This window comes from Glycine max, chromosome 12 (assembly GCF_000004515.6).
Source record: "Glycine max cultivar Williams 82 chromosome 12, Glycine_max_v4.0, whole genome shotgun sequence".
Taxonomy (NCBI): domain Eukaryota; kingdom Viridiplantae; phylum Streptophyta; class Magnoliopsida; order Fabales; family Fabaceae; genus Glycine; species Glycine max.
The window spans coordinates 27411292-27474778 of NC_038248.2; the positions used below are offsets into that span (position 1 = coordinate 27411292).

General features: G+C 38.1%; 2 protein-coding genes and 1 pseudogene across 4 annotated transcripts; 2 read left to right on the plus strand and 1 right to left on the minus strand.

The window, feature by feature from the left end:
• Positions 1-32840: 32840 nt before the first annotated feature.
• LOC100800806 (chromatin remodeling protein EBS) lies at positions 32841-38281 on the plus strand. Of its 3 annotated transcripts, XM_003540019.4 has the most exons (5): positions 32841-33264; positions 33389-33731; positions 34194-34262; positions 35091-35229; positions 37983-38281. In XM_003540019.4, exons 1-5 carry the CDS (start codon positions 33192-33194, stop codon positions 38007-38009), a joined length of 651 nt encoding a protein of 216 aa, XP_003540067.1. In that variant the 5' UTR covers positions 32841-33191; the 3' UTR covers positions 38010-38281. The 3 variants fall into 3 exon arrangements, with proteins under 3 accessions (XP_003540067.1, XP_040863451.1, XP_040863450.1); XM_041007517.1 differs by lacking the exon at positions 37983-38281 and having other exon boundaries at positions 32891-33264; positions 35080-35229; XM_041007516.1 differs by lacking the exons at positions 35091-35229; positions 37983-38281 and adding an exon at positions 34405-34495 and having other exon boundaries at positions 32891-33264.
• A 3693-nt stretch (positions 38282-41974) lies between these two features.
• LOC100807377 (protein IQ-DOMAIN 1-like) lies at positions 41975-55612 on the plus strand (annotated as a pseudogene).
• Positions 55613-57835: 2223 nt separating this feature from the next.
• Positions 57836-60745, minus strand: LOC100800275 (transcription factor TCP3). The gene is made up of 2 exons (XM_006592494.4): positions 58337-60745; positions 57836-58241 (listed from the first exon to the last, which is right to left on the minus strand). Exon 1 carries the CDS (start codon positions 59570-59572, stop codon positions 58379-58381), a length of 1194 nt encoding a protein of 397 aa, XP_006592557.1. The 5' UTR covers positions 59573-60745; the 3' UTR covers positions 57836-58241; positions 58337-58378.
• Positions 60746-63487: the final 2742 nt, after the last annotated feature.

Below are 63487 nucleotides of genomic sequence, written 5' to 3' on the forward strand. Positions count from 1 at the left end.
GTCGCATGTCATCAAGCAAAGGTCCCCGGACGAAATTAGGGTATGACAGTTGCCCCTCTTTACTTGTCTTTTATTGGAGATAAAAGGAAAGTAAAGATAAGACACTAATTTCGTTCCTCTCGATTGACGAGAGTCGCGGGTGACCATAAAATCTCCGCATGCAAATGACTTGTTGTTCCCGAGGGAACAAAAGGTGCAGAAGACGATGTCAGTCTCTGCATGCTATCAAGCGTTCTGTCTTACAGATAGCAAAAGAATGTTTATACGGATAACCACTCGGGTATTTCCGCCCGTTAGCGTGACTCAAGTCAGTATGACAGATCTTGTGAGTGCGGAAGATGATGTAAATCTCCGCGTGTCAACGGGCTTGTCGGTCGCGATTGACGAAGGGTGCAGAATGACCAAATTTTGTCTCTGCGTCGGACACGACTGTGTCTGAATGGCAAAGGGGTGCAGAATGACCAAATTTTGTCTCCGCATGTCATCGGGCCCGCCGCCTCTGGATGACAAAGGGTGCAGAATGACCAAATTTTGTCTCTGCGTGCCATCGGACACGACTGTGTCTGAATGGCAAAGGGGTGCGGAATGACCAAATTTTGTCTCCGCATGTCATCGGGCCCGCCGCCTCTGGATGACAAAGGGTGCAGAATGACCAAATTTTGTCTCTGCGTGCCATCGAACACGATTGTGTCTGAATGGAAAATGGGTGCAGAATGACCAAATTTTGTCTCTGCGTGCCATCGGACACGACCGTGTCTGAATGGCAAAGGGGGCGGAATGACCAAATTTTGTCTCTGCATGTCATCGGGCCCGCCGCCTCTGGATGACAAAGGGTGCAGAATGACCAAATTTTTTCTCTGTGTGCCATCGGACACGACTGTGTCTGAATGGCAAAGGGGTGCGGAATGACCAAATTTCGTCTCCGCATGTCACATGACCTCAGGGTCAGTATGACAGATCTTTGTGGGGCGGCCGACAAAAGCAAGGCTCTTGCTCCTACGTATCCTCCAATGAAGAACTCAGACCTACGTAGTTCTAGATAACTTGTGAGACTTGAAAAAGTCTCCACTGGAAGATGCTGACATCTCCGGAAAGGGCGCAGATGACCACATTGGCCTCTGCTCATCAATCACACTTGGGGTCACTGAATGACGAGGTGCGGATAACTGTAAGGTGTCTCCGCGGGTTACCAACTCTTGGGTCATGGCAACAAAAGGTGGTGTGGTCGACAAAAGCGAGGCTCTTGCTCCTACGTATCCTCCAATGAGGAACTCAGACCTACGTAGTTCTGGATAACTTGTGAGACTTGAAAAAGTCTCGGTGTTTTCTCCACTAGAATGCAAACATGCTTTAGCAAAGAGACAAATATTCCAACTGATTAGAGCAGCATATGCTTTTTTGAGTGACAAACAATGCGTCTACCAGGGAAGGAGAGTCTGCTGATGGAATCCCCCATAACCATAAATGAGATTTTGGATGTTAGCATTTCGTTTCTAAATGACCATTTAGAGGAAACACTGAGTTCGACAAAAATAGAAGAAATCCACTCAAAGTGTATCAATCTCGCACAGGTAAGTGTTTTATCCTAATTCCGAACCATAGATATGTCATGACTTAACCTTGCAAATTATTTCCTATCAAATCAAAAATTACATGCGTGATCATGGATCAATAGGGCTTCCCTTGGGAATGGGTTCTTTTGGTGGGTTTTTCGGCTTTTGTGTGCTTTGGCTTTTCCTTTTCTGTTTTTGTTTGACGCGAGGCGAGCAAGTCACCGACGCACAGGATTTTGGTTGGTAATCAAAGGGAGAAGACCACTTTTAGGTTATGGTTTCCTTTTCTTTCTTTTGTTCATTTGGTGACAATTCTGTATTGTTCAGATATTGTCTGGTCCAAAGACCTCTCTGCACATTTCTTCTATTTTTCTTTCGATCCTTGATCAGGAGCTTTCTTTCCTTCTTCTTCTTCTTTTTTTTCCTTTCTCCCATTCTTTGATTGGGAATTTTCTTTCTTTTCTTTTTGCTTTCTCCCACTCTTTGATTGGGAATTTTCCTTCTTTCCCCTTTTTGCTTTCTCTTTGATTGGAAATTTTCCTTCTTTTCCTTTTTTGCTTTCTCTTTGATTGGAAATTTTCCTTCTTTCCCCCCTTTTTTTTTGCTTCCGAGGGTAAAGATTGACATTCTCACCCTGGGTCAAGGTTTATGGTGAGTCAGGATTTCGGCTCAAGACTTGTAGAACGTCTAGACATGATACATGTCAGGGTTTGGTTTGGTTCAAGGATAAAAAGGGATGTCCCACATTATTTCCATGACACAAATGCAAAAATGATGATTTGGAAATTTTATGCAAAACTGGTCATGCATGCACCTATGCGGACACTCAAGCATCAAATTTTTATGGTCATGTGATGCTAGGGCTCAGGATTCATTTCCTCTATTTTAGTCAACCCAATGTTTCCAAAATATGTTCTTTTATCAATTTGTGCATTCATCCAAGTCCATTTCTGGCGTCCAGGGAAATTTTCACAGCATTCACCCTTCAGGTGTAGACACATTTTTTTCAAAAATTGGTTATGATCAATGAATTTTTTCAAAGAAAAGTTGGAAGTCATCTCTTTTCAAAAGCATGTCGGTTTTTCCGCTAGACAACTTATTTTTCTTTTTCCCATGTTTTTCCTTACTTGCTCTCTTTTTCTTTATTTGCTCTTTTTTCCATTATTTGCTCTTTTTTTTTCATTTCATTTTTTTCTTTTCTATTTTTATTTTTATCATGATTTTTGTTTGTTTTACATATATTTTTTTTGGACGATGTTCCTAAACGAAGAACTCTACACGGTTCCAGAATTTCAAACATCATTGATAGTAATGATATATAAACACTAACGCAACAATCCAAACAAAAATGTATGCGCTGTACAAATGACAATCGAAACAACAAAAACAAACATTAGTCTCTCAAGTCAAAACAATAACATAACATAAAAATGATAAAAGAAATATGAAAGAAAACATGAATCTGGGGATCTCCCAGTCATGAAGCTCCACTCCCTCCCAAGAAGTCAAGCAAATCGGCCATCTCCTCGTCCTCGTGAGCCTCCTCTCCATCACCGGGAACTTCTGGGGGCGCCTCTCCTGCTTGGGCCTTGGGACTACCTTGGGCCCAGGCGAGCTAACCTGCATTTTTTTTTTGAGGGGAACATTAACCATGTCCCCTCCTTTCTCATGGATTAGCGTCTTGCCTAACTTGAACTTACTTAAGTTAGAATTAGGCGTTGATTACTTATTTTTATTTTTAAAACAAACAAATAGTAAAAGAAAACTGCGAATACAAAGGATACGGGGCTGCCTTGCAGCGACGTTCTCTGCTTGTCTAGCACAGAGAAAGGGCAACGATCAGTCGATCGTGACCCCATCCCCACTTGCATCCGTTCCTAAGTACCTGCAAGTAATAAACAACCAGGTATGGCCAATCTTGACCGTGTCGTTGTTTTACCTTGATTGGTTTCTGCTGTCCATGTTTGGTCCCCACCCCAGAAGGTAGCCCAAGATGATCCTGCCCCTGTTTTACCACAACAATATGCATGCGTATGCGTATGCATGAATGTTTTCAAATGCAGCAAATTTTAGTGAAAGTTGGTCTAGGTTCAATTTTAATTAAGCGCTTGGGGCATCCCATGAACTGAGCGGAAGGGCTCAGGTGATCACAAATCAACGCAAGGTTTGACCAACGTGAGGACTAAAGCCTCGAATCCACATTCGTTTCTTTGAAAGATTGTAACGAGAGATACAGCAGACAGGAAATCCCTGGGGGAAATCCAGAAAACGCATAAAGATAAAGAACATGCAGCGACATCCTTAATTGTCCCAGATTCTAAGCATAATATCGCTTGACGACATCAGAATTCACGGGTGAAGGTAGCTCTTCGCCATCCATGTTGGTAAGCACCAGGGCCCCTCCGGAAAAAGCCCTCTTCACAACAAAAGGACCTTCGTAGTTCGGGGCCCATTTTCCTCGATTGTCTTTGACAGCATGGGACATTTTCTTTAGCACAAGGTCTCCCTTATGGAACTTGTGCAAACGTACTTTCTTGTCGAATGCATTCTTCATTCTTTGCTGGTACAAGCGCCTATGACTCATGGTCGTTAAGCGCTTACCCTCAATGAGGTTGAGCTGGTCATAGCGCATTTGAGCCCACTCTGATTCCTTTAATCCGGATTCTGCCAAGATCCTTAATGACGGGACTTCTACCTCAAACGGTAACACAGCCTCCATCCCATATACCAATGAGAACGGCGTTGCCCCAGTTGACGTTCGCACTGAAGTTCGGTAACCGTGTAACGCGAAGGGGAGCATTTCGTGCCAATCTCTGTATGACACGGTCATCTTTTGGATAATCTTTTTGATATTCTTATTAGCCGCTTCCACGGCTCCATTCATCTTTGACCGGTAGGGCGTGGAATTGTGATGCTGGATTTTAAACTCCTCGCACATTTCCCCCATCATCTTGTTATTCAGGTTGGTGCTGTTGTCTGTGATAATCTTCCTTGGCAAACCATATCGGCAGATGATCTCTTTCTTAATGAACCTGACCACCACACCCCTCGTGACATTGGTATAGGAAGCCGCCTCGACCCACTTGGTGAAATAATCTATCGCTACGAGGATGAAGCGATGACCATTCGAGGCCTTGGGCTCAATGGCCCCGATGACATCTATTCCCCACATGGAGAAAGGCCAAGGGGCGGACATGACATTCAGAGGATGTGGTGGGGCATTGACATTATCTGCGAACGCTTGACATTTGTGGCATTTCCTCACATGGACACAACAATCACTTTCCATGGTAAGCCAGTAATAACCTGCTCTTAGGATCTTCCTAGCCATAGCATGCCCATTGGCGTGTGTTCCAAACGAGCCCTCATGGACTTCCTCGATCATGTGATTTGCCTCCCTGGCATCCACACACCACAGGAGTGTCATGTCGTGATTCCTCTTATACAATATGCTTCCGCTCATGAAGAAACCGGCTGCCAACCTTCTCAATGTCCTCTTATCATGGTCAGCAATCTCTGGCGGGTATTCTTTGCTTACGACATATCGCTTGATGTCGAAATACCAAGGCTTTCTGTCCCGTTCCTCTTCTACTTGGCAACAATGCGCGGGTTTGCCACGACACCAAAATTCAATGTAGGGTAGATCCCCGTGCGGCGTTAGCTGGAACATAGACGCCAAAGTAGCAAGTGCATCCGCCATTTGATTTTCCTCGCGGGGAACATGATGGAAGGAGATCTCATCGAAGGTCTTAGCCAATTCCTTGATATAGGCTTTGTAAGGTATCAGCTTGGGATCTCTAGTTTCCCATTCCCCTCTCAGCTGATGGATCACCAATGCTGAGTCGCCGTACACCTTGAGTAGTTTGACATTGGAGTCAATCGCTGCCTGGACGGCTAGGGCACATGCTTCATATTCGGCCATGTTGTTGGTGCAGTCGAATCCTAGCCTGGCTGTGAAGGGTACACGTTGATTGTCCGGAGAGACCAATACTGCCCCAACGCCATGGCCTAGAATGTTTGACGCTCCGTCAAACCATACGGTCCATTTGTCCCGATCTTCGTCCAATTTTTCCTCAAACAAGGCCATGATGTCCTCATCCGGGAATTCAGGATGCATGGGCTGATAGTCGTTAAGAGGCTGTTGAGCCAAATAATCTGCTAAGGCGCTTCCTTTTATCGCCTTTTGGGTGACGTAGACTATATCAAACTCGGATAGCAGGACTTGCCACCGGGCGATTCATCCTGTGAGAGCTGGCTTTTCAAAGATGTACTTAACCGGGTCCATCTTGGATATCAACCAGGTAGTATGGCTCAGCATGTACTGCCTTAGGCGATGGGATGCCCATACTAAAGCACAACACGTTCTTTCGAGCAATGAGTAATTCATTTCACAGGCCGTGAACTTCTTACTTAGGTAGTAAACAGCGCGCTCTTTCTTTCCGGATTCGTCATGTTGCCCCAGCATACACCCCATTGACTCGTCCAAGATTGTCATGTACAAAATGAGAGGCCTTCCAGGTACTGGTGGCATAAGCACGGGAGGATTCATTAGGCACTTCTTTGATGCAATCCTATCCCGCAAGGGCATTGGGTAGAAGACTCCAAGTAGATTGGGCTAGAGATCCAAGGGTAGGCCCTAGGGTTCTCATGAGCCTTAGGGTAGATTTCGAGCCCATGGGTTAAGTATGAGCCCGCTTATCTTTGTAAATATTAGAATAGGTTTTTCCTTCGTTTGGGCCTTGTATTTTGGCCATTCTAGTAGTATAGGGTTTTAGCCTTGTATTTCGGGGCATTTTGAGTAGTCTTTGTAGTAAGGACCTTTTTTTGTATTTTCATGGTTTTTGTCATGGGGATGAGCTTAGCTATTATAGGGGGTGTGTAGCTAAGTTCTAGCTTCTCATCTCAAGGAGGTGAGCTTAGCTATTAGAAAGGTATGTGTAGCTAAGCTCTAGCTTCTTTAGGAATCTTCTTAAGGAAGCTTCTCAAGGAGGTGAGCTTAGTTATGAGAGGGGTGTGTGTAGCTAAGCTCTAGCTTCTCAAGGAAGTTTTCTCAAAGAAGCTTCTCAAGGAAGTTTTCTCAAGAAATCTTCTCAAGGAAGCTACCTAGTCTATAAATAGAAGCATGTGTAACACTTGTTGTAACTTTGATGAATGAGAGTCTTGTGAGACACAACTCAAAGTTCAACTTCTCTCCCTTTTTCTTCCTTCAATTTCGTGCTCCCCCCTCCCTCTTTCTCTCCCTCTTTCTTTTCCTCCATTGAAGCATCTTCTCCAAGCTTCTTATCCAAGGCTCATCTTGGTGGTGAAGCTCCTTCTTCCATGGCTTATTCCTTAACGGATGGCGCCTCCTCTCACCTCCTTTCCTTTGTCTTCCGCTGCATCTCCATGGTGGAAAATCACCATTAAAGGACCCCATTGAAGCTCAAAGATACAGCCTCCATAGAAGCCCCACAAGCAAGCTTCCATCAAGTGGTAATCAGAGCACAAGAGCTTCAAGTAGGTGCTCCTTAAACCTCCATTAATTTTTTTTCTTTACCTTCTCTTCCATTGTTGTTTCTTCATTTTTCTCCATGTATCTCCTCACATGTCTTGTTCTAAATGTTGTTAACATGATTCTTTAGAGTTTCCACCGATTAATCTTGCTATAGAAGTTAGATTTGATTTTCTATGGTTCAAATTTCTTGTTCTTGAACCATGAATTGTGTTAAGTTTAGGTTCCTTTGAGTTTTGTCTTGTTATTTTTTGTGGCTGAATCCTAAACCATAAAATTCTTACAAAAATATTAAAGTAGAAGAAAAACTCAAAAATCTAGAGTGACTTGTTCACCTATTGTAATTTTGTCATAGAAGTCATGTCTAGTCATGAAACTTGCCACATAAGATTTCTTATGTTGTGCTGAATTTTATTTTCTTGTTTCTTTGTCTAACTCATTTGTTCATGAGTGTATGAAATTATTTTAGCCTATTATTTTATTTGAGTCAAATCTTTCATGTTAGTTAGTCCTTAACATGTTCATGCAAAATTCTTAGAGAGTCTTTGATTGTGAACCTTTTCTTGAACTTTTAGGTTTCTTTATGATTGTGTCTATTGTGAATTTGAGTTTTGGTGATTGAATTGCTGGCTGAAATGTTGATCCTAAGTGAATATTGAACTCCGAAAACTGTGGTAAACAATCCTAGTGAGTTCAACATACATAAGAAGGTTGAAAGTAAGCCCAAGGCAATCAATATACCATGCTTAAAGAAACAAATCGCTGGTGCTGGCAGCTTGGGCATACAAACTTGTAAAAATTACTGAGAATTGGTTACTTCGAATTTTGAGCTGAAAGTTTTACTGAATTTTCTAGACATCTGGAAAAAATTTATAAAAAAAGAAACAAGTGATTTGGATAAAAGGAAAAAATACGAAAAATCGCACAAGTTGGCAGGAAAATCAGTATCCAGAAAAAAAAGGTGAAAGGGAAGGGTGTTTATTGTTTTGGCTCAAAATTTATTCTATAATTGGAAATTTCAATTCAAAATTAGTGTGAAGACAAGTGCCAAAGCTAGAGTTTTGTTGAGTCTTTTTTTTTCAGTTTTTTTTACTCTACTCTAGAGCCATTCTAAGTTTCTCTTTGAGTCCTAGCTTGCTTCTATGTCCTTTTCATTGCTTTAATTGTTGAATAATCCTTGAAAAATTGTCTTGTTAAAACTCCATTGGTTTAGCTTTCATTTCATTTTTTTTTTTTTGGTCTTTGGTTATTGCTTGTCTCTTTGTTTCCTTGTTTGTGGGTTGCCATATAGGGAATTGGAAGGAGGATTGGTGCCATCCCTTGAAGAATTTGAGTCCAGAAGCAAGGGGCCAACTACCTTAAGAGCTATTGGACTAAGAAGCACTCCAAATTGAGTGAATCACCAAAGAGAGAACAACCACCAAAATTGAGGACCGTTTTGTAATTTGCAATTTACTTACCTTCATTGCTTTCAAGTTTTGTAACAAAAAAGGCCTTTCATTGGAAGTGTGTTGGGAGCCTCCAATAGGTTACCAAACTTCCATTTGTGTGTAATAATTTTAGGCAAATTTTCCTTAGGTTAGTGAGTGTTTTGTTGGGAACCTTGAATGTGGTCATCCAAACACTCTTAGGATTCGCCTAGTTTACATTTCTTGCTTACTTTCGTAGCTTATTTCTTTTACCTTCCATTGTCAAACCGCCTAGATAGCTTTCATGTTACCAATTAGTTTTTACCTTATCTTTCACACCACTTTTAGTGTTTATTTTGGCTAGTTTCAACCATAGTTTCTTTTACCTTTTGTTTTCAAACCTCCAACAAGAAAGAACCACAACTTAGGAACCAACATGAGTCATCATTCATCTAGTATTAATGGCAAGGGTACTAGTCATAAAGACCCTTTATCTAGAATCTTAGATGAGTTGAGTTCCCTCAAGTTATGGAAAGAAAAACAAGAGATAAAAGAAAAAGGAAAAAAAAGAGTGGAAGAAATACGTCAAGATGAAAGAAAGAAAATAAGAGAGGAAGAAAGAAGAAAAATAATGAAAGAAATGAAAAGAGAAAAACATGCCTCCTATAGTAGTCATAACTCTTGCAAGAGCCTAAGTGAAGAACTTCGCGACTATTATGAAGGAAGGCATAGGTCACATCATAGACCTCACTCCCATAGGAGAGAAAAGGAAAGAAAGCCTCAAGAGGCTAACATTAACCTCCCATACTTCTATGAGAAGGACAATGTAGAGGCTAACTTAGATTGTGAAATAAGGGTAGAGCAAAAACTTAAAGAGAAGTCTACTTCAAAATCTTATGGCTCTCACTCTTATCCAAAGAAAGACCAAGGTCAAGGAATCTTAGGGGTGATACCTTCTAAGCCCAAAGATGATAAGGGGAAGATAATAGAAAAGCAAGACCCTAAGGCTAGTATGCAAGAGAAGACTAGCTCTATAAAGTGCTTTAAATGTCTTGGAAGAGGACACATTACTTCTCAATGCCCCACCACGAAAACCATGATTATGAGGGGCCAAGACATTTATAGTAGCCAAGATGAGGCTACTACTTCACCTTCCACTAATGAAAATGAAGAAGCAATAGGGGAAGAATCTAGGGAAGAAATCTATCCCCAAGAAGAAGGACAACCTTTAATGGTTAAAGAGGAGTGTAAGGAGGTAAGTGTCTCCTCCAAGAGGTTAGATAAGAAGGAAAGTCATTTTGAAATAAAGACAAATATTAAAGAAACTTCCCCTCTTAGACAACCTCCACATCTTCTCCTTTGTAAAAAGACACTTGTTAGCACTGTCACACCTCTTGGGCTTGAGGTTATTCCCTAAGTAAAAGAGTTGTTGGATGAGGGTTTGGTTCATAAGAGCTTAAATCCTTCTGCTTTGTTGGTGCCCAAAATAGGTATTATTAGGCACCAAATCCCTAAAATAAGTGATATGATGAATGTGTTGAGTGTTGCCACCTTCTTTTGTAAAATCGGTCATGCACACAACATCTTTATGATTCATGTACATAGGGACTCATTAGGTAGGTTTGTTCTTATTTTTGGTTTTAATACAAACTTAGGTGCTCATATGGGACACTTTAGGTTTGTCGTATTTTTTTGTAGGAATAATCAACACAAAAATATAGAAAAAGGTACGCTTTATTGCATTAATTTCCTCAATTTTTTAAATAGTGGTCAAGGGGTTCCCATGAACCCTAAGAGAATAAAGGTCACTCCTGAGTGGCCCACTCCACCAAGTATAAGAAAAATTTGGGGCTTCCATGACTTAACAAACTTTTACAAAAGGTTTGTCCCATATTTTTCTATACTTGTAGCACCACTCATTGAGTTGGTGAGAAACCATGTTCCTTCATGGGAAGATGCCCAGGAAATGGGTTTTCAGACCTTACCTTACTTCAATATACCAAACACAACTAATACATATGTTTTTGTTCTTTTTACAGGTGTTGAGGGAAGGAGCCCAGAGTATGAAGAACCTCGGGATTTGAGGTCAAATCCTTTCCAAGGTGGAGGGAATGATGCAATCCTATCCCGCAAGGGCATTGGGTAGAAGACTCCAAATAGATTGGGCTAGAGATCCAAGGGTAGGCCCTAGGGTTCTCATGAGCCTTAGGGTAGATTTCGAGCCCATGGGTTAAGTATGAGCCTGCTTATCTTTGTAAATATTAGAATAGGTTTTTCCTTCGTTTGGGCCTTGTATTTTGGCCATTCTAGTAGTATAGGGTTTTAGCCTTGTATTTCGGGGCATTTTGAGTAGTCTTTGTAGTAAGGACCTTTTTTTGTATTTTCATGGTTTTTGTCATGGGGATGAGCTTAGCTATTATAGGGGGTGTGTAGCTAAGTTCTAGCTTCTCATCTCAAGGAGGTGAGCTTAGCTATTAGAAAGGTATGTGTAGCTAAGCTCTAGCTTCTTTAGGAATCTTCTTAAGGAAGCTTCTCAAGGAGGTGAGCTTAGTTATGAGAGGAGTGTGTGTAGCTAAGCTCTAGCTTCTCAAGGAAGTTTTCTCAAAGAAGCTTCTCAAGGAAGTTTTCTCAAGAAATCTTCTCAAGGAAGCTACCTAGTCTATAAATAGAAGCATGTGTAACACTTGTTGTAACTTTGATGAATGAGAGTCTTGTGAGACACAACTCAAAGTTCAACTTCTCTCCCTTTTTCTTCCTTCAATTTCGTGCTCCCCCCCTCCCTCTTTCTCTCCCTCTTTCTTTTCCTCCATTGAAGCATCTTCTCCAAGCTTCTTATCCAAGGCTCATCTTGGTGGTGAAGCTCCTTCTTCCATGGCTTATTCCTTAACGGATGGCGCCTCCTCTCACCTCCTTTCCTTTGTCTTCCGCTGCATCTCCATGGTGGAAAATCACCATTAAAGGACCCCATTGAAGCTCAAAGATCCAGCCTCCATAGAAGCCCCACAAGCAAGCTTCCATCATTCTTGATCCTTCCAAAAGCCTCTTGGCAATCCTCATTCCAGCGATCAGTTTGGTTTTTGCGTAAGAGCTTGAACAACGGCTCACAAATGGCGGTGAGCTGCAATATGAATCTGGCAATATAATTTAAGCGTCCCAGGAAGCCTCGGACTTGCCTCTCTGTACGGGGTTCCGGCATCTCAAGGATAGCCTTCACCTTTTCGGGGTCTACCTCTATCCCTTTCTGGCTTACAATGAAACCAAGAAATTTCCCTGATTTGACCCCAAAGGTACACTTAGCGGGGTTCAACCTTAATTGATATTTCTTAAGCCTTTCGAACAACTTCCGCAGGTTGACTAGGTGTTCTTCCTCGGATTTAGATTTGGCAATTATGTCGTCCACGTAGACCTCGATCTCTTGATGCATCATATCATGGAACAAAGCTACCATGGCCCGTTGATAAGTTGCCCCGGCATTCTTGAGTCCAAAGGACATCACCTTGTAACAGAACGTCCCCCACAGGGTGACGAAGGTAGTCTTTTCCATATCCTCTGGCGCCATCTTTATCTGATTATAGCCGGAGAAACCGTCCATGAAGGAAAATAAAGCGAAATTGGCCGTGTTATCCACGAGGATATCGATGTGTGGCAAAGGAAAATTGTCCTTGGGACTGGCCTGATTCAGGTCCCGATAATCCACACACATTCGTACTTTCCCGTCTTTCTTAGGGACCGGTACAATGGCAACCCATTCCGGATACTGAGCGACGACCAGAAAACCAGCGTCAAATTGCTTCTTCACTTCTTCTTTTATCTTCAAGGATGTTTCGGGCTTCATCCTTCTCAGTTTCTGCTTTACCGGGGGACACTCGGGATTTAGAGGTAATCGGTGTTGTACAATGTCAAAACTCAAACCGGGCATATCTTGGTATGACCAAGCAAAGATGTCTTAGTAGTCTTTTAGCAAGATTATTAATTCTTCACGGATAGGTGCGGTAATACCTGTGCCTATCTTTACTTCCCTTTTTCCACTACCAATTCCTAAGTCTACCAGCTCTGTTTCTTCTTGATGAGGCCCCATTTCTTGGTCCTCATGGGCGACCATTCTTTCTAATTCTGGGGGAAGTCCCACATCCTTGTTTCCTTCATCTTCCGTTTGACTCATTTCTTGCTCGAAGTCGATAGGCGGGTCCCAGGTATTAGTACCTTCGGGGGACTCGTCATCGGATCTGTCGTTTCAGAAAAAGAAGTAAACATGCAAATGAATGAGAATGGGTAGAGACGTAGGAACAGATGAAGAAAGATCCTTGTATTATAAATTCAAAAAACAAAAGACACAAAGCCTTAACAAAAGGAAAAACTCTAAAGCCTAGGCCCAACTATAGAGCTTTTAAAACCGTAAAGGTTTACATTATGCTCGTTGCGTAAATGCTGGGGCGTTCCTCCACTCGCCAATTTCCCAGCTGGAAATCAGGAGGGCATGGTCGTACCAAATCCAATGTACTCGGAACATCATCTTCGCATATCGCGACCACTTGACCTTTGTCTCCCAGACCCGCGCTTATAAAGCTTCTACTTATGTGGCAGGGCGGGCTTCCTTCACTTTCTTGTCTCCAACGCGAGCTTTGGCCACTGCTTTTCCTTCCCGCGATGCTTCTCTTCATATCCGCCTGAGTGGGTTTATAGCCTAAACCATACTTCCCACGATTTCCTTTGGCATTTATCAGGCTAGTTATGCCGCCGTTGTCTTTGCCCAAACCCATTCCGGGTTCGTAACTGTTTCCCAACATAACTCGGGCCATCATTACTGCTGCATCGGACAAGCAAGGCTGCCCAGAAAAGGAATCCACGGAGGAAATGCTTACCACCTCGAAAGACTGGAAAGCGGTTTCTAATGACTCCTCTGCGGCCTCCATATAAGGCATAGAGGACGGGCAGCTCACCAAGATGTCTTCCTCGCCTGACACGATGACCAAATGCCCCTCCACTACGAATTTCAACTTTTGGTGGAGTGTAGAGGGAACAACTCCCACTGAGTGGATCCACGGGCGCCCCAACAAACAGCTGTAGGGGGGGTTAATATCCATTATTTGGAAGGTGCTGCACAATGTCAGAACTCAAACCGGGCATATCTTGGTATGACCAAGCAAAGATGTCTTGGTAGTCTTTTAGCAGGGTTATTAATTCTTCACGGATAGGTGCGGTAATGCCTGTACCTATCTTTACTTCCCTCTTTCCACTGCCAATTCCTAAGTCTACTAGCTCTGTTTCTTCTTGATGAGGCCCCATTTCTTGGTCCTCATGGGCAACCATTCTTTCTAGTTCCGAAGGAAGTCCCACCTCCTCATCTCCTTCATCTTCCGTTTGGTTCATTTCTTGCTCGAAGTTGATAGACGGGTCCCAGGTATTAGTACCTTCGGGGGACTCGTCATCGGATCTGCCGTTTCAGAAAAAGAAGTAAACATGCAAATGAATGAGAATGGGTAGAGACCAGGAACAGATGAAGAAAGATCCTTGTATTATAAATTCAAAGACAAAAGACGCAAAGCCTTAACAAAATGAAAACTCTAAAGCCTAGGCCCAACTATAGAGCTTTTAAAACCGTAAAGGTTTACATTATGCTTGTTGCATAAATGCCGGGGCGTTCCTCCACCCGCCAATTTCCCAGTTGGAAATCAGGAGGGCATGGTCGGACCAAATCCAAAGTACTTGGAACATCATCTTCACATATCGCGACCACTTGACCTTCGTCTCCCAGACCCGCACTTATAAAACTTCTACTTATGTGGCAGGGCGGGCTTCCTTCACTTTCTTGCCTCCAACGCGAGCTCTGACCACTGTTCTTCCTTCCCGCGATGCTTCTTTTCATGTTTGCCTGAGTGGGCTTATAGCCTAAACCATACTTCCCACGATTTCCTTGGGTTTTTATCAGGCTAGTTATGCCGCCATTGTCTTTGCCTAAACCCATCCCGGGTTCATAACCGTTCCCCAACATAACTCGGGCCATCATTACCGCCGCATCGGACAGACAAGGTTGCCCAAAGAGGGAGTCCACGGAGGAAATGCTGACCACCTCAAAAGACTGGAAAGCGGTTTCTAACGATTCTTCTGCGGCTTCCACATAAGGCATGGAGGATGGGCAGCTTACCAAGATATCTTCCTCGCCTGACACGATGACCAAGTGCCCCTCCACTACGAATTTCAGCTTTTGGTGGAGTGTAGAAGGCACAACACCCACTGAGTGGATCCACGGGCGCCCCAACAGGCAACTGTAGGGTGGGTTAATGTCCATTATTTGGAAGGTGACTTGACAGGTGTGAGGGCCTATTTGTACTGGGAGATCGATCTCTCCCCTAACCTCTCGGTGGGTGCCGTCGAAGGCACGAACCACCATTGAACTTGGCTTTAAGTGGGAAGCATTGAATGGTAATTTCTCCAAAGTGCTCTTAGGCATCACGTTTAAACTGGAACCATTATCGATGAGCACTTTGGCTACGACATGGTCCATACACTTGACTGATACGTGCAAAGCTTTATTATGCCCTCTCCCCTCGGCGGGGATTTCTTCTTCGGCGAAGGCGAGATAGTTGTTGGCAGTGATATTGTTGACCAGCCCTCCGAAACCTTCTACCGAGATATCTTGGGCCACATGGGCCTCGTTCAGAACTTTTACTAGCAGAGCCCGATGAGGCTCGGAGCTCACGAGTAACTCCAACAGCGAGACCCTGGCCGGGGTTTTGTTGAGCTGTTCGATAACCTTGAATTCGCTCTGCTGATTTATACGAAGGAACTCGCTGGCTTCCTCTAGTGATACCTCCTTTTTACCATCCTTTTTCTCCGGAAGACCTTTTGCCGGAATATCTTTATTCGAAGCGTGGGGTGCTTCGCCATCTTGTTCCTCCACCACTTTTCCTTTTCCCTTGACGTTCGCGGTTTGGACTGGTAGGTCCGGAGGCGCGAACACACGACCGCTGCGGGTCACACCACTCAGCCACGTAATATTTGTCACCTTAGCCGACAACGAGCTGACGTCAGTGGCTTCTTCTTCCTCCCCCCTTGGAGGTGCATATCTCCATGGGACTGCGTGGCTACTTTGGTACGGGAAAGGAACAGGTTTAGCTGCTAAGGGGTATCCGGGCTTTTGCGAAGCTGTGCCCTTAGTGAAGTATATCACCAAGGGTTTGGGCTTCGCAACACTGCTCCCATCCGTGGACTGCATGCATATATGCTGCTCTTCTTTTCCTTCACTGCCAACTTCCAGTCGACCTTGATCTATCATCCGCTGTAACAATTCCTCTACTCCCAAACACGTCTCCATGTCATGCAGCTGGCCGGAATGCAGCAAACAGGAATCCTCCTTACACCCACTATGGGGAATCACACCTCCCTTTTGTAGGGCCTCAAAGATAAACCTCCTAGGGGTTGCCACATCCTTTAAAGGTTTAGACCTGCACGGCCTATCGGACTCAACGGCGTTAACTGCTCCCCCTCTATGATTGGCGAGCGGGTTGGTTCTCACATTGGGCCGATCCTCTTGGAAGGTCAGCCATCCAACATCCATCAAATGTTGGACCTTGTATTTAAGGGCCAAGCATTTTTCAACGGAATGTCCCGGGACACCCCCATGGTACTTGCAAGTTGCATTAGGGTCATACCACTTTGGGAAAGGGGGTTGGAGGACCCTTCCGGGAGTTACCACGGCCAAATGATTGGCGATGAGGGATGGCAAGAGGTCTTCGTACGTCATTAGGAGTGGGGTGAATTCTTGAAATGGCCTCGGAGGGAAGTTCCTTGTCGTGTTGGAATTACCGGCCGGGCGAGTCGTGTTCGGAGTTGGAACTTGGTGAGCTTCCCTCTGGGTGGGTGCCTTAGGCTGCACAGGTGTTGAAGTAGAGGTGTTCCCTGTATGAGCCGAGAAGCTCGGGTGATGTTGCGCGTACTGATGGGTACCATGAGGTGTCTGCGGGGGTTTGACCCACGCGGGCGTTGAAGAGACGGCATGGGCATCTCCTTCCTTCCTTTTTCCCCCTGTTGCCCCGATTCTTTTGGCATTCGCACTCGTGGAGGAAACGTAATCGAACTTTCCTCTTTTCCATCCTACCTCGATTCTTTTCCCGGCGAACACTAGGTCCGCGAAGCTGGACGGCATGTAACCTACTAGCTTCTCATAGTAGAACACTGGCAGAGTGTCTACCATCATGGTGATCATCTCTCTCTCAACCATGGGAGGAGCTACTTGTGCTGCCAAATCTCTCCACCGCTGCGCGTATTCTTTAAAGGTTTTGCCCTCTTTCTTGAACGTATTCTGCAGTTGAGTGCGGTCGGGGGCCATATCGGAATTGTACTGATATTGCCTTAGGAAGGCAGTAATCAGATCCTTCCAAGTACGGATACGGGAAGCTTCCAAATTAGTGTACCACACTACCGCGGCTCCGGCCAAGCTATCTTGAAAGAAGTGTATTAATAGCTTCTCATCCTTAGAGTGTGCGCCCATCTTGCGACAGTACATCTTTAGATGGTTTTTGGGACAGGTCGTCCCTTTATACTTGTCGAAGTCCGGCACTTTGAACTTCGGGGGAATAACAACATCGGGTACTAAGCAAAGATCTGTCATGTCTGCGAACGGATAGTCCCCAAATCCTTCCACGGCTCTCAATCTTTCCTCGAGGAGATCAAGCTTCCTCTTTTCTTCGGTTGCCGGGGGCGGTCCTTCCGTGGACAAAACTATTGGTTGTGTCGCGATGTTGGGTTGAGGCAACGTGCTGGGTGCCGGCCCTTCGGGGATCGGGGGATAGAACTCGACATCCCTTCGAGCATAGTCTTGAGGGTCTTTGTGGACTTCTTCGGGCTGTTGAGGAGGCTCTCTTTCAAGGACGGGAGAAGCAATATGGCCCGCATCGTCTTGCAAGACGGGTGGTGAGTAGTTGGGCGGCAATCCATAAGTGTAAGCCGCTCGGTTGTATCCCAGGTGAGGGCTGCCATCGTGCCCCAGTGTGTCCCTTCCCCGTCCTACTATGTTTGAGGGAGGATGGTGCGCAGTTGCCAAGAGAGTTGGGTCTGCTTCGGCAGCCGAACTGACAGCGGCAGCGGTGGCCGCGTTCTTCTCCATGAGCTGCCTCATTCCTAACATGGCCTCCATCATGGAGGCCATTTGTTCTTTCAGAGCCGACATGTCGGCTTTCATCTGTTCCTGTGTCTCCTCTTGATCACCCATCGTTCTAGATTTGGATCTGGTGCGATAGGGATGCCTTGTGGCGCGTTTAGTTATGGTGTTTTTCCCTAAAAAACCAAACGTGAGGAGTGGGTAAAGAAAGAAAGAATGCATGGTAGAGATGAAATGCAGGAGTGATTTGATTCGCACAAGCTTTTTGGAGTAGAAACATGGGACCAACTCATTTTATTTCAAAAAGAAAGTTGTATCTAGTCAAGGTCTGAGAGACCATACAAGTTTCCTAGCGATTTCTAATTATGTGGGCCATTAAGTCTATCATATGCTGACAATAGCCGAGAAGCCCATGAATCTCTTCGGGGGCGGAGTGGGTGTCCGCCATTGCCTTGGCCTTGGCTAACAAGCGGGGAAGTTCTTGACTCCCGTTCAAGGTAAGAGCAAACCGATCCATCCACATGGTTGCCTCTTGGTGTAAAGAGTCGATCACCCTTCCTCTAGCCTCTTTTTCCGCGTATACTTGAGCATACTCGTCCGCGATCCTATGCTCATGGGCCGTGGCTAGACCTAACTCTTCTAGGTACTTGGCGATGATAGCTAGCATGTTGGTCTCCGTCTCGCATAAACGCTGAGACAAGCTTCTTTTGGACCTTGAATAGGAAACTAACTCCTCTTTCAAAACCATGCTATGTGCTCGCGACTGGTCCCTCTCTTCCCTTCGCAGCTTGAGTTCATTGTTGCTACCCCACAGAGCCCCGCGAAATTTATTCCGGCCATACTCTTCCTTGCGAGCCCTCTTGGTCTCTTGTTCAAGGGCTCTCGCGTTAGTCGCATTCTCTTCCCGTAATCCGGCACACTCCTTCCGAATGTGTGTAGCGGCCAACTTGAACTTCTCCTTGGCAAGTTTCGTCTTTCCTAACTCGCTTTTGAGAGCTTGGACTTCTTCGTCCTCTTCCGGTGCTTCAAAACTCTCTTCGCTGATGACTTTTAACTTGGCGAGCCAATCTAAACCTCGTATATGAACTTTCAGCCATTCATGGTACCCACCAATGATGCCATTACGAATGCCCCTAAGTTCTTGATCTTTCCTTAACGGGGTTTCCCATGCCTTATGGATTCTTTGTATAGCCTTGAAATTTTGTGCGTCGAAGTCCCTTACAAGGAAATGAGACATGCTTTCTTCCGTCGGTGCTCCCCTCATGGGGTACCCTAGTTGTCTTATAGCGAGCGCGGGATTGTAGTTAATACAACCCCTCGTTCCTATCAGCGGAATGTTTGGGTATCCTCCACATGAGAAAAGGACTCCTTCTTTTCCTTCCTTCCATCAGGGGAACCAATTGATTGTCCTACCTCCTATCCCGGCCAAAAGCTGGTCCCAATCTATTCTCCTCTTTTCAGTACACGAGCGATGGCTCAGGAGCGGACATGGATGCCTTGTGTCTTGCTGGAACAAGTGCGAAACCAACCAAACACAGAGGGCGGGCAAGCAACAGATGATCCGTGCGCTACTCTTTTCGCACCTTCGGTCAAATGTGTCAAATAAATCTGCCAATACAGCTACCACCGGACTTTCCTTGCTATGGTGGTATGCAAGGAAAGCGTCGATTGCTGCTAGGTCCACCAAACCATCCACGTTTGGAAAGAGGACGACCCCAAAAATTAGCAAAGCTAACACATCCATAAACGGGACCCAATCTCCTTGATTGGCCATACCCCTTGCCTTGTCTTCTAGGTACCTCCGTGGTAGGCCCGCTATGCCGTTTCGAGTCTGTTTTATGCGGTCCAAACCTCTTGCTGAATCCTTGACCACAGTTGCAATTTTGCTCAAAGAGGGGAGACACCCAGAGGAAAGGTATGGTTTTCCTCCCCCGAGAGGACATCCTAGAATTTCCTCAAATTCTTCAATGGTTGGTACCAATTAGAAGTCTCCGAATGTGAAGCATCTCAAAGGCTGGTCGTAGTATTGGGTGAGTGATGCAATGGCTTCTATGGATACCTCTGCTATGGTCAACTCTAAGATCTTTCCGTAAGTCTTGCGGAAGGCTTGCATTTAGAGAGGTTCCATCAACCGCCCTAATTCCTTGATGCTGGTGGTATCTAGGCTTTTAACCTTGACTTGGTAAAACCTCTTGCCGGTTTGATTTGTCCCCATGCTTACTAAAGTGAGACAAAAAGCTGGTGCAAATCAAAACTCCGATGTCTCATGGGTGGAATGGATGAATGCATGAAGGAATGCATATGACACAGATGCAATCTAGGAATGCGGGGGCCCGAGGAATTGTCTCCTTCTTAGATACAACGTCTAGGGGTAGCAAAGTGCCCCAGCATACGTTTTTAAGAAGGCGACACAGACCCTCCGTTGGTTTGTTTATAGAGGGGATCAAGACAGAACCCATATGCGATACATATGCAAAAGACGCAATGCGGGAATGTACATAGTATGACAATATTCACTGAACATAAGCAAAAGGGTATATCATACTTATGCATGGCAGTGTGAAAAATGGCACGCAGCGTGTTCGCTCCGTGCCCCTATTTAAGGGACCTATAAGGGAGAGGGCTAACTAGGCTTTTAGTGATAACCCCCAAGGTAGTCATATCTCTCTTGATGGTTTCTAGAGGTATCATCACCTTCGAAGAACATACTGCAACAGTAGGGACTACTAGCAACAATATGTTTCCAAAGAGAAAAACTCTAGATGAGGGTTCACTGTAATCAAGCAAGTCGGAGACCTAGCATGATCACAGATTCACCTCCACTCCTTATGTTCCCATGAACCCAGGTATAGGGCCCTTTTTCAACTCACAGTGTGTGCAAATAGTGTTGGTGTTTGTGTGCATCAAATGAATAAATATTTACCTCATGCATACATTTTAAAACGCACTAAAAGCAACAAAGAGTTTATATTCACAAGAACATAAAAAATAAAGGGAAACCAACAAAGGAGAAAGTCATGATAAAACATTGCACAAGATTAAACGGCCTAACTCTCTAAAAACAGTCGCCAACTGTTGCAACCTACCCTTCGGTGGGAGGGCGACGCGAGGCTCACGGGATGCGTGTTCCATGAAAGGAATACGCGCGAAGTCGCCACCAACGTTTATTTGAGGAAAACGTCGGAAAAATCGGAAAAGACGCGATCTACGAACTTTTAAGTGAAAGGTTCGGGAGTTGTATTTACGCACGGGGAAGGTATTAGCACCCCACACGTCCGTCCCAAGGGACGGCAGCCTTTAATCGAATGTGCAAACATGACTTTGATTTTTTATATTTCCTTTTTATGTCTCTATATCCTTTATACCCTTTTTATATTTTTCTCTTTTTGTGGCCGACAAGGGTGTTTCCCTTTGCTCCTACGTATTCCTCAATTTGCGATGAGGAAATCAGACCTACGTAGTTCTTTCTTATCAAGTGATTCTTTTTTACTTAAAAGGTGATCATTTTAAGGCGTTGGACCTTGAAAATGATCCATTTTACTTAGCAAGAAATTGAAATGATAAGCTTCAAAAATCTATTTTTATGGACGAGCTTGACTAGGCGAGTTGATTTTAGCCTTAGTTTCACTTTAGTTATTAGTCAATTCGATCAAGAATGAGAAATCCCAAAGAGAAAACGTCCAATTGATTTTCCGCTTTATTTTACTAAAAGACATTTTTTTTTATTATTATATTATTTTTTTTACCTCTTTTTTGATTTCCAACGTGGTTACGGCACGACCGAACGGTCGGTATTCATTTTAACCGAAGTTAACGGATAATACAATTCAAACGATCGGTGGAAATTTATTTTATTTTTAGGTTAAGCGAGAAATGACTTAAATAAAATGGCTTAAGCACATCAAAAGGGGGTATAAAAAGTAAATGAAACGAGAATAAAAATACACAAAACACAATGTGGACCACCATGGGTACATAGAATGAATCGAAAAGCTTGGTTCAAGGTACTTACCCGTTGAAGATCGAAGAACGATGAAGAACGAATGAAGAACGTCGAAGAACGGTTGAAACCTTTGCGAAATTCTTCATGGAAAACGTTACGGAAACGTTTCGGAAGCGCCTCGGCTTAGATTTTCTTCACGGAAACAATTTTTCCAAGCAAATTCGAAAGAGAGAGAAGTGCCTAAGGGGCTGAAGCATTTTCCTTCTCACTTCCTCCCCTATTTATAGCAAAATAGGGGAGATGGTTTCCGCCCAGCTCGCCCAGGCGAGCCAGGTTGCTTCCTCCAGAAGCAACAGCCCAAGTGGGCCTGGTTGCTATTTGCACCCCCATTTTTACTAAGTACACCCCCCTCTGCCTTTTTTTGGTGATTCTTTTTTCGTAAAGTTACGGAAACTTACGAATTTCATAACGATACTTGTTTTCTTTCCGTAATGTTTACGGAACCTTGTGGATTACATAATCATCCCCTTTTTGACTTACGGAATGTTACGGAACCTCACTAATTATGCAACGATGCTTCCATTTGATTTCCGGTGTGTCACGGAACCTTTACGGATTGTGCATCAATATTTTCTTTTGTTTTTCGGCATGTCCCGGAATTTCACAAATTGTCTAATGATGGGTGCCAAGCACCTTACAAGGACCAAACAAAGGTCGCATGTCATCAAGCAAAGGTCCCCGGACGAAATTAGGGTATGACAACCCCCTTCTAAATGATAGGCTTAGAATGCAGAAGAAGAAGATGAATTAATCAATTTAACAATGTTCTTTTAAATGCATAAGATAAAATTGATTGCAATAAAATAAATGAGATAAGGGAAGAGAGAAATGCAAACTTGATTTATACTGGTTCGGCCACTTCTCGTGCCTACGTCCAGTCCTCAAGCAACCCACTTGATATTTTCCACTATCTTTATAAAAAAATCCTTTTTACAACTTCTAAACACCCAAGGAATCCCTTTCCCTCGAGTTAAGGAAACTCACAATTCAAGAGACAATCAGTCTCTTGATTACAATTGACTTTCTGAGAAGAACAGAAAGATTTCTCTCCATTAGAGTGGATAATATAATTTGAAGTTCCTAGATGAACTCTCAATAGATTTGCAAGTGTTTGCCCAAGAGTTATTGAGAGAACATTTGACAATGAAGTTCTATTGGAATATCTCTCTTTTGCTTTTTGAAATCAGACACACATATATATAGGTCATTCGTGCCTTTTCAAAATGGTTTGAAGAGATGTGTCTTTTCAAAAAGCTTTTTCTGAAATTTTTCATTGGTAATCGATTACAGGTTTCTCGTAATTGATTACACAGTTATATTTTGAAGGGTCATGACTTTTGAATTTGAATTTCAAGAGTTCCATTACTGGTAATCGATTATAAACATCTGGTAATCTATTACATGTTCAAAATTCAAATTCAAAACCCTTTTTAACAACTATTTTTCAAAATTCTCTTCTGGTAATCGATTACATTGTCTGGTAATCGATTACCAAAGCCTTGGATATCTTGGAAACACTTGTTTTTAGGCAAAGCTTGATCTTAAGTTAATCTTGAAGCAAGGCTTTGTTTGTTGAAGCAACCTTGTATTAATCTTGAAGCAATGCTTATCCTTTGAAGCAACCTTGTTTGATTCTTCTTTAGCATCATCAAAATCATGTATTCATACATTCACATTCTCCTCCTTTTTTATGATGACAATCATTATCAAGTGAATTGTTTTTTACATCATCAAAACCTGCATGATTCACATTCTCCCCCTTTTTTATGATGACACTCATTATCAAGCAAATTATTTTTTACATCATCAAAACCTGCATGATTTACATTCTCTCCCTTTTTGATGATGACAACCATCTGTAGGGTAGGAGCAAGAAAAAATATATATATTGTATATAGTTTACTCCCCCTTGATTTTGCAATGATTGCTTATATGAGACAATTGAAGATTTTATAGCTTTCATATATAAAAAAGGTTGTCTCATAAAGAATAGATAATTTCCCTTACTATTTTATCTTTTATCTATCTCTCCCCCTTTGTCAACATCAAAAACAAATCATGAGCAGAGAGGAGAAAATCATTCAGCAATTTATAATGAATTAAAAGAGTAGAGAATGTCGTACCGTACAAGTATCATTTCATGGCCTAAAAAAAATGTTACCACTTGTTGTAATGTATGAGAGTCAAGTGATATCAAAAGGTCTTAAAACTAACTATTTTGCACTCACAAAAATACATATTTAGTACAAATAAAAAAAATCATCAAATGACGACATTCTCCAAAATTCCTCCAAAATTCCAAGAACAATCCTAATAAAAAAGTCAAGATGTGAAGTGTTTTCGGTGCCAAGGCTTGGGACATTATGCATATGAGTGCCTTAACAAGAAAGCCATGATTCTTAGAGACGAAGAGTGCATTAGTGATTCCGAAGTTGAAAAGGGAGAAGAGAGTGAGGATGACGAGGAGGAAGTGGAGAAAACATCGGAGGGAGAATTGTTGATGATTAGGCGGTTACTTGGCCATCAATTGAAGTCTATGGAGGAAAGTCAAAGAGAAAACATTTTCCACACTAGATGTTTGATCAATGGCAAAGTTTGCATGATGATCATTGATGGAGGGAGTTGTACCAATGTGGCAGGTGCAAGACTTATGTCTAAATTGAATTTAGTCACAAAACCACATCCTAGGCCGTATAAGCTTCAATGGCTTAGTGAGGATGGAGAGGTGCAAGTAAGGAAGCAAGTGGAGTTGGATATTTCCATTGGAAAGTACAATGATAAGGTGCTTTGTGATGTTGTTCCTTTGGAGGCCAGCCACTTACTCTTGGGGAGACCATGGCAATTTCATAAGAGGGCTAATCATGATGGTTTCACCAACAAGATCTCTTTCACGTATCAAGGCAAAAAGATAGTGCTCAAACCATTGAGTCCACAAGAAGTGTGTGAGGATCAAATAAAAATGAGAGAGAAAATTCTTCAAGAAAAGAGAGAAAAAGAAAAAGAGAGCCAAACACTTGTGAGTTCAAAAAGTGAGGACAAAAAGAGGGAAACACAAGAGAGGAAAAAGATGAGTGAAACACTTGAAGTGAGGGAGAATTTTCTAGCTACAAAAGGAGAGGTCAAAGGGTTGTTTCATTCAAAACAGCCCCTATACTTGTTGATTTGCAAAAATTATGTTTTGACCACTAACACTTTTGACAACTTTGAATTGCCTTCTAGTGTGAAAACTCTTTTGCAGGAATTTGAGGAGGTGTTTCCATCAAGTGTTCCAAGTAGGTTGCCACCATTGAGGGGAATTGATCATTAAATTGATCTCGTGCTGGGAGCTTCTTTGCCTAATAGGCCAGCTTATAGGAGTAACCCTCAAGAGACCAAGGAATAAGGGCAAGGAACCTTTAGAAGGACTTGGAGGACCTATGGCAAGGGCTAGAACAAAGAAGGCCAAGGAAGCTCTTCAACAAGTGTTAACCATGCTATTTGAATTTTAGCCCAAGTTACAAGTGGAGAAGCTTCGGATTTTTAATTGCACCATGTTCCAAGAAGAGTAAAGGGTGCCACTTTTGTTGAGTGGTTTTATTAGCATTTTGTTAGTTGAAATAAAGGCCTAAACTTGTGTTAAAGTGGCTGTCAATTCTCTTGGGATTTGCACCACCTATGGGCTTGTTTTAATTTAAAGAAATTAAGGTTTAATAAGGTGAAAACTCTAGGATTGTGGCTGCCTCTTGGCTGACCAAGGAGTTGCACAATTTTCCATATGTTTATGTGTCTTAATTCTAGTTTTAATTAGGTATAATGACACCATCAATTGTTGTTATCAATTCTAGTTTTAATTAGGTTTAATGACACCATCAATTGTTGTTATTGGTGATCATTTCACTTGTGTAACCAACTTGATGTCATTCCTATTTATAGGCTGCACATTTTCTAATAAAAAGATAGACCTTGAATTTGAGTTTTTAATCACCTTCTAAAGTGTGAGAGTGAATCTCCTTAGTTACTTGAGTGACTCAAGAAATTGGTTTATCAAGGAACATCACCTTGTGTGTGACACCAATTCCGGAGGAGTGATTCTTCCAACCCCCTTCTTCATTTTCCTTCTTCATCTTTCTAAACCTTCATTCTTTAATCCTACTTGAACACCATTGTTATCATCTTCATTTTCCATCCAAACACATTCAAACTTTGAACCAAATACCTTACATTCAACCCTCCATAAACTCGCCACTTTCTCTCTCATTCAATAAATTTCATATAAAAAAAAAAAACTTTGAAGATCCATCTTCAACCCTTGTGCAAATGGGTTTACATCACTTAACATAGTCACACTCTATGATATGACCATTCGAGGAGACTCCAATCAATGATGCAAAGGGAGTGTTGTGTGTTATCCATTCTATAGGCCCATTGGATGTTAGCCACCATGACAACCTCCTGTTAAGTCTGGCTATGTCCAAGTCATATTGGATTATACCAAACAATTAAATCCCTAAGGTTTTGATGTCAACAAAGTACAAATTTTATGTCTTAACCTTTCATGCTTAAGCTATAGGTTTATATATATCTCTATGAGATACAAGCATAAAAGCATGAACTAAAAGGCTCTGGATGAAAAATGAAGTATCAATCATTGGACGATAGTACTTCAGCGTCCAGCCTTGAGAAGACAAGTGCTTTAACACTTGGCTCACAGTACAAAAGCAATGGAATAGTTACTCAATCCTCAAGTATTGAAAACATTCACAAGAAAGTAGCGCCCATAAGCTCAGTAAGAAACTTGCGTCATAACACAAAAAAAGGAAGATTTAAATTGTCTTGTCTTGACATTCTTAATTCCTCTTGTCTTATGTTGTTTACATTTCCTTTGATTCATACGATAAAAGTCAGCTTTGAGCACTAGGTGACACTGACAAACTGTACTTCTCTAAAGATATGTTGTAGAAAGCATTTTTGGTCCCATTCTTTCTCTCTGCACAGTAGCGACCTCGTGTCAAGTGCCAAAGTTATTAGACAATGGCTAGTTGAGATCTCTCAATGGATCGAAGCTCCGAAGTCTATATAAAGCTTGAAGATGTTCGTGTATAAAAGAAAAAGTTGAATTACAAGAGAATATTATGAGACAAAACGAACAAGTGTTGTAACATTGTCAATCCATTAGACGAAAGAAACTTGAGCAAATTGAGTGAATCTTAGCTTTACTAAATTAGTGAGTTTCATTGTCTTCAAGCTTATTGTATAAACACTTTGTGAGTGATCAAGAATACATTTTATATCAAACATATATTTTTTGTGAAAGCTAGGAGTGACTTAGTCACAAAGAATACTTGGGTCTTAATCTCAGGGGGAGATTAACTATAGCGCTAGGAGTGACCTAGAGAGTACTCGTTGTAATCAGAAGTGACATAGAGAATACTTGGTTGTAATCAAAGATTTGATTAGTGGAACCCTTCAAGGTTTGAAGGAGAACTGGATGTAGCCCAAGAGTTAGGGTGAACCAGTATAAAACCTATGTGTTTTCTTTACTGCTTTTATATAACTAGTTCTTTTTTATAAATCACTTCTACACTACTATATCCAAGTTTTGTGAACTAGTTTTTCTAAGCACAACGTGATTTCAAACCCCTTGGACAAAACCTTTCATCCATTGATATCTGTTTGAGAAAAGCTTTTAATAGTTTTTGAAATACCAAATTTTTATCCATCACACTATTCAACCCTCCTTCTGGTGTGTTTCAGGTACTTCACCTCCAACACTAGGTTGAAGGCCTTCTTAGCACCCTTAACTTACATGCCTACTCACAAACAACAACTAAGCTTAGATTCCTTGAGGTTTGAGGTACAACACATCTATACCCACCATCTCACTCATGGTCTATCTCAAGGATTCAAGTTTCACCATCAACAACAATCCAAATCATATACACTAAAAGGATCACCAATCCTCTTAGGAAGTAGTTCTCAATACTCTGACATGACATTCGGAGTTAAAATGTATGGGTGGTACTCAGGAAGATATCCCACTAGGCAAGACTCCGGGTCGCTTTAGTGAGGTGGGGTCTGGCATGAAACTCACCCTCCCAAGTAAACCATTTTCCAATAACAACAACAACATCTTCCCAAAGGATATAGCTAACATCAATGTATTCACCTTATCAAACAATATTCATATAGATTGAATTCATCATTAATTCATCATGCATATCACATTCAATTTATCATCCATTCATCTTGCACATCTTTTTAAATTCATCATTCATATCATTCTCACCAATCCTGAACTTTCACATAGTGCATCTAAACATCATGATACTTTTCACACCACAAGTTCTCATAATCAAACACCAATCTTAAATGTGAATTACATGAGAATACCAAGATATATCAATTTCATTCATTCCATTTAAGGCTCACATACACCTCAAGAAGCAATTAAAATTGAATTTCAATTGAAATGCACCAAAGGAAACTTAACACACACCCATGCTTAAGCCTATATTCATCTACGCTTAAGCTTGAAATCCAACAACCATATTTCTTTATAGACATTTTCGTTTAAGCGAAAATCACTCTTGGCTTAAGTGTAAACATTTGCATAACTTCAAATTTCTTAAGACCTCAAATGACTTCTAAATTAAACCAATTTAAATTACACATCATATACCATACATACAAATCATTGCACACACAAAAACAACATTTCAAGTAGCAACCACTTAAACAAAGAATTCAATCAAAGTAAAGCTTCTCTTACCTATCCAAACTCAATAAACTAGCTTTGAAAAGAAGGAAAAATGAAAGAAGAAGACTTTAGGTCCAATATAAAATCTTTCTCCCACTTACACAACAACTCTAAACCACCCACACCACCCAAACCCTAAAAACCAACAAAAAACACATCAAAACCTTGAAAATGAACACTTTTATGAAGCTTCTAAATGTGCTTATGGGAGGAAAACAAAAATGCTCAATGAAGTGGTAAGAGACCCTTCTCTTTTCCTCCACCATGAGAGGGGAAAGAGGAGAGTCTGTTACCACTAAAATCAGCCCAAAACTCAAAGGAAGCACAACGACAAGGAGAATCAAAACCTCAAGCTCTCCAATGAGGGTTTTTCTTGGAGAGGAAAAAGAAACCAAAATGAGAGTATTGTGTGTTTGGTTCAGTTTTGAATCAATTAGAAGTTGAGTCTATGACTTTTTTACTTCTCTCTATTTGCACCCCACCACCTCCTAAACTCACCAACCACATTCCTATCACTCAAGGCCTACTCATCTCAGGCCAACACACTCTAGAACTTACTATTCAAACCTAAATAAGGTTTTTCACATACGTAAACATAATAATACATACAAGCACCACACACCATCATCTTACAATTAATTAATTAATTACATGCACTTAAATAAATTTATTTACTCTTGCAATCTAATTAGAACACTAAATCAAACATTATAGAAATCACAATGTTACACTTTCTAATAACACATTTGTTGGGTCTGAACACTACTTCATAACCATTACACATAATTGACTTATGCTCAAGAATTTATGATGCAGACCTTCTACATAATAAACATATCTACTTAAGAAGAGTTAGGTTTACCTATCTTTCAATTGCCTTTGATCTGAGCTTGGTTGTTGTCTCCAAAGGTGACTACTCATCCATCCTTCTGATTGATGTCCAGGAACTTGCTCATGTTTCACATCATGTGTTTGAAACAACCATTGTCAAAGAACCATTGCTTCTTTCATCTAGTTGACATTAGACAATCTTCAGTGATTGCTTCTAATGTTTGCCATCAAACAAATACTAGAGTCCTCTCCTTTTGATCTTCCATAATCATTAGCCTTCTACGAACTTGAACCTTCTATCTTCTAAAGATAACATTTTAGTCTTCTGAACTTCATTCCTGGGTCTCTTCATGAGATGATTTCCAGCTCTTCTCATATTTCCAAGGGTGCTTCTTGGTCTTCTTCTCGAGATTTTGACAACTATTTGCAAAACTCACGACACTAGTTGTGACGCCCATAAATTTTGATAACTAAAAACAGATGTTTGATGTATTTCTTGTATTATTTGATCACTTCATTAATTTGAATTATTTGAAGTATTGTGTGAATTATCCTTGTGCAACTGCTTGGTGTGGATATTACGTTATGTGGAGTTTAAGTGATCTGCGTTGGAACTGTGTGATTCTGAGATTGACCCAAAACCTATTTAAGCAAAACCACGATCTCGGATTCATTAACCATTTGATCGCCTTCAAATTTGGACTGTAGGCTTGCAACCCAAGTCTTCACGTTTTAATCGTTGGGATTTGCAAAATAACAATTGGAGTTTAAGACATGACATTTGCACAAAAGCAGTAAAATATGTTGGAGCAAAATTCGCCTAGAACTCACCCAGGCGAGTCTAAGTTGGGCCAACTCGCTCAAGTGAGCAAAATTTTGCCTAGGCGAGTCTTTCAGGTTATAAATATTTCCAGTAGCATAAAACACACATTTTTCTCCCCCAAACCCTCACCCAACACCCCTAACCACCCCCTCCTCCTCCACCACCACCGACCACCAATGACTGCCATGAGCTGTCGTTGCTTGCCACCGAACCATCGCCCAGAGAGTAACACTTTAATTAGAGCGGAATCTTCAAAACTCAACTCGAGGATTCGTTAAAGAACGAAGCCTCAAATCCTCCCTTCGTGGTTTCTTTGAGGTAACTGTGATGTTCTAAGCCTTCTCCTAGTTAGTTTGAGCCTATCTTAGCATCTCTTATGACTTAGGTACCGTTATTGAATGTTTTTACACTTCCTTTTAAAAACCCTTGAAAATGAGACGTTGTAAAAGTTACCTTTTTATAAAATAGACCTCGTTTTTGTAACCTTCATTGAACACCGATAACAACGGCATGATCGAAATTTCAAAATGATGTCTCTTTGATGTGGATCTCAAAACACCCTTTTAGCCCTTTTTTAAATTGAATGGGTATTTAATCCCAAAAGTTGATATTAACCTTGTCTTTAAAATCTATACTATATTGTCTTCGATTTGGTATATAAAGCTCTGTGTTTGGACAAACAAACATGAACCTAAGAGATCTTAGAATAATGCCACAAGGAACTAACAAAGAGATATAGATAGGTGAGGGGAGTTTATTGTTTGTTTACAACTTTTGATACCATAGTTGGGGTCAGGAAACCCAATTATGGGGATGTATGTTTGTCCCTATGCATGTTGATTTTCAAGAAAAAATGTATTTTTAACTAATGGGATGCAATATATTTGTTATTAATGATTGAAATTGTGAATGTTGTTGTTGTTGTAATTATTGGAATTTTTGGGAAAAGTCTTAATTACAGAGGAGACTCTGCCCAAAATTTTATATTTGTTCTTCTATTTTCTTCTTTATTAAATTTTAAATGGGCAAAAGAGTTTGTTTTGAATACCATGGTTCTCCTATTTAATTTAAAATTTTCCTTAAAATATCAGTCTCGTGATATTATGGATGGTTGTTGTATGAGGTTTGTGTTGTCTGAAGACCTGGGGAATGTGAATCCCAGACATGAATTAAATGTATGTATGTGGACTACGATTGCTTGTCATGTTGATGATGATATTGAGATGAAATGATGTTGATAATGACATTAAGAAGAGATGATGTTGATATTGATAATGTCATTGTGATGATGTATGTTGTGTATGTACATGGGGGGTGCAATGACCATGTTGGATATCCCTGGAGGGGGAAATAGAATGATTGAAAAGTTTTAAGCATTCCTGGAGAGAAAAGGGGATGACTTAAAATCTTTAACTATCCACAGTCAGTGCATTGATGGTGCCTATGTTTCATACTTCATATTGCATGAAAATAGTATAAACTTTGTTAGTAAGTACTTATACTTTTTCATGAGGAAAAATACTTGGGGGCATGTCACTCGGTTTGGAACTTTCTTGAGACTCAGGCTGATCACCAGGGGGGAAGTTACTTGTGCACGATGGGGTGACCTCGATACTTGCTGCCTAGTTTTCCTAAGTAAGAGTGTCAAGTGAACACGCTTAGGCTATTTCCTGATGAATGGTAACACATTGCTTTTTAGAGTTGGGTCATGTGCATGCATCATTTTGAGCATACTTGATTTGAATTGTGGAAAATTTGATGACTAGTTTGTTAAGTGTACGTTGAACTGATAGATTATTGAGAATGATTGTGGTTATTGTTATTGTTTTCTTATTAATCATTGTCATTTGGTGTTTGTTGATATTTTATGATAAACTCATCCTTACAATTTTTGTACCATGTGATTGGTACCTGTGATGATTTTGAACTTTCATTCGTGCGAGCAGATGAGCAACAATAGGTAACTTGGAGGGAAGTTTTTTGTTGGAGCCGCCAAGCCAACCTTATAACATTGGAATTTATTTTGTGAGAAAGTTGTGTTTTGTTATCAACTATTCCTTAATTGTAAAAATTGAATTATGTTTTGACATGTGAATGATGTATAGTGGTTTAACATGTGTGTGTGTGTGTATTCACATGTTTGTGTGTTATTTGATGAATGCATATCACGAAAAATTTACTCTCGTTTTCATAATCAAATTAATGGAGCTTTCACTTAAAATAAAAATGTCACATTTTAGAGTTAGTGATATCGTGGCGACAAGACGGATCGTTACACTAGTTGCATGAATGTTTAGCAAATCATCTGACCCTTAGTAGGTAGACTATTAGTTGTCTAAACTCTTCTAGAGTTCCTTATGGGTGGAATGTGTGCTCTTCCCATATTAGTGGTTGGTGGCTTGCTTGTGTATGCTCTCTCTCTTGCAATAGCCATGACTTCTTTAGGATCTTTTTCTCTTAAGTTATTAAATGTGTTCAACTCTCAAAGGCTGAATTTCGATATCAACTAAAGTAGATTAGAAGGTCACTAAAAGAAAGGTTGAATAATAACACTTGATTGACTATGATGTTTCACAATTTTTTTTATCACTCAATTTATTTAGATGAAACTACAATCTAATTAAAAAAATGCCCAGAAAATAGAATTTAAGTTTTATAAATGATTCAGTAAAAATAAGTTTTATAAATGATAGGTAGGTGAAAAATGTTAATAAGGTATTTTTTTTCATATTCTTTCTAATACACTTTTTACTATTATTTGAAATTCATTAAACATTAAAGATTATAAAATTTTGCAGGTCTCGCTCATTACTGTTTAATAATCTTTATTTATAACTTTATAATTTTCAATAAATATTAATCGTATATTAATAATAAGAGATGCGTTTGAACTTGGGAAGAATGTATTGGTCACACTTCTTAAGTAGATAACATTAGATATCACATGATGAAGCAAATTAGGAAACTGCTTAGCGGAGATCTCAGGACCAAAAAATTTACTACGAAACGGTCAAATGTAGTGAACCCTCCAAGAATCCCATAGCATTCCCAAAAAATCACTGATAAAATCGCAGGCGAAGCGTCACAGTCACTCCCTCTCCTCACACGAAAAAAGTATCCCCCCAACCCACCCCACCCCACCCCCAACCCTCAACTTAGGGTTCTTCTGTTCTTCTTCTTCTTCTCCTTTAACCAAACAACAAGAAAAAAAAATCACATTCCCCAAAACACCCTTCTCGCTCCGCATGGCGAAAACGAGGCCAGGCAGAAAGGACGTGGACTCGTACACCATAAGAGGAACCAGCAAGATCGTCCGAGGTAACACACGCCTACCCTTTTGCGTTTTCTTGTTAAATACGGTCCATTTCCCCGTTTTCCTGGCTGCCCATGAAGTCGTTTTGTGGTTGGCGGCTGTCGTTAACAGAATGTTTGGGTTTTGCAGCTGGAGACTGTGTTCTGATGCGGCCCTCGGACACGTCGAAGCCGCCTTACGTGGCGCGCGTGGAGAAGATCGAGCAGGACAACAGGAGCAACGTGAAGGTGCGTGTGAGGTGGTACTACCGGCCAGAAGAGTCGATTGGTGGTCGGAGACAGTTCCACGGGGCTAAGGAACTGTTCCTCTCCGACCACTACGATGTGCAAAGTGCACACACCATTGAGGGCAAGTGTGTTGTGCACTCTTTTAAGAACTACACCAAGCTTGAGAATGTGGGTGCTGAGGATTACTATTGTAGATTCGAGTACAAGGCCGCCACCGGGGCTTTCACCCCTGACCGTGTTGCTGTGTGAGTTTTTCCCTTTTTGAAAAAAATATGTTTTTTCCCTCAAATTATCCAGAAAGTTCGATTTTGGTAGTGCCTATGAGAATTTAATACATTTTTTGGTTTTTCCATTTTAGTTTAGCAAAAACAGAAAACACATGTGTTTTGTACCTGCTTTTAGTCTCTATAAAGATTTAATACGTTTTTAGTTTTTACTTTTCAAGAGGATCAAATGTTTTTAGCACCTGGTTAGGGAGTGAAGGGAAACCCCCGCAATTTTGCAAATGTAGAGACTAAAAACCTATTAAATTTTTATAGGGAGTAAAATTGAATTGAGATATTTTGAGGGATTAAAAACATATTTTACTATTTTTTTAATATTTTTTGAGGTTATTGATTGTGGGGATGGGGATTTTGGGTTTTGGAACTGATGGGGCTTTTCTTTTTTTCTTTTCTTGAACTTTTTTTGTGGTTTGTGTTTTGAAGGTATTGCAAATGTGAGATGCCTTATAACCCGGATGATCTCATGGTACAATGTGAAGGGTGCAAGGATTGGTAAGACTCGGTGTATTCTGCTTTACTTTGTTGTGTTATTGTGTTTGGAGTTTGGATTTTGCTTATTTAGGTGTTTGTTTATGTATGTGGAATTTGAGAATTAGATGTTATTTACTGGATTGAATGGCTTATGTGATTCCAGCACCTGCAGAATGAGCGCCCTAAAGGTGTTAAAGAGTTTTAAAGGTCAATTTTGGTAGTTAAATGAGAAGGGAAATGGTTGAGTTGTGACAACAAGAAGCTCATGGAAAATGTAAGATGTCTCCCATGGTCCAATAATTGTCCTGAAACTAAAAGAACCCTATCTTGACCTATGCAAGGTTTTTGCATGTTAGTCTTGAAAAAGCATTTTACTTGTGCAATAAAAAAAACCTGAGAAGGAGAGAGTGAATTTTATTTAAGGATTCTACTCAGCAAAAAATTCAGCGATGGATGAATTTTATCTCTGGCTGAAAGGGCCATTGTGTTTGTGTGTGGCTGTTGTTATTGTGACTATTGGTTCTGTTGTTTCTGATATCCGATATATGTGTAAGCCAATATAAATTGAATGATGCAGAGGCTTATTCTGTCCATTGATTGGTTTCACAGTGGTGATGAAAATTATACTCAGATATGTTTTTTATATCAATGTTTATGTAATATTGGGGATGCAAATTTTGGTGCACTCATGGCATCGACTCTTAACTTTGTTGACATCAATTTTTTATTAATTGTGAAGAGTGCTAAATACAATGAGTGTTCAAAGAATCGTCCTATTGTGGATTTCCATATCTATGTCACCATATATTTTATAGAACACATATTTCAATCTTTGTAGGTTTCTTGTAGGTACCATCCTGCTTGCATGGGCATGACTATTGAAGAAGCAAAGAAACTAGATCATTTTGTATGTTCTGAATGTTCATCTGATGATGATATGAAGAAACCCCAAGCTACATTTTCTGCATCACTGGGAGCTGATGGCAAGGTGATTTGTTGCATCCATTTTCAAATAATTACTACTGTTCTTATTACTTATTGTTCCCATTATATGACTAAGGCATTGATTTTCTATTAATTTGTTTTCCCTTGGCAATGATATAGGGAGGGGAGTGGGGACACACATCGATGAAAAAGAATTGACTGATTTAACATATGGTGTTGCATCTAGAGTTTGATGGGAAAAATTGATTATTTTTCTTGAAAATATTTACCCTTGTTGAACCTAGTTTTGAAATTGGCCATACATGGCAGCTAGTTTTTCACCAGTTAGCATGGATTTCTTTTTTTTCTATATAGTTGCAAAACCAAGAAGACATTGGTGTTTTGATTGAGACACATGCAAAAGTACGAGACATGTGTATGTTAACCAATATCATGTGCCATCATGTGCACTTCTCTTGTTTTGATACCTAACTTTGCACTGTTCATTCTTATTTTCTTCTTTGCTTTGCTTAATCTGAAACAATGTGGACACTATTTGAATTCAAATACGTTGCAATTTGCAAACAGTAATTAGTTCAAACTGCGGGACAGCTACAAGTAATATACAGATATGGGTGCCTATTTTTGTCTGACAGACATGGTTTCTTTTGCTAATCATTGTGAATACTTTGACGGTTGCAACTAGTTTGTTGGAGATATAGATTTATCAATGATGTTTATAGCCTTTGCTATATTGATTTCCTTATGATTATCATACATATTCTGATATTCACTTCGGTTGATGCTTTTCTTCACCAAATAAATCTGAATCCTTTTTTGCTGTGTTTTCTTCACTATATATAACTCATCTGCATTTTCTGAGTTAAGTCAACATATACTCAGGTTCCTGGTGAGCCCTAAATGTGACACTATATCCACAATTCAAAATATAAATTTGAAATGATAAAAATTGCATATTATAAAATCTGATGGTTTTGTTGAGATCATTGAAAATGAAGACTAATAGCCAGAGAAGACAGACTTAACAAGGCAATTTTTATTAAGGAAAAATATTTGCAGTAAAGAAATGGAGTTACAGGAAAAATACAAAAAAGCTCCAATTTTTTAATAATAACAAAACTCATTCTCAAATGGTAGACCCAAACACTGGTCAGGAAATTACCTTATAGGTGATCTAATTTCCCTTATTATTTTATTTTGTATATCAGTTACCAAGAGTTTATTTTACAAAGAAACATCCTTTTGTTTACAAATTCACATTTAAGTGTTGTAAAACTAAATTTTCTTCCTGCATGCCTCTTGCAATGTGGTTTTGACTAAATTTTTGACTTGGCCACTCTGCTCATAGTTTTTAATATGTCCCACAAAAAACCAGCATCTTCTTTCAATTTGTGAGGGGATATGCATGTAGGCATTTGGGGCTTAGATTGATGACTATTCTGCTATATTCATTCATTTTGGCTCAGATATGCATTTAGATTTGTTTCTAGTTTAATAAAATATTTTTGTGGTTCAGCTAACCTCTGGAAGAAAATACATGAGAAGTGAACATAAGGTCCTTGAAGTCATGACATGATCGTTACTTATTGGTTAGCAAATGACTGCTTTGAGTTTCTTATTGATAAATATATAATTTATATCACCCAGTAGTACCATTATATTAATTTTAAGTGCCATTAAGCTGGTTCTTTAATTAAATAGGTTTACAAATTTCCATGCAAGATATTTAATTCAAATCTGGATTCTAATTACATCAAACTATTTTGTGAAAAGCAATAAAATGTTCACCAAGATGTGTTTGAGGTTATAAATTGAAGACTATGTACTAAAGTTTGCTCTGTCACTATTGTGCAAGTTATTTAAGTTTGATCTTCCCCCAATTTCTTATATGTCTGCATGAAAGTTATTTAATTTTGACCTTCCTCCTACTTCTCTACTTTTGTGCTTGGTACATTTTCTGTGAATGGCACTGCTGAATTTGGGATGATAGTTGAATCTTGTAAGGTATTGTAGTAAAGTCTTATGTTTCCTAAGGACTTATCTCTACCTATCATTTTTGTTTTAGATTTCCTATTCTTTTTACCACCTAAAAGTGTGATTGGATTCACATTAAATGATATAGAATCTTGTTTAAATACTAACTACATAATTTTAGGTACATGTTCACATTTTTGGTTCTATGTTGAGAAATTGATTTTGGGTCCACAATTTTAGGTAGCTTTTGCCTTTTGGGTTGGACGAACATTTTTATAGCAAGTTTTACTACTAACTTGTTTTTAGAATAAAGGCATTCAGACATAAACACACCACTTTAAAATTAATGTTAATCAAAATCAATTTTGCAAATGCAGAAATGCTTTTCTAAACATACACTTAATCTGTTATGCACGGTAGTTAATGTCTTATGTGATTTGTAAGATTTTTAAGACAACAAATTGGAAACTCTTGGGAGCTGTCTGGTTTGACAAAACACATTTGTTTGTATAGGAAAACATTTATATTTTGACTTTTGATTACAAAAATGTCACTTAATTTATACTGTTTCCTATTTTCAAAAGTTTGTATAGGAAAAAATGAAAACAACTTATTGTTTACTTTTATTCTGTTTTCAGTGTCTCTTGTACACACTTTTAAAACCAGTAAATAAATGTAATTAAAAGCGGAATTAAAAAAGTGTTTCTCAAATCAAACGGGGTAAATAAATAATTGATAGAGAGACCTGATCCAATGTTTAGCTACTGTCACGTTTGCTCTTTGGATTATGGTATTATTAGAATTCAAATTTTGAATTTTCAGGTGGAGCCAAAGCGGCGGAAGAGATGACCATAATGCAGTAGTAGTAAACATGTGAGGTGTGTTTGGCTCTAGCTGAATTTGGCTGGCTCTATGGTAGCTTTTGTGTGTTGTACAGCTTCTTCTAGAGGCTATAAACATTTCATGTATTTGACTCAGGTTATGTATCTATCCGTGTTAGATTTTATCATGACATTCATCTGTTTTTCATTTGTCCATGATGAGACCTCCGATCCAAGTGTTAATTCTTGAGATGGCATCAAACCTTAAAAACTAAGTACAGAGCAATTGTTAGTTTAAAATGTTGGTTCCTTTTTGGTACCTTGCTTTTGATGTTTGGTTAAAGTAGTTTCGTTATTTAAACATTTATAAATTGACATGATGTTGTAAATAATTCTCTTGTCCTCTCGCGGAAAATTGGTTAAGGTTTGGAGACTTTGCAGTGAGAATGAGCTATATGAAAGTGTTAATTCTACGGCTAAGCAAATGCTACAACTGGAGCCGGCTTTAAATTATTTGTGGGAAAAAGATGCCAGTAATCATTAAGTGTGTTGATACGTGATTATTTTAGTTTAATAAGTGATTTTAAGTTTGAATACTGGATATGTAATATGAAAATTGCGTTAAATATTTTTGGAGGTGTCTGGAGTTCAAATTTCGGATGTGCAATTACGTGAAATATTAGGAAAGGTTTTGTTGCCTATGGATGTCCTACCTTGCAAAACTGCCTTAGGTACCAGATAAGTGTGATCTTGTACAAAGAAAATGGAGGCAACCCCAGAAAATGTTTTTTTTCCTGGGAAAAATTGAGAAATTCTCTCGTCACTTTCTTTTCCCGGTATCAAACAATCCTGCATGGGAGACAATATACTCAAGTAGGGTATGATGTCTATAAGCAACAAAATTTAAAAACACAGCTGTATAGTAACACCAGCAGGATACTCGTACAATTACATGGGTTGTATTTTTGGATTTTATAATTTGTAAAATATTGTTCGTATGATGTGTATCTATAAAATTGGATCTGTGTTAAAGGAATATAATAAATTTTAAAAAATTATAAGAATAACGTCATAAACACATAATTTATACTTGATAATGTAAAGTTATTCTCAAATTAATATATATATATATATATATATATATATATATATATATATATATATATTTATATTATCCCACATGATATGAAGAATGGTCATCCAGACCTAACAAAAATTAGAAATAGAATCTCGATTTTTTTTCTCTAATCTACTTTTTCTTTCTCCTCTTTCTTTTCTTCCATTAGTACTTGTTGAGGTTTTATTTGGAGCTTTCATGGTCCAAATGAGCTTAAATTCATAGTTGTTAAGTGATTGAAGTAGACTTCATGTAAGCTTTGTTTTCTAATCAAATATCATAGTTAATGTTATCCTATTTCAGTTCTAAGCTTAGATGCATGTTAGGAGTGATCAACCTAGCTTTTATGGATTTGGATTGTATGGAAAGAAGTTCAAATCCTATATCTAAATTGAAATTGTGCAAGGCTTTTATGCTAGGAATGGATCAAATACTTGCATTTGTAGAGATTCATTGATCTTATTTTGAGTTTCTAGGTTAGAGCCACCTAAGGAATTAGGGATTTGACTTGTAACTCAAGGACTAATTACTAAGGAATTAGGATTATTCATTGTAGTTTGGATCTTAGTTGCATTGAACTAGGAGATTGATTAGGAACAAGTATCATATAAAGAATTCTATGGACTTCATCTCAACAACATTTTGATCTGTTAGATTCATTTTTTGCTACAAAATTATGTTTTGAAAACCAAAATTAGTTGGGTTTCACCATAGAAAATTGATGCCTCGCTACAGTGAAACATTTCTTTTCTAAAATGTAAAACTCCACACATTCGCCATAGGGAATTGATAACTCGTTGTTGTGAATGAGTGTAAAAAATTATTGATTCCTTTATGTTACATACAATCTCTATGGATACGATAACTCTTAATACTTACTATTTCTTTTCTACGAATTAGACTAGGTACACTTCTATTTCTTTTCTTTGAACCACAACAAGACACAGAGATAGATCTCTCTTTACAAAAGGATTCCCACTTAGTAAATTACAAGTTCATACTTCTATCTATGATCTATATCAGTTTACAACCAAATGCAGAAGTGGTTATCTCTCTCTTGAGGGGATTGAAACAACAATGACAGATTTCTCACATAGGGATTTTAGCTCTAATTTATCTCTCTAGGATGGCTTCAACATGATTCATGATGCTCCTTCATGTCCTCTTAAAGTTTCAAAGGTTGTCGTTGAAGTGGAGACCACATAATTGACATACTTCTAGAAGAAATAGAAAAAGGTAACAGTTGTTAGGTCATAACAACTAGTAGAGATGTTCTGAGGGACTTTTCTTCTTATGAGCATTATGAACACACATCACAATGGTGATTCTAATGTTAGTTGAGAAAGGATCCATTCTAAAGTAAATCCTTTTCATGAAGCAAAAAAGATATGGCATTCTAAAGTAAAACAAATTCATCATACTTAAAACATCTTCACAACACAACGCATTCTGAAGTAGATTGCTTCATTGATCAAGGTGAAAGAATAGTTGTTGGTGTGTTAATGTTTTTTCCAAGGTTAGACTGCATAATGGCTTTAGTCTTCCATTTTGATTTACACATCAGATCTTCTCATGGACAAATTCAGCTTTCGACATGGTTCCATCTGGAAATGCTTTATCATCAATCTTCTTATGAGCCCTTAATATGTGTGGCTTCATATGGAAGAAGTGATATCTTTAATTTCTATCTTCTAATGAGTCAGCTTCCTTCAGTGACTGCATATGGAAGACAAGATGTTTTCCTTGAGGTGCAGGCTTGAACCTTTCTAAAATCCATTCTAAAGTTTCATTCTCAGAGTCATGTTCTTCATCATTCTGATGTAGACTCTGGTGCAACTTTATTTTGATGTTGGATGCTCTCTTTGTAGCCTTTGATATGTCCTTTATGTAAGGCCTTGTTGTCTTGTACTTTGCCAAGTTCAAGTACTCAAAGGGAAGCTCTCTTCATCATGCAAATAGGCTTCAAAAGATCTTTTGAGGCTTTTACCCTTGACAATAGTTCTGAGACAACCTTTTTGAACTTTGTTCTTGGCACCTCAGAATGCATGCACATATTTGCTTGTTAAGGATGTTTAACACTAAAACACTTAAGTAGAATGTTAGTCATTGCACCATCCTTACAATTTACATTGCTAATGGTTTGTCATAATTAAAAGCAGGTATACAAATTCAACAATTTTTACTTCAACTTTGTTTGTCTGCATCTGCTATCAGATAGATGTTAGTTTGATCCTCATCTGAGTTGTTGCTTTCCTCATTGTATGAGTCATCCCAGGTGACCATCAAACTTTTCTTTTTCATGTCACTAGAACATTGCTTTTTCTTTGGCTGGGGACATTTAGCTTTCATATGTCTAGGCTTTCTACATTCGAAACAAATGATCTCATTGTTTTCCTCCTTATACTTCTTGAATATGGCTTATTTTCTTCTAGAGGTGTGCTGAAACTTTCCTTTCTTTTTCAGCATTTTCTTGAACTTTCTAGACATGAGAGCCATTTCATCATTTGTGGACCCTCCAGAGTTGTTGTCTGAAGCATTAGACTCGACCATTTGCACTTTAAAGCTTTAGATGAGTTGTTCTTTTCTTCTCTTCTCTTATGAAGCCGGTCTCTCCAGACTTGAGGGCAATGAAATCTTTCTTTGAGATCTCTGTTCTAGAGATGGACTTCATGAACTCAAAGGATGCCTAATAGCTCATCCCATGCAAGAGTCTTGAGGTTTCTATCATCTTAGATGGTTGTTGTCTTTGGTTCCCACACCTTAGGAAAGCTATCCAGTATCTTTAAGTTTATCTAGGCTTTGGTGAAGGTATGTCCCAAAGCTTTAAGCCCATTCAGAAGCACTTTGCTATGAACTCTTTCTATGGTTTGTCTTAAATGTTCTACGTGTCATCTAATTGTCCACCTTTCATCTCCAAGTAACCACTTGTTTGATAGTGTCTGCTTTTGCTTCTCTGCCTGGTATGTTTCCTTTACCATTTTGCATCTTTCTATTCGGTTGTGGTTATTGTAGATTGGCATTGTTTGGTAATGTTCTGATTAAGAAAGATAAAAAACATGGATGCTCATTGAATTTGGGTGCTACATATGTTGTACACTTTAATGGGTAAATTTATTTTTTAAGTTTAGATTTTAATAATTTCATAATTTGTTTTACATGTGCATGTATATTATTATAATCACAATCATTGGTAAGAGTTATTGTTCCCCACTTTATTAAGGCATTCCTATACTATACCATCTGAGTCACGTCAATTAGTTTGATACAGAGTATAGTTTACCTATTTCTATAACAATACGAGAAATTATCATATTCTTCAAGGTAATGTTACTAGCCCGTGTATTTTACTGACAATTGATGGAATAAATCAATTAAAGCCTCGTTATGAATGAAATTCAGCAATCAATTGATAGAATGTTCTTTGCAGGTAAATAAATTACAAGTCCAAAGAAATGGTTTAAGAAGATTATTAGATTGAAGAAACTGAAGGAAGATAAATCGAAAATAGCAAAGGTTGTCTCTTCACAATCTTTGCAATTCAAGTTTAAATAATAAATATATATATGACGATAATTTGGAAAGAATTTCTACTTCTTGTCTATGATATTGAATAAGGGTTTCTTCACTGAGGAGGATCTGAGTCTTTGTGAAATCTAATTAAAATAGTTCTTCATTAAATTCAATACTTTTGCCATTATTTGACACATCCATTGCTTTTGCTACACTTTTGAGTAGGTGCAATCTACCCCTGAAAAATCAAATGAGTCCTCCGAGGAGAAACAAGTGGCCTCAGATATCTTAAGAAGGGGGGTTGAATTAAGATATCACAATCTTTTCTTAATCAAAATTTTATTTTGATTCTATCCAACCAACCCAAGATTCCTTTTAAAAATGAACTCCTAAATAGTAATGCAAATTAATCTTACTAAATAGAAATAATAAGCAATAAACAATAAAGGAGTTTAAGGGAAGAGAAAATGCAAACTCAGATTTATACTGGTTCAGCCACACCCTTGTGCCTACGTCTAGTCCCCAAGCAACCCGCTTGAGAGTTCCACTATCTTGCAAAATCCCTTTACAAGTTCTGAACCACACAAGGACAACCCTTCCTTTGTGTTCAAATTTCTTTACAACAAGAGACCCTTGGTCTCTTAATCCCTTTTGAGAAATAGAATGAAGAGAAGAAGAAATCTCTCTTGAAAGAGATAAATTGTACAATTGAGCACTCAATTTATTCCTTATTGAATTGCAAGTGTATTGGCCAAGGAATTCTTAAGAGGATAAAATGATTTTGCTTTTTGAGAGGATAAGACTTTTTGTTCTGAAAAACTCTTAGCAAATTCGTGTTCCAAGTCACATATAAATAGACCTTTGATGGCCATGTAAAAACCATTTGAAAAGTTATAACCCTTGGAAATAATTTTCTGAAAATCTCCTTTGGTAATCGATTACAAGACTTGTGTAATCAATTACAGGCTTTAAAATTTGAATCAAAACGTTCAGTAATTGCTGGTAATCGATTACCATCCATGTGTAATCGATTACACAGTGTAAAATTTGAATTCAAATTTCTAATAGCTATTATAAGTCATTTTGGCCACTGGTAATTGATTACATCCTCTGGTAATCGATTATCAGAGAGTAAATCTCTTGAAAAAGACATTTTTGCTTAAATTTCTTGGTCAAACCTTTTGCAGTTTCAATTTGGAGTTCCCTTCCTAAAACCCTAGAGATCCTCTTGATGCTTGTATCTTGTATTCTTGGATTTTTTTGTCTTGAATTAAACTTGAGAAGTGCATTTTCATAAGGCGTCAAAACATCACGATCATATGGCATCATCAAAACATCACAGGCAAAGTCTTTGCTTCTACAACAAGAAGACACTCTTGAAGAGACAATTAGCATTCCGAGTGAAGGTTTGGTGGTAGAAAGGACAGTTCCCACGATGTTGATAGAAGATATTGCTGCTACTCGGATTCAAAATGCTTTTGGAACATTTTTGGTATATTTTTATTTTATTTTATCAGTAAATGTTAATTATTAGTTTTTGTTACCATGTTATCGGAGTGTGGGGGGATTTAAACCCACAGTTTCTCCCACCTTCCCAATCACCAAGTCAAACCTAATAACTCTGCATTTCTGGTACATTTTATCGCCCTCCTTTCTTCCTTCACTACTAAATCAACCTTATATCTTCTGCATTTTTTGCCACATTTGTCATATTTTTCATTTTAGCTTATGAATGTGATCGTGTATATAGTGTTGCATTAATAAGGAGTAAATAGATAGAGGTTTTGTTAAGGAAAGCAAGTAACTAAAGGCAAAAGTCTTAACCCTCTCACACATTTTGCTCCCATTAAATCATTATTTCTATTACATAGAACTATCATCTGAATTTGCATGTAATCAGATATATATGGCTGCTAAACTCATAATTAATCATTCTTATATTGAAATTTATCAAAAATCAATGACATTGAATTCATTGTCAGACAGTTCTATAGTCCTTTGTTTTTGGTAAGAGGTTTCTATTCTTTTTATTGGTAATCATTTTGGAACAATGTGTATAGCAAACATGGTCATAGTGACTATTGAAATGAATCAAATCTGCACAGTACTGTTCTAACCCTGTTCCATTTTTTTTCTTTACAATGATGATGAAAACAACAATCAATAAATCAGCGAATGGCACCATCTTATGAGAACATTTTTTATGTTCTCCAATCTGATTTTTAAATTCATGTATTCTTATTTGAGCCTTTTGCCTAAATCTTATTAAGCTCTCTTATTTGTCTAAGCAGGCAAGAAGAACATTGCACCATCTAAGAGGAGCAGTGAAATTTGAGGCTTTGATTCAAGATCACATGGCCAGAGAACAAACAGTAACTGCACTAAACTACATACATACTTAGAGCAGAATACAGGATCAGATTAAAGCTCGCAGACTCTATATGATAGCAGAAGCCATGATTAAGCAAAAGAAATTGGAAAAACAATTAAAACTTGAGGCTAAGATTCATGAGCTTCAGGTATTATTATTACTGCCATCTTCCTGATGTGGCTTGTTTTCAACTTTTGTTAATTATTAAAGTGCTAAATAACCATTGTTCAAATCACGTCATTCTCAGTATCAAGGATGTAGAAGCAAAGCTTCATGGTGAATCAAGAGTGATTCAAAGATGTTTTGATGATAACAAAGATGATGACAAAGGTGATGACAAAAAGCTCAAACGTCAATCAAAGAATGAGTTCAAGATATTCAAGATAGAATCAAGAACACTTCAAGATTCAAAAGGAAAGTTGATTTCAAGAATAAAGAATCAAGATTCAAGAGATCAAGATTTCAAGAATCAAGATTCAAGAGATTAACATTCAAGACTCAAGATTCAAGAATCAAGAGAAGGCTTAAGCAAGATAAGTATGAAAAGGTTTTTCTCAAAAATTGAGTAGCACATGGATTTTTCTCAAAACATGTTTACCAAAGAGTTTTTACTCTCTGGTAATCGATTACCAGATTGTTGTAATCGATTACCAGTAGCAAAATGGATTTGAAAAAGTTTTCAAACTGAATTTACAACATTCCAATTAATTTCAAAAAGTTGTAATTGATTACAATGTTTTGGTAATCGATTACCAGTGCCTTTGAACGTTGAAATTCAAATTCAAATATGAAGAGTCACATCCTTTCACATAAAAGCTTTGTGTAATCGATTACACTGATTTGGTAATCGATTACCAGTGATTGTTTCTGAATAAATCAAAAGATGTAACTCTTCAAATGGTTTTTGGACTTTTTCAAATTGGTTTTAAGTTTTTCTAAAAGTTATAACTCTTCTAAATGGTCCTCTTGGCCAGACATGAAGAGTCTATAAAAGCAAGGCTTTGATTTGCTTTTGAATACACTTTTCCAATCAATCTTATGCAATCCTTTACAAGCCTTGAATCTCTTTGAACTTCTTCTTCTTCTTCTTCTTTGTGCCAAAAGCTTTCCAAAGTTTTCTACTTTTCTAAACCTTGAAAACTTGCGCTATTCATTCTTTTCATCTCTTCTCCCTTTGCCAAAAAGAATTCACCAAGGACTAACCGCCTGAATTCTTTTTGTGTCTCTCTTCTCCCTTTTCCAAAAGAACGAAGGACTAACCGTCTGAATTCTTTTGTGTCTCCCTTCTACCTTGTCAAAGAATTCAAAACGACACAGTCTGAGAATTCTTTTGATTCATTCCTTTCCCTTATACAAAAGTGTTCAAAGGACTAACCGCCTGAGAATTCTTTTGTATCCCTATTCACAAAGTATCAAAGGTTTAACCGCCTGAGATCTTTGTCTTAACACATTGGAGGGTACATCCTGATGCAATCCTACCCCGCAAGGGCATTGGATAGAAGTCTCCTAGTAGATTGGGCAAGAGATCCAAGGGAAGGCCCTAGGGTTCTCATGAGCCTTAGGGTAGATTTTGAGCCCATGGGCTAAGTATGAGCCCGCTTATCTTTGTAAATATTAGAATAGGTTTTTTCCTTCGTTTAGGCCTTGTATTTTGGCTATTCTAGTATTATAGGGTTTTAGCCTTGTATTTCGAGGCATTTTGAGTAGTCTTTGTAGTAGGGACCTTTTTTTTGTATTTTCATGTATTTTGTCATGGGGGTGAGCTTAGCTATTATAGGGGGTGTGTAGCTAAGTTCTAGCTTCTCATCTCAAGGAGGTGAGCTTAGCTATTAGAGAGGTGTGTGTAGCTAAGCTCTAGCTTCTTTAGGAATCTTTTCAAGGAAGCTTCTCAAGGAGGTGAGCTTAGTTATTAGAGGGGTGTGTGTAGCTAAGCTCTAGCTTCTCAAGGAAGTTTTCTCAAAGAAGCTTCTCAAGGAAGTTTTCTTAAGAAAGCTTCTCAAGGAAGCTACCTAGTCTATAAATAGAAACATGTGTAACACTTGTTGGAACTTTGATGAATGAGAGTCTTGTGAGACACAACTCAAAGTTCAACTTCTCTCCCTCTTTTATTCCTTCAATTTCGTGCTTCCCCCCTCTCTCTTTCTCTCCCTCTTTCTTTTCCTCCATTAAAGCATCCTTCCAAGCTTCTTATCCAAGGCTCATCTTGGTGGTGAAGCTCCTTCTTCCATGGCTTATTCCCTAGTGGATGGCGCCTCCTCTCACCTCTTCTCCTTTGTCTTCCGCTGCATCTCCATGGTGGAAAATCACCATTAAAGGACCTCATTGAAGCTCAAAGATCCAGCCTCCATAGAATCTCTACAAGCAAGTTTCCATCAAGTGGTAATCAGAGCATAAGAGCTTCAAGTAGGTGCTCCTTAAACGTCCATTAATTTTTTTGCTTTACCTTCTCTTCCATTGTTGTTTCTTCATTTTTCTCCATGTATCTCCTCACATGTCTTGTGCTAAATGGTTTTAACATGATTCTTTAGAGTTTCCACCAATTAAACTTGCTATAAAAGCTAGATTTGATTTTCTATGGTTCAAATTTCTTGTTCTTGTTCTTGAACCATGAATTGTGATGAGTTTAAGTTCCTTTGAGTTTTGTCATGTTATTTTTTGTGGCTGAAACTTAAACCATAAAATTCTTACAAAAATATTAAAGTAGAAGAAAACCTCAAAAATCTAGAGTGGCTTGTTCACCTATCGTAGTTTTGTCATAGAAGTCATGTCTAGTCATGAAACTTGTCACATAAGATTTCTTATGTTGTGCTGAATTTTATTTTCCTTTTTCTTTGTCTAACTCATTTGTTCATGAGTGTATGAAATTCTTTTAGCCTATTATTTGATTTGAGTCAAATATTTCATGTTAATTAGTCCTTAACATGTTTACGCAAAATTCTTAGAGTCTTTGATTGTGAACCTTTTCTTGAACTTTTAGGTTTCCTTGTGATTGTGTCTATTGTGAATTTGAGTTTTGGTGATTTAATTGTTGGCTGAAATGTTGATCCTAAGTGAATATTGAACTCCTAAAACTGTGGTAAACAATCCTAGTGAGTTCAACATACATAGGAAGGTTGAAAGTAAGCCCAAGGCAATCAATATACCATGCTTAAAAAACAAAATCGCTGGTGCTGGCAGCTTGGACATACAAACTTGTAAAAATTACTGAGAATTGGTTACTTCGAATTTTGAGCTGAAATTTTTACTGAATTTTCTAGATATCTGGAAAAAAGTTAGAAAAAAAATAAAAAAGTGATTTGGATAAAAAGAAAAAATACGAAAAATCACACAAGTTGGCAGGAAAATCAGTATCCAGGAAAAAAATGAAAGGGAAGTGTGCTTGTTGTTTTAGCTCAAAATTTATTCTATAATTGGTGCCTATGTTATACCAATCTTAGTTCCGAAATTTCAATTGAAAATTACTGTGAAAAAAAGTGCCAAAGCTAGAGATTTGTTGAGTCTTTTTTTTAGTTTTTTTACTCTACTCTAGAGCCATTCTAAGTTTCTCTTTGAGTCCTAGCTTGCTTCTATGTCCTTTTCATTGCTTTAATTGTTGAGTAATCCTTGAAAAATTGTCTTCTTAAAACTCAATTGGTTTAGCTTTCATTTCATTTTATTTTTTTGTCTTTGGTTATTTCTTGTCTCTTTGTTTCCTTGTTTGTGGGTTGCCATATAGGGAATTGGAAGGAGGATTGGTACCATCCCTTGAAGAATTTGAGTCAAGAAAAAAGGGGCCAACCACCTTAAGAGCTATTGGACTAAGAAGCACTCCAAATTGAGTGAATCACCGAAGAGAGAAAAACCACCAAAATTGAGGACCGTTTTGTAATTTTGTAATTTGCAATTTACTTACCTTCATTGCTTTCAAGTTTTGAAACAAAAAGGCCTTTCATTGGAAGTGTGCTGGGAGCCTCCAATAGGTTACCAAACTTCCATTTGTGTGTAATAATTTTAGGCAATTTTTCCTTAGGATAGTGAGTTTTTTGTTGGGAACCTTGAATGTGGTCATCCAAACACTCTTTGGATTCACCTAGTTTACTTTTCTTGCTTACTTTCATAGCTTATTTCCTTTACCTTCCATTGTCAAACCACCTAGATAGCTTGCATTTTACCAATTAGTTTTTTCCCTTATCTTTCACACCTCTTTTAGTGTTTATTTTGGCTAGTTTCAACCATAGTTTCTTATACCTTTTGTTTTCAAACCTCCAACAAGAAAGAACCACAACTTAGGAACCAACATGAGTCATCATTCATCTAGTGTTAATGGCGAGGGTACTAGTCATAAAGACCCTTTATCTTGAATCTTAGATGAGTTGAGTTCCCTCAAGTTATGGAAAGAAAAACAAGAGAGAAAATAAAAAGGAAAAAAAAAGAGTGGAAGAAATAAGTTAAGATGAAAGAAAGAAAATAAGAGAGGAAGAAAGAAGAAAAATAATGAAAGAAATGAAAAGAGAAAAACATGCCTCCTATAGTAGTCATAACTCTTGCAAGAGCCTAAGTGAAGAACTTCGTGACTATTATGAAGGAAGGCATAAGTCACATCTTAGACCTCACTCCCATAGAAGAGAAAATGAAAGAAAGCCTCAAGAGGCTAACATTAACCTCTCATACTTCCATGGGAAGGACAATGTAGAGGCTAACTTAGATTGGGAAATAAGGGTAGAGCAACAACTTAAAAAGAAGTCTACTTCAAAATCTTATGGCTCTCACTCTTATCCAAAGAAAGACCAAGGTCAAGGAATCTTAGGGGTGACACCTTCTAAGCCCAAAGATGATAAGGGGAAGGCAATAGAAAAGCAAGCCCCTAAGGCTAGTATGCAAGAGAAAACTAGCTCTATAAAGTGCTTTAAATGTCTTGGAAGAGGACACATTACTTCTCAATGCCCCACCACAAAAATCATGATTAAGAGGGGCCAAGACATTTATAGTAGCCAAGATGAGGCTACTACTTCACCTTCCTCTAGTGAAAGTGAAGAAGCAAAAGGGGAAGAATCTAGTGAAGAAATCTACCCCCAAGAAGATGGACAACCATTAGTGGTTAAAGAGTAGTGTAAGGAGGTAAGTGTCTCCTCCAAGAGGTTAGCTAAGAAGGAAACTCATTTTACAATAAAGAAAAACATTAAAGAAACTTTCCCTCTTAGACAACCTCCACATTTTCTCTTTTGTAAAAAGACACTTGCTAGCATTGCCACACCTCTTGGGCTTGAGTTTATTCCTCAAGTAAATAAGAGCTTAAATCCTTGTGCTTTTTTGGTGCCTAAAATAGGTATTATTAGGCACCAAGTCCCTAAAATAGGTGGTATGATGAATGTTTTGAGTGGTGCAACCCTCTTTTGTAAAATCACTTGTACACCTAACATCTTCATGGTGTTTGTACATAAGGACCCATTAGGTAGGTTTTTTCTTATTTTTAGTTTCAATACAAACTTAGGTACTCATATGGGACACCTTAGGTTTGTCATACTTTTTGGTAGGAATAATCAATATGAAAATACAGAAAAAGGTATGTTTTATTGCGTTACTTTTCTTAATTTTTCAAATAGTGATCAAGGGGTTCCCATGAACCCTAAGAGAATAAAGGTCATTCCTGAGTGGCCCACTCCACCAAGTATAAGAAAAATTTGGGGCTTCCATGACTTAACTAACTTTTACAAAAGGTTTGTCCCATATTTTTCTATACTTGTAGCACCACTCATTGAGTTGGTGAGAAACCATGTTCCTTCATGGGAAGATGCCCAGGAAATGGGTTTTCAGACCGTACCTTACTTCAACATACCAAACACCACTAATACATATGTTTTTGTTCTTTTTACAGGTGTTGAGGGAAGGAGCCCAGAGTATGAAGAACCGCGGGATTTGAGGTCAAATCCTTTCCAAGGTGGAAGGAATGATGCAATCCTACCCCGCAAGGGCATTGGATAGAAGACTCCAAGTAGATTGGGCCAGAGATCCAAGGAAAGGTCCTAGGGTTCTCATGAGCCTTAGGGTAGATTTTGAGTCCATGGGCTAAGTATGAGCCCGCTTATCTTTGTAAATATTAGAATAGGTTTTTTCCTTCGTTTAGGCCTTGTATTTTGGCCATTCTAGTAGTATAGGGTTTTAGCCTTGTATTTCGAGGCATTTTGAGTAGTCTTTGTAGTAAGGACTTTTTTTTTGTATTTTCATGTATTTTGTCATGGGGGTGAGCTTAGCTATTATAGGGGGTGTGTAGCTAAGTTCTAGCTTCTCATCTTAAGGAGGTGAGCTTAGCTATTAGAGAGGTGTGTGTAGCTAAGCTCTAGCTTCTTTAGGAATCTTTTCAAGGAAGCTTCTCAAGGAGGTGAGCTTAGTTATTAGAAGGGTGCGTGTAGTTAAGCTCTAGCTTCTCAAGGAAGTTTTCTCAAAGAAGCTTCTCAAGGAAGTTTTCTCAAGAAAGCTTCTCAAGGAAGCTACCTAGTCTATAAATAGAAACATGTGTAACACTTGTTGGAACTTTGATGAATAAGAGTCTTGTGAGACACAACTCAAAGTTCAACTTCTCTCCCTCTTTTATTCCTTCAATTTCGTGCTTCCCCCCTCTCTCTTTCTCTCCCTCTTTCTTTTCCTCCATTGAAGCATCCTTCCAAGCTTCTTATCCAAGGCTCATCTTGGTGGTGAAGCTCCTTCTTCCATGGCTTATTCCCTAGTGGATGGTGCCTCCTCTCACCTTTTCTCCTTTGTCTTCCGCTGCATCTCCATGGTGGAAAATCACCATTAAAGGACCTCATTGAAGCTCAAAGATCCAGCCTCCATAGAAGCTCTACAAGAAAGTTTCCATCACATCCTTTGTGGTACAAGTAGAGGGTACATCTACTTGGGATTGACTGAGAACAAGAAAGGGTACATCCCTTGTGGATCTTTGCTTGTGAAAGGATTTTTACAAGGTTGAAAAGAAATCTCAAGGACCGCAGGTCACTTGGGGACTGGATGAAGGCACGGGTTGTTTCCGAACCAGTATAAAAACTCTTGTGTGTTTGTCTCCTTCTTCCCTACTCTTTTACTTTCCGCTGTGCATTTTAATTTCTGCTTTTACTTTTGGTTAAGTTTCTCTTAACAACATAAGTAAAAGCCTTAGAAGAGTAAATTTTTAATTAGTAAAGGTTTAGGAATAATTAATTCAACTTCCCCTTCTTAATTATTCTGAGGCCACTTGATCCAACAAAGGAAAACATGTATTGTTGGTAAATGTACATGTCAGGTGGAATGGAGTGGAGGTTCTGAAACAATGGAAGAGATACTTTGCAGGTTACATCAGCGAGAAGAAGAGGCAGCAGTTAAATGAGAGCGAGCTATGGCATATGCCTACTCTCATCAGGTACAAAACTTGAACTTTTGATTTCTCTATTCTAAAAGTAGCAAACCAAGATTGTCTCTAGTCTTGATTTAATTACAAAATTTAATACAGTTCTGGAGAGGCTTTTAGTACTATTTTCTCAATCACACTTAGAGTTTTACCTAGATAATTTATCCGTTTAATAAGTATGCATTGTTAACTTAAAAGATTTTACATTATCAACCAATCATATATCATTTTTAGTATGACATTTAAGGAAATATTATAAAAGCAAATAAACAATACATGATGAATTGTGATTGGATGACAATGTAAAAGATCTTTGCAATTTCAATAATGTATTATTTAGGTTGTGTTTGGAAACGCGTTGAATGGGAAATTTTGCATTCCAATGCAAAAACATCAAACGAACCTGGCTTTTTCTTTTCAATTGTGTTACCTTTAACCTGTATACAAACACACAGTTATTCAATCTATATTAACTTTTAGGCAAATGCTAACTTAAGGGCACTGGTTAAGGAAGTAAAAGAGGAAAGTATTTTATTAGGCGGCAGAAAAAGACACTCCGATATGATAAGTTTAAATGCGCTCCCACATGATTTCCAATATAAACTTTTCTCTTTTAATTTCTTAATTAGTAGCCATAGAACACTGATTAGTAAGATCATAACTTTTAATATAAACATTTATTACACAAATTACACATGTAAAACTTTAATTCTAATAGAAAATAATTACAAATGCATCAAAGAAACAACATTTATGTTTTTTTTATTCTAGATTTAAACTTAAGTATTTTGTAAATTTAGTCTACCTTAAATTTGCATTAAATACACCTTTATTTTCTTATTTTACACATATGCCTAAAACTTAGCCCACTTTCTTTTATGTTTCTTCTTTCTCTTTACCCTAGGTCAAACCCTTTTTTTCTATTTTCATTTTTCAAAAGTCAAACTTTGACATCACTCATGTGAACTGACAAATCATATTTCAGTGGAGGCCCAATTATTTTTCAACAATACTTGGGCTAGGCTACATACAACTTGGGCAAGGGAACTGCTTGGGGCACCCAACATTTTTGCTGGTACACCCAATAGTTTTTCAAAATGCTGAAAATACCCTTATTCAATTCTGCAACACCTTTTTTCGTAAAACTGCACTTCCTTAGTGTCACTTGCTTTTGTTAGCGTCCTTTTGTGAGCATTTGTTGTCGTCGATAGTGTACGTGCATTGTTTATTGATACAGTGAAGTTCGGTGGTTTTTCGTCGCCGGAGAAGAAGAGGTGCGTATTTGTTTTTTCAAAACATACGAATTACAGTATGTTTTGATTTTTTTTTAATTATAATTTATTTAGAATTTTTTATACATTTAATTTATTTACAAAATTTGATAATTAAAAAATTGATATTTAACTTAATGTTGTATTTAGATGTTTATTATAGTAATTAATAGTTAAAAAAATTGATATTTAATTGTATTTGGATGTTTATTACAATGATCGAAAATTAAACAAATATTCTATTTAATTGAATGATATATTTAGATGTTTATTAGAGCAATTGATGATTAAACAAATTTGGTATTTAATTGAATGATGTATTTAGATATTTATTAGTGATTGAAAATTAGACAAATATGATATTTAATTGAATGATGTATTTAAATGTTTATTACAACAAATGATAATTAAACAAAATTGATATTTAATTGAATGAAGTATTTATTAGAATTTATATGATATTTATTAGTCATTTGTTTAATTATAATATTAATTTTTTATTTTTTATAATTGAACATATTAATGAAAATATGTAGTGAAAATGTATTCTGTGACTATATGATCTACAATACATTTTTTTTTTAATTTTGTATAGAGCTATATTTGTGTCGATAACAAATGAGGTGGTTGTATAATTTTTTAGTCATTTTTTGTTTATCATTGAATTTGTTAAATATTTTATTAAGATGGACGAAGAACAGTGGAGGTATGATACTATAAAGTCTAAAGAAGTTGATATGAATGTTGAAAATGAGAAAGATGCTGACGTGAAAGTAGAACATGTTGATTGCTCTGATGCCTTTAATACTTCTCTGGTATTTGTCTAATTTGTTGTTGGTACAGTAATTCTATTACATAAATGTTCATTGATCTCAGACCTTCTTTAAATTGTGTAACATATTTTTTTTACGAGATCATTGTCTTTTACCACCATTGGCGTTGTTGTGAAATACACATTGTCATTATCAGACAAAGTAATGGTCCACCCCATACATAGGTAGAATGCAGTGTTACACAAATTTGTTAAGGCTGAAAACTGAATTTGTTGATTTAGGTGAAGAATGAACATAAAATATGTTATTTCCACTGACATTTCGATAAATAATTATTTTGTTGACATTTTGTTATGTTATGCATGTTATTTCCACTAATTGTGTTGCTTTGATAAGATAACTTAAAAAAGTTAGGACATAAATAAGTACTTTGAAAATAACAAACATACATTGGTAATTTGTTAAGGACAAATTAAGTTATTCCTCAAATCAACATTAACGGCTAATTAACGATAAATAGATAACAAAAAATTGTATAAAATAATTAACCACGTGTCCGTAAGTAACATACCAAATTTATAAATTAACCAAATGTCAATGTCAATAAATAAATGTATCAAATAAAAAAAATTATCCACAAAATTAAAAATAACATATATAAGGCAAAAAAAAGGAGTCACTTGCTTTTATTTATAGAGAAAAGGTGAATAGGGAGAATAGGGAACGAAGAAGAAGCAAGGAAGAAAAAGCAACAACAAGGAGAGGAGAAACGTAAACGGCAATGAACAACGACTCGTACGGAAGAGTCACTTGTTTTTATTTATAGAGAAAAGGTGAAGGGCATTTTAGCCCTTTTACCTTAGATGCTGGGTGTCCCAGCAAAAATGCTGGTGGCCAAAGCAACATCTCTAGGCAAAGAGAGCTGGGGTTGGAGATGTGGGTAGCAGCCCGTCCTTGGGAAATCTGGGTTCGTTTTCAGGGCCCAATGACAAGGAAAACCAATGGCCAGCCATACATAGAAGCAAAGTAGATAAAAAAGATCACATTGATAATATTAATAGCAAAGTGCCGTTGTCTAAGCCTGAGTTGTCAAACCGAAAGGAAACTCAAGGGAAAGAAAACATCATTACAGAGCTGTCTACGAACACTCTGGCCAAATAAACCACGCTGTCACCTGTGTCATCTGTGGTGATTAATCAATTACTTGACGTGTCCCTTGTATGGCACAATCTTTTTTATTCATCGTATTTCTTGTCATTCATTTCGCATTTTTTTTCAAATTTGGTCTGAAGAGATTCAGGTGTCCCTTATATATATATATATATATATATATATATATAATCTGGTGTGTACATCAAATGAGGAGACTTGTAATTTGTATTTTCGTGATCAGTTAGAAACATGGATGATCTTTGCATCTTACCAATCCCATAAGGAGTTTTTTGATGGTTGAAACCTGAGGATAATATACTATCCTCTCCAATTGAAGGCAAGGTTTTAAATTGTATCGCAATAGTGGATGCAGTTTTGTCGCATTTTTTTTATATCGTAGAAAATTGTGAACAAATGTTACCGATATGATCATAATTACGGTCACATCAAAAGGTGACATTGCGGTTGTGAACGCTTAAAGAAACCTTGATGTTGGCAGCCAGAATCAGTCGATGACCATTTTTTAAAAACCTTGTTTCAAGGTAACAGTGATTTCAAATGTTGGCGAAAGATAATCTTATGGTCATTATACAGTAATATACGATTCAGATCCGATGGTTTTTCTTTTTCTTAGAAGATAAAAAATACCCAATTTCAATAATTGAGTGACTATCTTCAACCCTCTTCTTCCACTATTTATTAAACCAAAATAATCAGCAAAAGTATTATCTTCCTTTCCCATGTCAGAACCCTGAGGTTTCTGATTTGGTGTAACATAATTAAGCTACTTTGGCGTTTAATTATATGAATATCATTGGACGATTTCTGGTAGTTTAATTTAAGAAATAAGGTGGTGTCATATTCATTAAATACTTGCCACTTTCCACATAGTAACCTGAGTTGTATGATGTATGACGGATTGATGACCCATTAGAATTTTGTTTTTTTGATGTAATCTTATTTATCAACCGACTATCAGCAGTACTAACTACCGAAAAATGATTGCCACAATCTCAAGAGAGGCCAAATGTTTTTTTCATCATTTTATTTTTTCATTATCCTCTTGAAGAAGAGCATTCCCAAGTGAACATTACAAAAGATCTTTATGAGGCTCTGGGATTACAAGGTAGGGGACCACAGACAGGTGTACAAGTATCACACTTTAGTGGTGGTATCCATAGTGTGAACTTATTCATAATTGAGCCTGGTTGTGCTCGTCCATCACCCCTCCTTTTCATGGCTCCCCCAGCAGATGTTGTTTTTTACTTTTCCCACTTGTTTTTACCTATTAGGATTTATCTACCCAAATCATGAGTCATGATGGACTTCTGCCACCAAAAGATACCCCCCACCCCTCAAAACAGTTACCTCATGTTACTGTTGTAAGGCTTAAAAACAAACAAAAAAGCACCTGATATTTTTCTAGAAGGTAAGAAGATATGTTTGGTTCAAAATTACATGGTAGAAAACCATTGTACTACAAGTTTAAAGCTTTCATTTGAAACTAAACTCACCTTCTGAGTTAACTAAGTAGGTAGGTGAGTGGGTCATCAAAGATGACTTGGGGATGTTTTCTTCTGTCACTTTTTCATTCCTAATCAAGCTTTCAGTCACTATCATAGCATACTAAACTAGCTGAAGAACTACAATTATGACATGAGAAAAGAAAAGCATTAAACCATACTAAATTTAGTATATTTGCCCTTTAACCAAGCTAGGAATCAACTCTCACACAACCCATTCTTCTTTGTCAATAGTTTTCTACTGTTCATGGACAATGACTTCTCAGTCAAATGCTCCCAAAAACGAAGCAAGAAAGAGATAGGTGTAATGAAGCTGTAGATCTCTTTCCAATTGTTTTTGCAGGATGGGGAAGCTAGTGTCTAGTGATGGGTGGATGGTTGTACTAAAAAGTAGTAAAAAAGGAACAAAACAACAATCATTCTTATGCAAAGATAAGGAATCAATGAAACAGTAATGATATTCCTACAAATTTTCTCAGAACACTTTATACAACATCAGAAGAGAAGAAAAAAAGTGATAAGCAGAGTGACACAATAGAAAAATAGAAAGAAAAAATTGAGTCCAAAAAAGTGTTGTGAGAAAAATGTCTGAGAATATGATTACTTCCATTAAAAGGCTATCTTCTTTCTCTCATTTGAAACAAGACAGCAACATTCATACCAAGCCAACAAAACCAGCTGCTGCTCTCATCCAAACGATGCAAAATTCCTATGTAGGCTTATTTTGGATTACCCTGTTCCATCTGGGTCTGCACTAACTTGGAAATATACAATAACTAGAGCAAACTAGCTCTTTTATTTAATTTGCATGGTTTTCAAATCACTACAAGAAACAAGAAACTGAAGAAGTACAAAGTAGACACAATCACTTAACAAATGGAAACATAGCAATCCAATACAGATGAAACAAAAGAAACACAATACTCCTAGTTCTATTTAAATTAAACAGAAAAACGTAAGTAAAACATAAAAAGCATAACAAACCGAGGGATTGGAAAACCTGAATATCCACCTCAGATTTTCTTCATTCCCACGGCATATATAGGCCATTAAAATAAACACATCTGAAATCCAAACCCAACTCTCTTGAATTCCCATTGTAGCTTGAAAATTCATCCATCCTAATCTTCCAAATGCATGTTCTCTCCATCAATTTAAACATCTTCAATGCAACCCACAAACCCTAAAAAACAAGAATTAATGGGTAAGAAGGAGGAAAAAAAAACATAGGGGAACCCTATTGAGATTCATTTCAAGGATTGAGTCAAGAAAGAGAACCTGAGGAAGAACAAAGTTGGGGTTTTTGATGTGTTTTTCAAATCAATGGCGAGAATCAGAGGAAGCAGAGGACGGCTTGTCCGATACGCCGTCGTGTTCCTCTTCACCCTGAATTCGTGCTGGAATGCGGAAGCCGGAGAATCCACTGGAGAATCCGCTGCCTCCGGCGACGGAACCCTGGTGGATCAACTGCGAGAGGTAGTGATGATGATGGTGGTGGTGATCGACCGAAGGGTCTATCCAAGCACGAATCGAAGGGGTGTTACTGGACTGAAGGGGTCCCCTCTGAGAAAAAAACTGGCCAAACGCCGGCACCGGCGCCGGCGTGTTGAACACAAACCCACCGCCATGGCCACTGTTGCCACCAGCATAGAGCAATCGCTGTTCCTCCGAGTGATGGTTCTGGTGCTGGTGTTCTGACCACCCGTAACCGCCGTCGAAGCCGAGCGCCGCGGCGGCGGTTCCGGCAAAGAGCACCGGCTCGTGGTGACTCTGAGGCTGGTGATGAAGCATAATAGGGTCCTGAAAGGACTGTAGCGAGAGCCGTAGATCTTGCTGCCCCAAATCCGGTGGCGCCGGCGGGTAACTCTGAAACGACGTCGTAGTCGCCTCCACTGGAAAGAAAGTCTTGATTGTCTCCGCAATATTGTCAGTGTCCAAGGACGCCGGCAGAAAACCAGAACCGCTATTGTATTTGATGCTGATGCTGCTGCTGCTGATGTTGTTAGCATTTTCATTCTGCTCTACTTGTGGGTGAGAGAATTGTTCTGAATCTCTAGTAGCCGCGGCGAAAGCGGGGCTCTCGCCGCGGCAACTGAAGGCTGTCAATGAATCGTCCATCCCGAGAGATTTGTTTTCGCGGTGGACAATTTCTTGGGAAGGCGGTTGCATTGGCGTGGCGGTGGGGTTCCATGGCGGGAGCTCCGCGAGTTGGTCGATGGCTGCCTTGGCTTTCTTGATGAGCCAGTCGACCGCCTTGCTGGGACGGTCGTAGCCAAGGCGGTCCTGGACGTCGTAGAACTGGATGGCGGTGTGCGCCGCCAGGCGCACGCGGCGGTCTCGGGGGCCTTTGGCAGTGCAGACCTTGCTGTGGCGGTCCTTCCGTCCGGTGGAGCGGACAATGTGGCCGCCTTGCACCTCCACAATCTCGCCGCCGCCGCCGCCTCTCATCGCCGCTCTCGACGGTGTTGCTGCTGCTTGTTGATGGTGCTGGTGAGGGTGTTGTGGTTCTCCCATTTTTCTTGCATGTTCGGATAAAGTAAGCGAGGAAGGTGGTGGCGGCGGAAGAGGCGGGCGGCAAGACCGTTTCTTTGGTGGTTGGAGTGGGTTTAAGAGTTCCGTGTCTAAAGCTGTGTAGGATTGTTGTTCCCTTTGTTGTTGGAATTGGATATGGAATTGGTGAGGATGAGATTCTTGGTCTTCTTGGTTTGTTACATGCCTTCTTGAATTTAGAATCAGATTTTGATGATGAGGTTGTTGATGCAGAAGATGATGATGATGATAATTCCTGTTAGGATCCAGAGTCAGACCCCTGTTGTGATTTTCCTCTTCCAGCTTTTAATGAAGCTTTGCACTTATTCCTAATGGGTTGTTGATTCCTTGCACTCCCAGCTTTGCACTTCTTGTTGCTTGTGCAACTGCCACCACTCTGAAACTTGCTTCTGCCTCTTCCAAAAGTTCCTGCCATTCAATTTTCCCACTTCCATCACCACCAAAATAAAAGAGCCCTCTGCACTGAGGAAACTAAATTAAACCAAACCAACAATGTTATACCAACTCACTTTTCAGCCTAACCCATCTTTTTGCCCTCTCTCTCTATCTCTCCCTCTTTGTTTTTTTCTCTCTCTCTCCACACACACCACTTTTGTGCCTTTTTGCCAATTGAGCTCCCCTTTATACACTTTGTAATGTAATGTACTAACCAAACTGAAACTACACAATACGATTGGGTTCGTTAATACCCTCTTGGTCTCGGACAAACCACCTTAGGTAACCACCCAACTCGTGTCGTTTTGCAAAAAATTTAACAAAATCTTCATCTCTCAGGCTCAGCACAATAGGCAGATACGAGATCACAGTTATAGGGAAGAGGAATTCATTCTGGCCCTATGGGAGAGGGCTTGATGATGGCAGCGGTAAAGGGTGACAGTGTTTGGTCGGAATGGAGGTGTTAACTCTTCTGCTGCTGTTCTTATACCACACTACACTACACTACACACGACATTATACATAATACAACCAACACACCCAACATTCATTCAATCTCCAAATCTTGGATCAATCTTCCTGCCCCTATTTCAACTTTCACCAATTCACTCTTCTCTTTCTCTTTCTTAATTTGGGTCTACTTTATTTTACTATATTGTTATGTACATGTAACAAAACTTCCATATATTTACTTTGGTGTTTTTCAAATTACTTTTCAATTAGAATTAAAGTTTTACTTTTATAATATTTGTTAACATTTACTAACATAATGTAATATGGTTACTTTCAGATTTATATTGATGTTTACCGACATAATATGAATATGATATGATTAATAGATAATTTTATTTTTTAAGTGATTAAATTTGTAAGTATTAATAAAATATTTATTAGGAAAGATCAACCATTTATATGAATCTTAGTATGCCTCCCAAAATTAGAGATTAATTTTCTATTGAAAAATATTATATGTTCATTTAAAAATGATTTAATTATGTAATTGGTTCCTTAACTATAATTAAAAGTTCAATTGAATCTCACTTATTAAAAAGTTCAATTAGATCTTTTAATCGTTTAAAATAGTAGAATTTCGTATTGGTAACCAATGTAAAATTACCTGGTTACATCGATTATATTGATAATCAATGTAAAAACGACTATTTACATGAGTCACAAATTTTAATGAGAATATCATTTTTACATGGTTGTATTGACAATTGATATAAAAAATATTTATTTTTAAACCAATAGATAATACAATTACAATATCTTCAATAATTATAGGATATTATTAAACATTTTATTAAATATCAAGTTAAACCTTCTAATATAATTAAGGGATCAATTGCATAATTAAGCTTAGAAAAATATGATAGTGCTTAACATAAACATTTTATCACACATATTATCAATATAAAATTTGAATTCTAATTAAAAAAATAATACCCAAAACACCTAAGTTCGGTCCATAAATCCATTAGTTTCACTTGCTAGTTAGAAGTTAGAACCGTTGGTTTTGTAATTTTATCTCAGGGCAGTGTGTTTGTCTTGATGCCCTTTGAGGGATAGATCCTTTACATGCCCCCACCACAACTTTTGAAAGGGACACCCTTGCCACAGCTTTTCTGGTTTCCCTTTCACACTTCTCTCCCTCTATCTATCTTTATTGTTTCGCTTAAAAGCAACATAACCGTAACATGGATGCCTAGATTTACTTCACCAAAACCCTCTTATGGTTTGTGAAATTATTACTGTAGACGGCATCTTGAGGGCCTCCCTTCTCTTTCTTTTCTAGAACAACACTCTGTGCCCATGTTTTTGCATGCTTGTCCTTTTCCTTAGAAAGTCAAATAATTTCATTTTTTAAAAAATAAAGACTCGTCGATCATAAATATCTTTGTTAGTACCTTTCAAAAAAAATCTTCTTTGTTAGTAAAATTTCCAATATGCATATATACCCATCAATTATTTGATTTTATGTATCTATATCTTTTTATAAAATCCTACTCATGATAATATCAATTATAAATCAATGAAAAGTGACAAAGAAAATAATTAAATATGTTTAAAACAATGTTTATTTTGAATAATTATAAAAATTTATGATATTAAGATATAAGATAAAAAATTAATAATATATAACACATGATTAATTAAAATATTTTTAGTGTTAAAGAAGTCTAATTTAGTTGATTGAGTAAAGATGTATGAATTGTTGTAAAAATATTTTTGATTCACACAAATTAAAAAATAATTAAGGCATTTTTACTAGTTTTTTTTTATAATATTAGTTTAAACACCACCCTTCAATTTCATTAATAACGACGACAATCACTACTCGAATATGTCATAGTTAATTTTGGAGTAAGAAAATTTACGACTTATGTTTAAACTTTTAGAAGTAGTAATTAAAAAAGATGTTATTATACCACCATTAATTGGAAATTGGTGTCCATACTATAACCTTTCAACCAATACAAATTGACACAAATATAATGAAGGATTTTGACAAAGACTCACCTTCCCCGTATGCACAAGTTCGAATATCCTAAAAGCATTCAAAATTCTTTTGATAGGCATCTTTTCACGAGAGAATTGCTTGTTGTTTAAGCTGTGCAATAAATTAAAACCTTTCTCTATATTGGGCATTTACTAATTTTCTTAGCACGCCAGCTGCACTGTGAAGTAGAATTGGGGTTGTTATCTACTTCCTACTATTCTTATTCCAAAAAGAAAAAGGAAAAGACTTTGTAAAGTAAGGTTGACTTGAATTCCTTATATTTTTATTTTTTTATATAATTTAACTTCTATATATTTTGATTTTAATTAAGCGAAAATATTTTTTTTTTCATTTAAATGAAATTCGACCTCAAAATATTTAAAATTAAGCTTCTAACAAATTAATTAAATGATAAATAAACAATCTTCTAGAAAGGAGGTGTTAAAGAAAATATTATGCAATAACACTTTCACTTAAAGTCAGACCTTAAGAAAGTTAGTGAAAAAGATAGTAAGAATGAAAATAATGTAATATTAATTTGGCATAGGGATAAAAATGAAATAAAATCATTTTAAAAAAATGAAATAAAATATATTTTTGTTTTCTTTAATTTCACTCTTTTAATGGAAAACATTTTTCTTTTCTATTTAAAAAATGCATTATTAAACATAAAATAAATTTATTAATTAAGTTTTGTCTCTTTTGTAAAAAAAAGGTTTGTCTCTTATTAATCTCTATACCAATTTATATTATTTAATATATGAAGAGTTATAATTAAAAGAAGAAAATGCAACTTTATCATAAAATTAAAGCCGTAATGAATAAGGTTCTCTTCGATGTAAAAATAAATAATTGAACATGCTTAGTTGTATTCAAATTCCTTTTAAATCTTAATACAGGGTAAGGTGGGCCAAATTCTTGAACTCGAGATTCAGAACTGGCCT

Bases quoted from the DNA above. Each gene is read 5' to 3' on its own strand.
- LOC100800806 (XM_003540019.4), top strand. From the start codon at position 33,192: ATGGCGAAAACGAGGCCAGGCAGAAAGGACGTGGACTCGTACACCATA. The intron at 33,732-34,193 runs GTGAGTTTTTCC...TGTGTTTTGAAG, and splicing joins ACCCCTGACCGTGTTGCTGT to GTATTGCAAATGTGAGATGC. The intron at 34,263-35,090 runs GTAAGACTCGGT...GGTTTCTTGTAG, and splicing joins TGTGAAGGGTGCAAGGATTG to GTACCATCCTGCTTGCATGG.
- LOC100800275 (XM_006592494.4), bottom strand. From the start codon at position 59,572: ATGGGAGAACCACAACACCCTCACCAGCACCATCAACAAGCAGCAGCA.